Source organism: Pararge aegeria, chromosome 2 (genome assembly GCF_905163445.1).
Source record: "Pararge aegeria chromosome 2, ilParAegt1.1, whole genome shotgun sequence".
NCBI lineage: Eukaryota > Metazoa > Arthropoda > Insecta > Lepidoptera > Nymphalidae > Pararge > Pararge aegeria.
Window position 1 is genome coordinate 18,814,280 of NC_053181.1, and position 60,948 is coordinate 18,875,227.

General features: G+C 36.0%; 4 protein-coding genes across 9 annotated transcripts; 2 read left to right on the forward strand and 2 right to left on the reverse strand.

Moving 5' to 3' along the window:
* Positions 1–20,121: 20,121 nt before the first annotated feature.
* Positions 20,122–54,723, reverse strand: LOC120633065. 2 transcript variants are annotated; one of them, XM_039903161.1, is made up of 3 exons: positions 54,680–54,723; positions 53,236–53,317; positions 20,122–20,527 (listed from the first exon to the last, which is right to left on the reverse strand). In XM_039903161.1, the coding sequence occupies exons 2-3, from the start codon at positions 53,295–53,297 to the stop codon at positions 20,254–20,256; spliced, it is 336 nt and encodes a 111-aa protein (XP_039759095.1). In that variant the 5' UTR covers positions 53,298–53,317; positions 54,680–54,723; the 3' UTR covers positions 20,122–20,253. The 2 variants fall into 2 exon arrangements, with proteins under 2 accessions (XP_039759095.1, XP_039759103.1); XM_039903169.1 differs by lacking the exon at positions 54,680–54,723 and adding an exon at positions 54,091–54,214.
* On the forward strand, positions 42,709–45,621 carry LOC120633044 (low molecular weight phosphotyrosine protein phosphatase-like). 5 transcript variants are annotated; one of them, XM_039903106.1, is made up of 5 exons: positions 42,709–42,947; positions 43,395–43,534; positions 44,256–44,443; positions 44,801–44,962; positions 45,443–45,621. In XM_039903106.1, the coding sequence occupies exons 2-5, from the start codon at positions 43,495–43,497 to the stop codon at positions 45,536–45,538; spliced, it is 486 nt and encodes a 161-aa protein (XP_039759040.1). In that variant the 5' UTR covers positions 42,709–42,947; positions 43,395–43,494; the 3' UTR covers positions 45,539–45,621. The 5 variants fall into 5 exon arrangements, with proteins under 5 accessions (XP_039759040.1, XP_039759031.1, XP_039759062.1 ...); XM_039903097.1 differs by having other exon boundaries at positions 43,406–43,534; XM_039903128.1 differs by having other exon boundaries at positions 42,709–42,890.
* LOC120633060 (low molecular weight phosphotyrosine protein phosphatase-like) lies at positions 50,903–52,852 on the forward strand. The gene is made up of 4 exons (XM_039903148.1): positions 50,903–51,041; positions 51,119–51,306; positions 52,161–52,322; positions 52,663–52,852. The coding sequence occupies exons 1-4, from the start codon at positions 51,005–51,007 to the stop codon at positions 52,756–52,758; spliced, it is 483 nt and encodes a 160-aa protein (XP_039759082.1). The 5' UTR covers positions 50,903–51,004; the 3' UTR covers positions 52,759–52,852.
* A 1,359-nt stretch (positions 54,724–56,082) lies between the features above and the next one.
* LOC120633482 (1,2-dihydroxy-3-keto-5-methylthiopentene dioxygenase) lies at positions 56,083–60,598 on the reverse strand. Its single transcript, XM_039903696.1, has 4 exons — positions 60,353–60,598; positions 59,047–59,213; positions 57,415–57,547; positions 56,083–56,909 (listed from the first exon to the last, which is right to left on the reverse strand). Exons 1-4 carry the CDS (start codon positions 60,473–60,475, stop codon positions 56,781–56,783), a joined length of 552 nt encoding a protein of 183 aa, XP_039759630.1. The 5' UTR covers positions 60,476–60,598; the 3' UTR covers positions 56,083–56,780.
* Between the last annotated feature and the right edge of the window lie 350 nt (positions 60,599–60,948).

Below are 60,948 nucleotides of genomic sequence, written 5' to 3' on the forward strand. Positions count from 1 at the left end.
GGCTTTGGCTCTTAAGAGTATGTCTTTGGTTTAGGTGCCAGCTGATAATTAAATTAATAGGTAGATACTTATATCACCAGTACGGCACTTCCGATGTAATTGATTTTAACAGACTTACAAAAAAGAAGGTGTTCTCAATTCAGTTGTATTTCTTTTTATCGTAGTTTATAAACCAATTTGAAAAAATATTTTTTTGTTTGACGGTAAACTTCCCATGTGGTCCCATTTTCACCAGGTCAGAATCTGTTGAAAGTATTTTGGAGAATATGAGGGAACTCTTCAAATATTATGGGGACAACTATAGTGTTTTTTTTTATATAAAAGACTTTGCTGTCAATTAAAAAGCAAGAAATAAATATTTTCTACAACATTTTTAAGCTGGTGCCAAGTAAAATATAGAAAATGACTGGTATTTTCCTTGCAACTATATAAATAGGAATGTGAAGTATATGATCTATACATAGTAACTTTACACATTTTACGTGACAGATACGATTCTTTTTTGTCAAAAATGTTTTTCATACTTCGGGATTTGATATTAATAATTTTTTCATTATTTGTTGCTTATGCTGATTTATTGAGTTCTCAGTTTCTGGCATTCCCTTCCACTGACCAACGAGCTGTCTGTAAATCTTGATACCGACCATTTAATTGACAGTAATAATGATCTGTTGTCAATTCATTGGTAAGGCGATGGAAAAGTTAATGAAGGTTATTTGTGAATACATAATGTGTGTAGCTTTTAACCTCCTCAAAATTTACGAAGATTTGTTTATTTATTATCTACATATGTAAAAGAGAAAGTATGTGGGTATGTTCCGTATAGGCTCCGAAACCGACGAACCGGAACCGAACAGAATCCGATTTCAATGAAACTTTTAGGGAATCTCCGAATTGACCTGGCGAGTAATCCTGTAAAGTTTGGTGACGATCGGAGCACTCCTATTTTTGAAATGTCAAACTGTCAAATACAGATTTTATTTACTATGATGATATCCTATTGTTGGGTTTACATGGGTGTAGATAATGATCTTCACCCCCTCGAGAAGAGAATAGAAGAGAATGAATACGGAGAGAAATAAATGATTTATATAAGACTTAAATTAAAAATTTAATGAAAAAAAAATTTAATGGCTGGGTACGATAATTATAAATACGATAAATTAAAACAGAAAGTTAATGATCGGACGTTGAAATCAAAGATTGATGTGCGTAAAATGATAAATAACTAGAAGAAGAAGAAGATTGAGTTTAAGTAACGCGAAGACGCAGTTCTTAACAAAATAGATGTAATTTCATTTGACGTCCGCAAAGAGAATATAATGGTGCCAATTTTGTTGTACTCAAATATCTAAACTAAACTAAATCAGTCGCAGTCGCTCAATCGTCAGCAGGTCGAAAAGAAATACAAATACAAACCCTTATAGCCTTTATATAGTCCGTAAAGTCCCTACAAACAGACAGACTTGACGTTTCCAAAGTGCTTATATTAGGTCTACTTAAAATATTTATTTATTATTTAAACTCTTTATTTGTGCACCACTACACAGTTAGGAAAATAAAGGATGAATAGAGAGAAACACAAAAACTGGAGTAGAATACAAAAGGCGGCCTTATCGCTTAAAAGCGATCTCTGCCAGGCAACCTTAGGATTAGGAGACAACAAGAGCGAGAACAAATAGGTGGTGTAAAATTATTATAAACCTACATTCAAATAACTACATACGAATACATAAACATAATATACATAAATAAAAACATAAAATAAAATATTTATATATATATAATATAAATATAAAAATAATAAACTAATATATATTATAAATAAATGAATGATTAAAATAAATGAATTTTGTACTATTTTCATTATGGTAAGAGACGGCATTGTTTTTAAACATGACAGTTTTGTTTACTTTAAAGTGTTTGTCTATCAAATGAAGTCTCGATATTTGAGTTTAAAATTGTAAAGAATTGGCGTTTAATAATATTTTAATTTTAAAAGTTCTTATGAGGTGTGACTTAACTGTATGACTCACGATAGCAATAATTCAGAAACTGATACAGGATATTGATAAAATTGGGAAAATGTCAAATTCTAAGATATCTTTGATAACGATACTGTTATCTCGCACTCACCTGAAACTGTACAGAGTTGTCACCGCATATGCAACGTAAAGAGCCCCTACTACAAAATAGACACGGTAAAATAACTTGGAAAATTTTCTCAGCGATAAAAACATTTTGGAAATTTCTCGAAGCCGTCGGCAACTATAACGTGCCCCAACACCATGCCCGATAAATTGTTATCAATGATAGCTCGATAACACCACTTATTTCGCATTACGATAACTAATCTGATATAAATTATGTCAAAGCTTGCTGCATAGCGATTGGGTTGGTTACAATCTTGTGATTTTAGATAGTAGGACTGCAGGGTTATATTCGCCAGGATTTCAGCACTGTGGATAAGGGAGTTGATAAAAAAATTATAGCACGTCAATTTTTTTATCTTAGGTGAATAGAAGAAAATTATGCAATAGTCATAGAATTAAGAACTTACAGAACCCGCATTCAGCCATTGTTCAGCGACAACGGCATTCTAAAGGTAATTGCTGCCAGATTCGACTGCGCTATACTGTGCCACTGTGGGAAAGTAGCAATCGGGCAAGTGTATTATTGTTTATTTTTTTGTTTTATTTTTATAATATTAACTTAACAATAAAAATAAAAAAACAACAAAATGAATCTAAACGAACCAAATAAACCAACAACTATAAAAATAATATCATAAAAATAACTATATATTTAAATATAAACTTAAAAATACGTACGTATATCGAGAAATTAATTGAGATACACAGTGAAATTGAAAAAGGTAGATACCTACATAATTTAAACGAACTACAACGATATATATTATTAAAATTCAATATAAAGTTTACAGACTATCACTAGAGAAAAAATGTCTATGCGATCTGTTAACCAAAAAAAAAAATGTTTCCCACCATTTTTTGTGATCGTATTGAAAACAAACAATAAACCAACCACCAATTTGCAGCCTCACTCCATGTGAAACATCAGTCACCACTCGTCACGCTTTACACAGATATAATACAGCGTAGTAATTTTAACGTAAAGCAGCGGAAAAATTAGCTCCCAACCAAACCTAACCAAAGAACAAGAAGCAATGACTATGATGCAATGCTTAAACTGCAAATAAAGGATACTAATGTTTCAACGAAACCTAGGCATTGTCTATATCGAATGCTTAATGATTAAGGCGATGTCTATAGAAAAAAAAATTTCACCAACTCTTGGGTAATAACTTTTTTTTTGCACGCGTATTAGGCAGAATGTGTTTGGCTACCATTTAATTTTTATAACCTAATATGAACGTACGACTTTCTTGCAATCAATGAATTTGAATCTGAAAGATTGGTGAACGGTCGATTTATTCTTAGGTATCTCCTTATATTAGGCATTATTAAATACGGGTATTAGAGTTTAATAATTCTTTGGTTAGGACCCGATGAACGGAATCTTATCTTCAACTGACAGAAAATAGTAAAATATGTAGATTTTTCAAGTGGGAAGGAGTTATTTTATAACAATCTGTTATCCGCGTTCTTCGTCTGTGTTTATTACAGTCTTTTCGAAATCCCGTGGGAACTGTTTGCTTTCCTGGGATTAAAATAACCCTTTTCTGCTCTCCGTCCTTTAAACTTACTCTATGCCTATAATTAAGCTGATTGCTTACTTAGCTAGGGTGTGAACGAAAGACACACAAACAAACAAACGCATTTTCGCATTAAAAATATTTTATATTACTTAGTAAGGATTGAGTAAAGTAAAATAGAAGATAGGCCAGAAGATGCTTGAGAAAATTCTACTCTGCAATATCTAACCATATTGCAGAATTGTGTTGAAATCGAATATAAATGCACCATACATTGGTTACGGCTCGACCAATTTTGATGGATTTTTCCTTTGGATCGCCCTAGGCAGGTTCACATTTGTACGCGGTAGCTGCAATCAGATTCCAGGATTTCTTAGGATGACGTGTTTCAGACTCGCTAATAAGCACTTAATAATTTTTATTTTATATGAATTCAAAACGTCTCTGGATTCTAAAAAAATAACCGTAGGTAAATTAAATGAGGGGAAAAAATACGGAATATATAGGCTTTATAAAACTACACCTCAAGAAGAAAAGCAACCAAAGACTTAAAGATAATCTATTACATCCCTACTAATATTATAAATGTGAATGTAAGTTCGTTTGTTACGCTTTCACGCAAAAACTACTAAACCGATCCTCATGAAACTTTGTACACATATTTTTGGTGTGTTAGAAGTAATATAGGATACTTTTTATTCCTACATCAAGCTCGGTTCCTTTGGGAGAGGGGATGAGTGTTTGACGATTTTACACCAAAACTCCGACAAATTATATCCCATTTAAATAATTATTTTTGTAATATAGAGGTTATAATATGTGTTTAATTTTGCCCAAACTGTGGTTGGAGATAGAGGACAGAACTCCTCAGCGGACAGCAGCAAACCACTCATTTAAGGTTTAGCGATACTAAATACATAAATTTTTTTTAGATCTACAACTAAATTTAATGCCACATCAAAAAACAAAATCAAACGCAGACCAAGTCGCGGGCAACAGCTAGTTATTTTATACTGCTTAAGACGTTTGTACCAAAGAGGATACTAATATTACGTGATTGTTGTAACTAATCTCTAGAACCAACTGAAACTGGATCAGAACATAATAAAGGAATGGTTGAGTCCGCCGGTTGCGGGGGAGGGGCATTGCAATTTGCAGCTACATGGATTGAACATCCGGTCGCGCCTGCGACTCATTCAGATCCGCGAACCCAACCTACGGTCTTGTTCACTCCAATTTGCAATGAAGCTGTAATCTGTTCTATGTACCTATGGAAATTTAAAAAGCATAATGTAGTCAAAATTAGATTAATATGTATTGAGGTCGAAATGGATCAAGCAATCAGAATCGTTAAAAGATTGTCCTGCTTACATTGCAAGCATAGACTGTGGTTTCAGATATCGAACGAATATCCGGAAATGTCTATTGTAGGATTCTTCTTAGACCGGTATTATGCGAAAAACTATATAATTAAGCTTTCCATTTTCTCGTAATTTTTCTCCGAGATAAGACGAGAAAAAATGTAAACAGGTCGCGTGGCCTCGTGGTTTCTGTTAATGACTATTGTATCAAAAAACGATTGTGTGAACACTTCATAGATGTTTCCTTTTTAAATGAGGAATATTTTTGATTATTTACATCGAATGGCTCTGGCAAAAACTTTTGAAAATGTATAACGACAGTTCGGTTTATATCCCCCGCTATGGAGAACTCGAATACTATGCCTGAGGTGAATTTTGGGGCATAAAGAATATCTAATAAGGAAATTTGCCATTGGGCGACTTCTGCCAGCAGAACTTCGGCGTAGGAGAAGATTAGGATGGCGCGACAGTAAAGTGTTAAAGTATATCTATTACGCGATTGTAATATTAAAAGTACAAGTATAAAAAGCAAATAACAAGGATCGGGCATCTAGTTGAGTCCGAATCACTACTTATATTATGTCCAAGAACCTGACATGGTCATGTTTTATCATCTATCCAATGTGCAAAGTAATCCACAGCCAAGATTAGACTGATAAGAACTTTGTTCATGCAATCAAATGGGTACTTGTCGTAAGATCGAAGTCCCTGTATCTACATATCTAAGTCTGTATATTCCACGTGCCGTGTAATGAAGGCAGGTCAGATTACAGTTTGCACCACCCCACCTCTTCCCGTTGTTTTTGTACGACGCGACTGAGGGAATATGACGGAGGTCGGGCAGAAGCGTCCTCTTTGCTGCTAGACACGACCATCTACTGCGATCACCAACCCGTGCCCCAGCGAGAAGATTATAGGCAAACCCTCTTGTTTGGAGAGGCCTTTATTCCAAGAGTATTTTTTTTTTTTATTATTGCAAAATTTTTTTTAGTATTTTTTTCTTTTTTTTTTACTTATATCAATTATTTTTTATATATTACTAGCGTACCCAGCCCGCTTCGCCGGGCTAGATTTTGCTTTATTTTAATTAAACAATAAACTTACATCATTAAATTTTTAATTTAAGTCTCATAATATATTAAATCATTTGTTTCTCTCCGTATTCATTCTCATCTATTCTCTTCTCGAGCGGGTGAAGATCATTATCTACACCCATGTACACCCAACAATAGAATATCATCATAGTATTAGAACTTTAGTAGGATAGCGATGAGGCCACGAAAAGATGCAAATAAACATACCATACAAATATCTCTTTATTAATTTACTTTATAAACTATGACAATATGAACTTATCGTTGTACAACCTCGCAATTCAACTCTCCAGAGAACGATCCAACCCGCCAAGAAGAAAACCCAATTTCCCGCCAAAACTCATAGCCGTCCAGGTAAGATCCAAGCAATTTGATTGGTTCCCGCCGTTATTTGTCTACCGGCGATAACCAATCGGAGAATGACAACCGATCGTCTCGTTCAAAAATAAGATTAAATTAAAAAAATAACAAAGAAGTGGAAATTATAATGCTAGTTAAATTTAAATCCTAACAATAGTAAATAAAAGCTGTATTTGACAGTTTGACAGTTCAAAAATAGGAGTGTCAATCCGGAGATTCCCTGAAAGTTTCATTGAAATCGGCCCAGCCGTTTCGGAGCCTATACGGAACATACCCACACACTTTCTCTTTTATATATATATAGATTATATCATGCTATTTCTTTGTTTTTTATTTTTTTTATTATGCATTATTACAAGTGCATCACCTCGTGCATTACTATTCTTTAACTTATTAACACTGTTAACTACTCCTAAGGCATAGTTCAGGAAAGCGTCTCTCATAGTATCTGATTCCATTGAAAGGTGTAACGTATCGTGTGAGATGGATGCAATCCCCGTTGCAATCCACATCTAATCTACGTGAAGCGAACTTTGGACAACTACAAACAATATGTAGAACCGATTCCGGTGAAACTCCATCACAACCAAATACAGGACTGTTCTTTCTAAGTCCAATAGTAGTAGCAAAGAGAACGCTGCTGCCAGTTCTCCGTCTTATTCTCTTAGTCGCCTCGTACAACAACCGCGGGAAGAAGAGGGGTGGGGAGAAATGTAATTTGATCTGCCGTCACTAAAACTCTAGGTACATTTGCATACATTTGTTTCCCCAGCAACAAGTTGACACTGCGTTGGGGAACCCTCGACTAGGTGAACTCCTTGTAACGCGTTTGATGGCGTCTGTCCATCTCAAACCATCCAATCTGGCTGCAAGCGGCACAAGACCGTGCAATTTACTCCCTACGAAGTCCATCCATTTGTAGCCGCCAAGGAAGGATTATGGCGTAGTCTCTGCACTGACATTTACAATCTATAAAGAAACATAAGTCAATGAAATAGGTACAGTTTATTTGGCTTATATAATACAAGAATTGAGAATCCCAATGCGGTTTTCCGTCAAAGTATGTACCAAGATTCTTCCCAAAGGAAAGAAAGGCTCTTCATAGAACTTATGATATTAAGACAATGATGGTAATAAATAAATTAAATAAGGTACCTACTTACCTAAATTACTTATCCCGGGAAAACTAAAACGTGCAAGAAGATTTTAATAAACCTAAAAAAAAACAGTTAAATTGTTTATTTGCCATGTTCTCACTGTCGATTGTTATAAGATATAGTACATATTCTCTAAGTTCCAATCACTTGAATATTATCTTTCGAGTTTCTTGTAATAAAAAGCTTTCAGACTGGATTGAGTTGTGCACCAATAGGAGGCCAGAAACATACTCTAAACTCGCAACTTCACACTTGAATGTCGACCCGTCCGCTTTACTCAATACCATCTAGCTGCTAGATTATAGCAGAACGCGTCTTCTTCGTGGTTTTGTTCATTACGGAAGGTCGTGCCCGGATTAAAAATAAAAATTCAAAATTCAAAATTCTTTCTTAGCATTTTTTATTACAGCCTTCTGACTCCTGATCTATCCTCAGCCTTTTTGATTGCTACTGTAATGGGGAGGCCTGTGAGGGACTTTACCTGGTCAGACCAGCGACGAGGTGATCGGCCGCGTGGTCTTTTACCCTCCACCTTACCTACCAATATTAGCTTATCCAGATTATTGGGCAGGCGTCGTTCAATGTGACTAAAGTAACTAAGGAGATTCTTGTAACACAGTGCGCAGAGTCTGGTGTGTATCCAGGGTCGATAGATTTATTCTCTTAGCGGTACACGGTATACGAGCATCCTTCTCCTACACCACATTTATTCTACGGCAGAACGCGTGTTGCGTCTAAATACTGCAACGTGGTGTCAGGTAATTTAAATAATAAAAAAATAAATATACCACGACAATGCACACATCGCCATCTACCCCCAAAGTAAGCGTAGCTTGCGTATGGGTACTAAGATGACTGATGAATATTTTTATGAATAATATACATAAGTACTTATAAAATACAGATAAACACCCAGACCCTGAAAAATATTCATGCTCATTACACAAACATTTTCCTGTTGCGGGAATCGAACCCACAGCCTATAAGTCAGAAAGCAGGGTCGCTGCCCACTGCGCTAATCGGCCGTCTCATCGATTGATAACGATTGCGAAGGTGATATTAACAATGAGGATTTATGCATGGCTCCTTTGGTCCTAGGTAAATACGCCCAAGCTAACCGTGCAGTAGTCAGGATCGTCTCAGATGATGTAGTACCGCTTGCGTTGCGTGTGGTGAAGGGGCGTTTTTCAAGTATGTCCGGGCCGTAATGTTGTGTCGGGCCACCTCGTGCCCGTGTAGTGAACGTGACATTTGGCGTGCGCGGACTGCCAAGTTGCACGCTGCATCGGTCACCGACCCCGCCGCCCGCTGACTCACACTTCCTATTCGGACGCAGCCAAACATGGCCTGGGTTTGTCTTTCCGTATGGCCAGTTCTAAATACGCACGGTTTAATATGGGTACATTTTGATTGTTAAACTAGCGGACCCTCGCGACTTCGCCCGCGTATGAGTCAATCGAGAAGCTAGAGTAGATCTGATGCTAACATAATAATCATCGTGGCTAGCTATGTACCTACTATTATTTTACGTAGTATACTGAGTAACTAAGTTGTTATTATTTTAGTTGATAGCATTATCACAAACTTTCGCATTTACAATATTAGTGGGATGGTACTCATGCGATCGATCGTTGTCCCATATGCCTTGCGACTTGCTGTTAATTGTGATGAGTTTAAATGTCCTTTATCTCGACAATATTTATCAGATTTTCATTAGAATTAGGCAATACATGTTTGATAGTATACACTTTCAAATAAAACAAGAATAATTTAAATTGTTTTAAATTTAACGGAGCTATGAAGTAAAATTGATAATCGGGATAAAAAGTATCCTATATGTTGACCCGGAATTCCAGCTACCACTATACCAAATTGTAATTAAATCCGTTCCGTAGTTTTCACGTGATTCCCGGACAGACAGACACACAAAAATTTAATAAAAGTCTGTTTTGGACTGAATTTTTTTAAAATATATTAAATGTACCAGTAAATCTTCCAGTTACAGTTTTATTATAAGTATGTAATGGATTGTTAAATGTTTAACAGGTAAGGTAGGGCGGTAAAGTTTTAATTTTTAGGACTGCGAAATGAAAAGGTAGCTGGTAGCCTAGTGGCTAGTAGGTACCTACATCAGCCTTATTTTCCGAGGGGACCGAGTTCCACTTACGGCACGCATCTCTCACGTTTCTTCTTTAACAGTGGCCAGTGTGCGTGGACTATGGCCTAAGAACTTCTCATTCTTCTTTAGCAGCCGAGTGGCGCTGTGGGCTGCTGCCCTTCTTTCTTTTTGAGCCGTGGGTTCGATTCCCACAGCTGGAAAATATTCGTGAGAGGAACATGAATGTTTTTCAGTGTCTCGGTGTTTATCTGTATATTATAAATATTTATGTAATATTATTATTAAAAATATTCATCAGTCATCTTAGTACCCATAATACAATCTACGCTTACTTTGGGGCTAGATGGCGATGCGTGTATTATCGTAGTATATATTTATTATTCTGAGAGGTGACCCGGTAATGGCAACCGTGTATGGCAGAACCCATACCCCTTTAATTTACTGGAATGTGGTACATATTTAGGTCTTACAATAATTATTTGTGACCCCTGAAGGCCTGAACACTCCACTAATTTAATAGTATGCAAAAATTCGAATCGAACTAAATTATTATACAAAACTAGGGCAATCTGCAATGACACTCGCGAATTTTATATTATTTATATCCAATTGATAATAAAAATTACTAATTAGGAAAAGAAAACAATTATCACAATTAATTAATATGTATGTCATTCATATTATAAATTAAGGACAATTCTATTTTAATGTCATATTATTGTCAGCCTTAGTCCAAACTTTCAATGACAGTAAATTAACTTATATTGGTACACTGTAATTAATATTTAATCTCATAAATTCATTTATATTATAAAAACTTTTTTCCATAAGCCATTGCTTTAATTTTACCTTAAAAGTGGAGAGGCATGGCCTGTATTAGTGTTGGTAACCTATAAAATAACATTACAGCCATTAAAAATAATCTTTTAATTCCTATTCTGTGGAACTTATAAAATTATTCGCAACGGCCGCCCTAAAACATTTTTAAACGCAAGACATGATTCTCGGTTTTAGAGTGCTCTTAGAAGCACTTCAAGATGTCAGACGCTGACATGACATGAAGACGAATGCTTCAAGACTGTGGAGCTTTTTTATTTCAGACCATAGCTTTATATTTTTCTTGCAACCACTGGCTTAGATTCCGTTTTTTTTTAATATATTTGAGTTACAGATTTTTTTATATTTTGGTGTCGCGCAGTGCGATTCATTATTATTACCCACCCTATAGAGCACGGGTCTTCTCCCAGACTGAGAAGGGTCAAGGCCGTAGTCCACCACGCTGTATGCCTGCTGTGTGCCTTTGAGAACGGTATCTAAGACGTAAACTTAATTTATAAACAAACAGAATATATAAACTTAAATCCCGTGAATCCCTCCGTGAAAAATTTAAAGAAATAAGTATCCTTACGGTAGCCTCACAATATATTTATAACAATATAGTATTTGTAAGACAACATATTAGTCTTTATAAACAAAAAGTGGATATAAACAGTCGACTTACAAGAAATGGTCATAAATTAGTGACATCTGCAAATCGTCTGCGAAAGGTGCAGAAGTCATTTGTGGGACTGAGTATACGCTTTTATAATATGATTCCTAAGGTAATTTTGGACCTACCAATGCATAAGTTTAAAGAATGTGTTAAAACACATTTATTACAGCGAGGTTATTATACAATTGATGAATTTCTTAATGACAAGGTTGCTTGGAAGGATCCGGCTCCGCTTTCATCTCTCACAAGATAGAAAAATGAATTTTGAAATGTAAAATGTAAATTGTTAATGTTGGAAAAGAGTAACTTCTGGGTTTCTTGCCGGCTTCTTCTCGGTAGAATTTGCCTCCCGAACCGGTGGTAGAGTCACTACACACAGACAGACTTGACGTTTCAAAAGTGCTTATATTAGGCCTACTTGAAATAAATGAATTTTAAATTTTGACGTTTACCAAGATATTTTCCATTACCGTTAAAGCAGTACTCTTATTAAGTATAGTGTTAAACGACTAAGACACCGGGAGGTATGCATCGTTCGAGTCCATGTAGGACTGAGTTGCCTCGACAATGCAGTCGTATTTATATCAAAATACCCACTGACTCAATGTCATGAACCTAAAAATCTGGCAAATATGAATTTATAGTTATCAAGAGTTTAATTATTTACCCACTTTATAAATTTACTGTTACATTAGGTAGGTACCTACATAGTGAAACAGATTTGGTTTCTACCGCGACTCTCTGTTTACTTGAGTTGTTTAGTTGTTCACACAGGGTTTACTTACCAGTGAAAGTCGGGTCGCCTTTCACGAACAAACTTTACGGACTGGTCTATATAATTTTATAAATTAAATTCACCTGTAGTCGCAGAGCTTTTAAAATTAAAAGTTACGCGATTTCAGCAAGCAAGCAATAAAGAAAGTTTATCGTACCACACTATTTATTCGATTACGCCACTGAAGATTATGGTGAAGAATACCTAAGGTGGAATTTTTTTAAGAATTTAATAGCTGTTTGAGTCTTTGCGGGACTCGAGTAGGTAATAGCCTATTAAAGGTAAGCTTCTAAACGAAAACTTACAAAGAAAAGTACCTTTGAAACGATCGTAGCGTAAAAGCTAATTCCGCAGAGTAATTCAAATTACACAACTGCTCTTTTGGGCTTCGCTCGTCTTTGGAAGCCCGTTTGTTAAGGAAAATAAAAGCACTACTAAATTCAATCTACCATTTGAAAACTTTCGATGACATTGGACTTTAATAACTTAGTTTAATACCCTTACTCCAGATTGCCAAATCTCGACAAGTTTTCTGGCATGACTATTTTAATATATCAGTACCAATTCTGTTAATACATATCTTTAAACTAAATTAAATTGACAGATCTAATAGTAGGGCTACAGGGAGCATTGTGATATAGCCTGACTTTAAGACCGAACTATTTAGTTTAGTCTTTAGAGATTTGCTTACAATATAATTGGCTTCATTATCAGCCTTGCATTGTTCCCACCTCGGTCCAAGGTCCAAGGTATTACCTTGGACCGAGGTGGGAACGGGGTGGTCAAGTGCAAAAAGTTTTGTTAAATTATTGTTCCACCTAGCGGTCAACAGCTCTTAGCCTATTCATCTAAATTACAAACTCCTAGTACCTATCAAGATATTTTTAAAGAATAAAGTAATTCATCCGGAAGCAATATGAAAAAGTTCACATTATATTCACATTAGTTATGGGCGACAATCAATTTACACCTTTCGTTTAGAAATTGGATAGGTACCTAGTTATTTAAAAATAGAAATTCGGTTCGATAAAAAAATTGGAGCACGTGCCAATACAGTAACTACTCGTGCACTAGTTTGGAAGAGTTATTTTCTATTCATTTTTAAATAAAAAGTAAGTATCGAAAATTGTATTGTTGCTAGTCTGTGGACGTGGACGTCAGTGGTTTTTTCTGATGTTTTTAGTGACGTGCACAGAGTTTTCGATCAGGCATAAAGCAGAAAGATGGTATAAAATGGAAAATACGACTTATGTAAAAATGTTGGGGTAGGCGTGCACTTCACAACATGCACAAATGGTCGAAGTGACGATAGTTCAGCTCAAGTAACAATTAATTGTTGTCTTAATTGGATGAATAAAATTAAGTATATCTCAGAGTGTTGGTGTAGATATGATAATTTAAAAAAACACACTTTTATTACATACTTGTCTATCAGTCGGTTGAAACCGCTTAATCGAATAGACGAGTATAATTATCCAAATTGTTATTTTTGCTTTGCCCCGTTGAGGACATGCAAAGGTCAGTGACCTGTCTATTCAATTTTATTTAATATCTATGCTATTATTTGAATTAAAAGGCAAAGCAAATTTAGTTTTCCTAAGTTTTCTTATTTTATTTTGATTTTAATTTGATCTTTAGGTCACTTTAGGTCGGTATATATATTTTTTTATACTTGCTGAAAAATAATACAGATAATCTAATTAGGTTCTTTTTCGTACCACATCACAAAACTGGCGACGCTAAGGCTCACTTGAAAAAGGCTTCCGTTTTAAACGGATTTAGCACTTACAATACAATTTATATTCAGCTTACAACTACACCTATTTTGCGGCTTCTGTCTTCATAGGCTTTTATCATAAGTATATCATATAATAAAGTATAAAATCTAAAGAGACTATAGTGATGAGTAGTAAAATTATAAAAGTAGTATTTAGGGGACAAGGTAACAATTCATTATAAGGAAAATAGCAAACTATTAACAAGAAGCATTTTTAATTCGGCGGTGATAGCCCAGTGGGTAGAAGCTCGACTTTCCTTTCGGGAGGCCGAGTTCGAATCCCAGCACGCACTTCCAACTTTTCTAAGTTTAAAGTAATTAAAATATCACTTGTTTCAACGGAGAAGGAAAACATCGTGAGGAAACCTGCATGCCTGCATGAGAGTTCTACATAATGTTTTCAAAGGTGTGTGGAGTCCACCAATCCGCAAAATTTAATACCCATACATGGAGATACTGTTTCACACCAATATCTTAGGACATGTCGATAACAAGACCAAGGTTCCAAGGTACACGAGCTATAAAGGTAACTATAGTGAAGCTCATTTTAGCAGGTTCTCACTATTATTTACCCTTTTAACATATTTGAAATTTTTGCAATTTAAAATACAACAATAGGCACGGGGTCCCGAAACCGAAAATATGGATAGCGGTTTACAAGACAAAAAGTATGCGGACCTCTGGTAAAGGGTCCCCCTAGAAGCGTAAGATATGATGTAGAAGAGAGTAAGAGATGCGTCCACGATAAATACAAACATAGTAAATTACGGAATGTAGTTCCGTCGTAAAATAGTGCAGCAGTTCTACTAACAACTTTGTTATATATCTATTTATTGGTTTTACTGCCTAGTTCTTGGCAACCGATTAAGATCTCCTAAATTTTAAAAATAGGAACGTTTGCTAATCTAATATCGCGTCAGTTTGTATAAAAATATGCCAGTAATAAACTTTAATGCAAAGATAAATGTGCTATGATTTGAAAAATAAGTATTTTGTATCATTATTCAACACATGGTATAACCTATGCTGCTGGACATAGCTTTTATGTTGGAAGTTCTACATCAAACGCTCTTTTACTGCTTGCATCCAGCAGCTCCCTTGGACTCGCTTGATGAAGTCTGTCGATTAAGTCGGAACTCTAATTTTGGAGTTTGCATTGCAAACCCCAGCGTAAATCGGTTTTTCGGAGCCATGTGCCACGCGTATTGCTTCTTCTGCTTGGCAACTCTTTGAATATTTCTGTTATTTTAGTTACTCTACAGATCTTATTTCATTTGATCACTCTGAGCCAAGCTCTCAATCGTCAGCTAAGTTACCCTAGGTCATTTGTTTTCAGAGCCTATTTTAACCCGATGCTCAATATTAATCCGATTACACTTCTGCTTCACTTTCGGGTTTGAACCCTGGCTCGAACCTCTAGCATTTCGTGTTGATGTAGGTACGTTTAAATATATGAAATATACCTAGCTTTCTTTAAGGAAACATCGTAAGGAAACACGCATTCCTGAGAGTCCTCTAAAATGGTCTCGAAGGTGTGCGATGTTTGATAATCAATCCGCATTTGCCAGCGTGGTGGACCACGGCCTCCACCCTTCTCATTCTGAGATGAGGACTTGTGCTCTGTGATGCGATGATAGTGATGAAGCAATTTTATGTACATATATTAGTATTTATTTACGTACCTAATACCTCTATACGTTAACAATAATCTAAATCTTTGGTACATTTGGAACATTCCCAAAGTGAGCGCATTATTCTGTTACGCAAAACAAGGCACGATACAAGCTGTTATACAATGCGTGATATTTCGGGAGAAAATCAAAGTAAATCATAGACTGCGAGCTTGTTACAAGTAGGTAGATGTTTATTTCTGCCGCGCCTCTGCCGGCCGGTCATCAATGATGGGCAGATGTTTACTGGATTCACAAGCATTATAAACATTGTTATGTAAGCCACCAGTGGAAGAATGTCAGGCAATCGACCTTCTTATTATAACATTGACACTATTAAAGCTCCGAGCTATAGCACTGGATTAATATGGACCATTGCGTTACCTAATAATAATTGCTCTAAAACTTGGTAGTTCACTATACTGACGGCCGATTAGCGCAGTGGACAGCGACCCTGCTTTCTGAGTCCAAGTCTAGTGAGCTCAGGGTAGCTCTCTGCTTTCTGAGTCCAAAGCTGTAGGTTTGATTCCCACAACTGGAAAATGTTTGTGTGATGAACATGAATGTTTTCAGTGTCTGAGTGTTTATCTATTATATATAATAAGTATTTATGTATATTATTCATAAAAATATTCATCAGTCATCTTAGCAACCATAACACAAGCTACGCTTACCTTGGGACTAGATGGCGATGTGTGTATTAAGAAAAAAAAATACTTAGACTTGATAAGACAACTCTAAATCCATTATGTGCTAGAATGGCGATGCAGGTAATCATAGCGTTGGTAGACCAAAACTAGGAGGACAGACTTTCAACGAATCATTGGGAGCCGTTGTACCTTCTTCTCTTATTTTATCTTCAAAATACTGTATTTTTGATATGATACCTAAATAATTAGCAGCCACAAAAAAGCTTGTCTGTAGACTCTACTCAGTACTCTGTATTCTCTGTAGTCAGTAACTATTTGGTAAAATTAAAGACAGAAAATAAAAATCAAGATTATATGTAAAGTAAGAAAATCTACATCAATGACATCTTATTCCTATTGATGTTTTTACGTTTCTATTTATTCTTCCAGACGATATAGGTATGATTCAAGAATAAGTCACCTGTGTGTGATAATCTTTGCTGATTGCATCGACGTCATTATTTCCATAATTATCATTAAATGAATAATGTAATCTTAATTCCTTTTAAGACTTTTGGTTTTTCTCTTTTCAAATTAAATATGGCATGTTTCTAACCATTCAATTACGTCATCAAAATCATCAGTTATATTTTATCAATCCCTAAGGACAATAAATATAAATCCATCTGGTACAAAATTCATATTATGATATTTGTAGGACGACGATTCTCTTTTTAAAAGAAGAAGTGTGGTAACCATAGAGTCCGTTGTTTTTTTTTCAACTTCATATAGGCTTTGACGGCGGCGTCGGGGAGACTGGAGCTATGTTAGGTGGCTCTGTGAAAATAAAGTAGCTACTGTTATGGGGAACCCAAACTTTAAATATTTTGAGATATTAAGGATATCTATTGAATCATACGATATTCGAATAAAATTAATGGCACTGATACACACTTGACTTCGTCGCGTGCGTTTAGGGTCGACCCCATATCTATCGATGCGACGCGACGTGCAAAACCTCGGTTCGCTCAAAAGTAAGTCGCGTAGTCAATACCTAATCAATCTAATCTATAATGTTCAGATCAAACGATGAAGTTAGTACAGCTTTTCTTATCGACAGGGAAGACTAGGAAAAGGAAAGAACTACTAAATTCAATCTGCGACCAATCTGCGATTTTTTTTCATTTTTCATTAATTTTTGGCGAAAGCCGATCAAGACGCTGTGCAGAATTTGCGATTGTTTACTTTCTCTTCCCTATTCCAATAACTAGAGCTGAATACTAGTCTAGTTACCTGGCTCCGTGCGCGCAGATTCGGACGGGGTGACAGGCATGTAGCCCCTGGTGAAAAAAAAAACTTTTTATTGATGTAAACCCAAATAGAGCTGTGCTGCCTAAGATTAAGATGTTCTTTTCTACGTTCATTTACGGCGATTTGTATAGAATATAAAGAGCGCCATCTAGTGACAATACTGGTAACCAGTATTGCAGAAGATGACAGTGCTCGTTCTTTCACCCGATCGAATGAGTGAACGTAGGTAGATATTTTGGTAATAGCATTCTGGCTTCATGTGAATTAGTTGCAGCCAGAATACTTCCCCACATAAACATTAATTTTAAACTTAAATATTAATAATTGGTCCCTCATTGGTCTATTCCGATCACACTAAGAAAGTACAAGTGTAGAACATCTTCACGCGGTATCATATGTCACAAGTCTTTATCGGTAGGTAGAAACTATTTACGGCCGAAGCCTTCCAATAGACAATTTCTAGATTAATGTCTATTTCGATTAATACCTACAACATTTCAGTCTAAATACCAGACGGCAGACGTTATTGAATAAAGGAATATCCAAATTTCCATAACATTGAACTTGACCGTTCAAAATTAGCGAAGCATTAGAACTGATGACGGCTAACGAATCACACAATACCTGTAACCGAGTTATCACTAACAGACCTTGACGCTGCCTGAGTACAAGCAGACAAACATGTGCTAATTGCTAGCAAAGTAAACCTACCTACATATTATGCATATTGGATCAATCGGAAAAAATTACCATTCAAATTTAACTCTAATAACGTTTTATTTAGATTCAAAATCTATTACTATAGATCTCCTGCATTCTATACTTTTATTGGTATTTAGAAAGATGTATGACGAACTGGAAACACACAAATATGAATCTTAAATACAACAACTTGCGGTTTAATTTTAATTTCATTGACTATGATAAAACATTATCGGCAATAAATATCTTCAGGCTGAAGACTACAGTTGATTACTTTGACTCTAATGCAGAAGATTAAATAATTGTGCAACAGAAACTAATGTTTGAGCGTATGGACTTGAATCGAATAAACAAATAATGCACCATAATTCCAAAATAAAATTTTATTCTATTATTATATAAGTACAAAAAGTAGAAAGGTAAAGAGAGACTCAAAATGATTTAAGTATATACATTGTACAAAATAGATTATTGAGAAAATATTTTTGAAGCATCTCCTAAAATAATTTTTGAGCATAAACCAAAATAGCGGGCTTTCACTACAGTAGATACGTCATACTGCAGGTGAGGTTAGATCCAAGTGACTCCTAGAAGTTATTAAATGAGGGACTGTACCCTTAATACCACGTTTCTTTGTCATCTTTGAATCGGACTCTGACGGCTTTCTATAGCAGCTTTGATTTAGTTTCGGATTAATTAATCCATTCCAGATAACAAATATAGCGAGAAATTAACAGGTCATCATAATCTATAAATCATCATCCACTTGACGAAACTTTTTGTTATTATTATTTAATTATTATTATCTATTCTTTGATTTTTCCTTTTACGTGTTTGCCTGGAAGAAATTGTTATGTAGCGATAAGGGCACCAAATTGTACTAACTTGCTCTATGTGTATATCTCTGTAACTCCTTTTTTCTTTGGTGTACAATAAAGGTGAATTCATTCATTCATTGATTCATTCACTCACTCTGATTTAAACTATACATTTTTGCCAGGGTGGACAGTATTATTTTCCAACTACGCGGGAGATATTACCTACTTAAAATGCACAAGTGTGTGCAGTATAACATGGTGCAACAGCACAACGGTGCACACTCTATTCTCTCACTCTCGTAGTCCGATGAGAGGGCATCGAACACAGAGAAGCGAAAGGAAAGAGATCAGGCGAAGCTTAACGAGGCTTGATCTCCGAGGCCGGGAAACACCGTAAATTTTCGAACTCGGGCCGGTACTAAAAATTTCTTGACATAAAAGGCCATTACTTTTCTGTGGGTTATCCCGGGTATTGAACCTGGTCTGGTCTAATATTTAAAATAATCTTCGACACAGAATCCTCATTCAGCCATTATTGTATGCAGTGCATTGTGTCCATAAGGGTCCGTTCACACAGACCGGCTCGGAGAGGAGAGCAGATTTTTATCACGTTGGAAACAGTGTTTTGAGTGATTGTAGTAAAGTTTATTTTTGCATTTGCACCTTTTTTGTCATTAAAAATGCCTGAACGCGCTTCGTGTGAAGTAATAAAAGGAGCCGACCGGCTCCGCTTGCGTGCTCTTTCTCGCTCGCGCAGCCGCACCCGCTTTCAGATCTCTTCCAGCCGGTCGATGTGAAATAGTTGGCGGCTCCGCTCCGGCCAATTCCAAGCGTATACGACCCGGTCTGTGTGAAAAGAAAAAAGCAGGCCGATGCTCTCCGAGCCGGTCTGTGTGAACGGACCCTAAACAGTGAAAACGCCCCACGTACGTCTCACGTCTCATTCCACAACCGCGGGATGTTGCTAGCTCACGAACTTGCCATGTTCCCACTTTATGGTAAACGTATAGAACATTAAAGGTAAAATAAGTGTCAAATGGTAAATGGTATGAAGTGATTATTTCATTCGACTGGAATTTTTGGATACTATTAAATTAATTGACTGATTTGGAGTCACAAATAATTGTAAGACCAAAATTTAATTCATTCCACACATCGAGATAGTCTATTCTCTTCAGCGTTGAGGTTTAAATCTATGCGATGATAATGACAAAGGAATCTCATCTCGTCTAGAGATTACGCTAAGACAACGCGGTATGTTTTTAAGTTTATGTGTCATTAGTAAGTCTCAGTTTTGTCAGGGCTTTCTAATTTATTCTTCATCGATTTCCTCATGCATAAACTCCCCGACAGAATCATCTTCTTCCCTCATAGTTGTGGGTTCTACAATGGTTTCAACAATCGGCTCAGCTTCTTCCGGTTCATCTATTAACTTCTTTACAGTAGCTTCAATAAGTTCAACAGCATTATCAAAGAAACATTTTTCGATGACTTCGTCATCATCTGCAGGAGCATTAAGTGTTTGAATGCGTGAAAATGAGGCGTTCTTCTCTTCCGTGTTTAATGTATTGTCTTCAGCAGAATCCCTGTAAAGAAATCGGTTTTTAATTAAAAGTGTTTTAGTCCAAATTGATACCACAACATTTGTCGATTAACTATTAAAAAAATATGAGACTAATTAGGAAAAATTAACAATAAGCATTTAAAAATAAAAAAAATAAAACATACCCATTGTTTTGGACAATCGTCAGATATCTTCATGCCTTAAAACAATACTTTAAACCGATGGATGGATTACGCAGGTAGATTATCGGTTGCCGATTAAAAAATTGACAGATAATCTACCTGAGGAATTTGTTATTCTGATGGAGTTCCTAGGCCTCTATCTCGGTAAGTACCAAAATGTCAAATTTATTCCTTAGAGACTATATTATTTTGGCGATTCAAAAATCAGCCCATCGACAAAACATATCTTAATATATATAAATCTCCTGTCACGATGTTTGTCCGCGATGGACTCCTAAACTACTTAACCGATTTTAAATTAAATTGACACACCGTGAGCAGTCTGGTCCAACTTAAGAGATAGGATAGCTTAGATCTTTAATTAATTATAGTCGCAATTTTATTTTATTAAAAATTATTTGTCTATAATTAATTGACAGTCACATGTTATCTACATACTACTATACTCATTTGAGGCTTAGCGATACTGAATACTTTAAAAACAATATCAAACGCAGACGAAGTCGCGGGCAACAGCTAGTTTTTAATAAAACATACAGTATAGCTTGTGGCAAGTAAAAAGCGCGAAGGGATATTAAAAAACTGTGTGGTGAGTGCGAGTTGGAACACGAGTATAAAACGCTACCTATTACATTATTAAGATCACCTAATACCACACGACAAAACCTTTCTAGCGCAAATGAGCGAATATAATACTCATTCTGTAATCTGTAAAAAAAACTACTTTTCACCTATTGTCGTTCATGAAAGACTAACAGTGCTAGCAGATAGACCTACAGAAGTACGGCCAGACGGACAAAATGACAGCAGAAGGTTAATAAAAGGGTCCCGTATAACCAATCGTTTACGGTACCCAAAAAATTATTGCCGCTGTCTGTCGGTCTGACTGCGATTTTACGTGTTGGTTGAGTTAAGATTCAGACTAAGCTGATTTAAGTGTACATTGTGGCTTTGTCCAGGCCACCTGATGGTAAGTGTAAAGCTATCGGCTACAAACAGAGCAACACCTCGCAGGGCCTTGCATCCATCTACCTTTAGCATCAGTGGTAAGCCTCACGTGCCTGTAAAGACACCGGCAACCATGAATATAGCAATTCAAACCTGAATATAGCAATGCTTGGCGGAAAAAATAAGCGAGGCGGTAGTACTTCCCCGGATGAGACATGAGCACGGCGGTAGTACTGCTCCGGACGAGCTCTGTTCCGAAAAGCTCTACTACATCGCTCTTTTTACGTGGCGCGACTTAGATATCTGGGTTAATATTGAGCGTAAACTACGGATGGCGCGTTTAATGTTATGCCAAGTGTTATCGTCATTGGTATTTGAGAATGTATCTAATCACATTTAAAAACAAGCGGTTTCCCGTGAAATTTTCCTCGGCGCAGATATTTTTCTAATAATTTTTTTATAATCCATAACTCGCGGTGCGACTTTAAAGTAGAACAAGAAGAAGAAGAAGAATCACTTTTTTGCACGTATAACATACAGGAAAAGAAACAGTAAGGAGTATACAGTACAAAATGTAGACATGCAAAGGCGGCCTTATTGCTGCAAGCAATCTCTTACAGGCAACCTTTGTAGATAGGTCTTACAGCAAGAGAACGGGATAGTGCTAAGAGTGTTGATAGATATACATAAATACTAAAATGTAAAGATACAAATACATATATAATTGAAATAAATATACGTAATATATAAATATAAAATAAATATAATATATAAATACAACAAACAACTAAACAAAATACAACGAACAAGTCTAGTCATATAAATGGAGATAAGAGTGGTCTTCATGTAAAACATGAAACATCTTAAACTGATAATGTCTGCTGCGGTAACAAGGATTGCTGATTGTAGTGCCTTAAACCAATGGGCAAACCCACGACCAGACAAGATTAGAAAAAAAAACAATAAATCAAAATGTGTTTTTCTCTAAATTCAATAACAGTTACCTGGCAAAGCTGCAAAGACAGCTAAGTTCAGAAACTGATTATTGAGCCGTTTTCCTCATTCGAAACTATTTAGGGAGGAGAAGGATGGAATGTAGGGGTGTACCAAAGATTCTTAAAGTTGTTTTAAAGGTATTTATACAAACGAAAATCATTAAAATTAAAATTACACCAGGTATTATATCTATACTTATCCGAAATGTATGCGAAAGTTTGGATGGATATTTGTTACTAAATCACGCCAGACCGCTAAACGTGCCTAAAAGAAAATTAGCACCGCGAAAGATTATATACTGGAATAGCACATAAGCTGCTTTTAATCCCGATTAATGAACGTTTCCCGTGGAATAGATTCATTTTAATTTACTCGGGGCAAGAGATCGACACGTTTTCCTGCGGAGTCAGAGGAAACGCACATAAAATTCAGCTAACGCAGTCGCTGGCAACAATTAATAATTTAGGTTTAAGTGGTAGTTCTTTCGAAAACACAGAGGACACTACAATTTTATTTATTAGTATAGATCTAGATTCCGAGCCCAGAAAACAGAAGCTAGGCAGCCGGACAGCTGATTTTAATGGCTGAAAAATTGGAATGGACCCAAAATCGCTGTTTCTAATAACAATTGTTGGTAGAAAACTAGGGAAGGCGATGTTTGGCAGCTTAGATTAATAATCAAAGATATAATTATAGAACTTCGTACACAGCTGCCCTCCCCCTGGTTACGCCCATGGACTTGTACAGATAGTCTCATACTCAGGCCTAGCTGTTACCCGCGTTCTTCGCTCGTTTATATTACGGTTTTGACAAATCCCCTGGGAGCCGTTTCTATGGGGTCATCCGTTCTTAAAACTAACTCAGTGGCACAAATCAACTTGAATGTCAATGGACAAATAAACACAACGAACACAAACAAACAAACACAATTTCATATGTATGACATTGGTTAGGACGTAAGGATAGAATAGGCGAATAGTGATTTAGTCTAAGATGGTGCTAACATGTATATATATTTATTATTAATATATTTATTTATATATAAATTATGTATGTATTTAGGGCGTAAATTATAGTGTTTGTAATTTTTCAAAACATACATTGTTTCTTCGGTTCATCAAATCGGTTTTCTTTTCTTTTGTCTGTGCACTTTTTATTCTCCTTACAAATGATAAGGCCGCCCTTACGCCTATAAGTTCTTGTATTGTGTTTTATTACTAGCACATTAGTGGCACTTATAGTAAAACGCTTCACTATGTTTCTCCAACTCCTCCGATTCTCTGCGGCATGATAAGCACTGTACACGTTATAGTCGATCGCTTCCCTCACCTGGTCCGTCCAACGTCTCAGACGTACGTATGCCTCTTTCCTTCGATCTTCCCTTTTTTTTTGCTTACAGGAGGAGAAATTCTCATGAACACCCAGCGGTGCTAGGTGCTAGATTTTACCGGCTAAAACCCCCCTTGCCACCTCGTTTACCTTGTACCCGCCTTTCGGCCTAAAACACGACCACGATTTCAAAAATTTCTATGGTCTTTCTACTCTTTTCTTCTTTATCCTTTTCCTGTATAATAGTCTCTAAATACTTAAGAGTCCATATCTAAGCTCCATAAAGAAAGATGGAAAAGTTGAGTATGCGTACTAAGTGTACTTTAGTAAACTAAATACATGTTTCGATCTTTCCATAATTTGGAGAGCTAAAAATGTGTACATAGCACTCTTTCCCATACTTATGAGACTATGAAATTCTGCGTCACAACTACGTTTGTTAATGATGTTGGAGCCCAGATAAATGAAATCGTTTACTATTTCTAAGCCAGTAGTTCCATTGGGTTCCAGTTTACCGGGTGGATCCACAGCCATACGTTTAGTTTTGGAGCGCCCCTAAACCCTATCGACAAGGTGGCACTAATCGTCTCCAGCCTCAGCAGAAGTGTCAAGATTTCAGCTTCCCTAGATGCTATATGCGTAATGTCAGCATGACGTAGGTTATTCAGTTTCTGGCCTCCAATGCTGACTCTACCATTCAAATCGAAGAGCACTTGTCTAATACTGAAATAAGTAAAGTAAGTGTATAAGCTTAAAGAATTATTACTTATCTATGTAATTGAGTAGTATGTAAGTTTATAATAGCATAAATATATATCACATATATCTATCATAGTATATATAAATTTATGTTGGTATTTGTGTAGTTAATATGTAAATGTAGTATGTATGTTCATGTAAGTTTATATTACATTTCTTTTTTTTGTTTTTTTTTTTTGTAACTTACTTTATGCACCATCCATTTTCCACTCTTTTATCGGCTTCGTACGCTCAGGTTGCCTTTAAAAGATCACTTTTAGTGATAAGGCCGCCTTTGCACCCTAGCACTAAGTACTATTACTGTTTTCCTTGTATTTTCCTTTTTTTGTTGTGTTGCAATAAAGTTTTTTCTATTCTATTCTATTCTAAGTCTGTACATAACTATTATACGATAACTGTCTGAGGTGCCTAGGCGTCGCAAATCCGGATTAGGGTTGGCGCACCCATACAAACGATATAACTTATTATTAGCTTTCATTCATCAATGTCACGCGTTTTCCTACCATACAAAAATGTTTGTTGGCATCTGCTTTTCGTAAATGTGAGATTTCAAGATGGACATTTTGGCACAAAATCATTTAACTAAATTCTATAAATATCTGATTATATAATATATCCTACAGATTAAAAGGAAAAAGAATAACTAGTTATCTCGTTGTTTAACTGTGATCCTAATTTTTTTTAGCTTTTTACGACAATGCTCACGTCGCCATCTAGCCCCAATGTAACCGTAGCTAGTGTTATGGGTACTAAGATTGCTGATGTATATTTTTATAAATATAATACACATAAATACTTATCTTTATATATAAGTTATCTTGTGTGCGTGTGTATGTCACTGAACTCCTCCTATACGGCTGGACCGATTTGAATGAATTTTTCGGTATGCGTTTGGGTGGCACCCTGGATGGTTTAGATTCACAAATCAGCCCGACAGATGGCGCTGGGGTCAGCTAGTAATAGTATAAAGGTACTGAAAAACATTCATGTTCATCACAAAAACATTTTACAGTTGTGGGAATCGAACTAACGGCCTTGGATTTGGAAAGCAGGCCACTGTGCCAATCGGCTGTCGAAATTCGGCGTGGTGACGGCAGTACAGTTACAGCAATACAGTTCTTTCCACTCTTCCTCTTCATGCGAGGCGACTACGGGAATATACCAGAGAACGGGCAGCGGCGTCGCTTCTGCTGCTACTACCATTTACTGAGATCACCAGGCTATCTGCCCAGCGTGGTGGGCTAATCCTTACATTTGGAAAGCCCGAAAATTAAAGAAGAAAGAAAATTATATCCCCCGATCATATCCCCTGACAGGGGATATTATTAACGTGTCCACATGCTAAAGCACGGGAAAATGGAATAGGAGAAGTTTACCCCCGGATGATTAATTCATGATTCGGATTGCCAAGCGATTGATTAATTCCACTGTTCAATATTTGTTTCTAAGTATCACGACACGGCAGCCCTATTCAGGATTCCAATTTCCACTTCCTGTTATCTTCATCGCGGGGCGAGCTCGTCGGACTGGTAATCCTGAGCACTAATGACGCGACGGTTTCAGTCTAACATCTATCTCATCTTCAAATCATGGACCGAAAGCTAAGTACAAAAATACATATAATATAAAATAAAAAAAAATATAGCGCTTACTTCTAGAAACATGCGATATTAATTACAGATTAAAATTATTCATTACTCTTATGTGTAATAAATAGTACTGTTTGTTTCCCTTGTAAAGCTAATAAATAAAAAAAATAAGAAACATAATATAACCATTTACAATTCATTAAACATTTACAAGCATATAATTAATTATTTTTTAAATTAGTAGAATAATAAAGAAAAAAAAATTAAGTAACTATAAAATATAAAATTAGATTAGAATATGTTGCGCGTTTCAGATTGCCCATTTCGTCTTCCCATTTTGTATACGGTCCTCCTTTGTTTTTGTTTTTGTCGCGCAAATTACAATATGTGACTATTTTGCTCCACTTTTCAAGACGATTTGCTCCATTTTTGAGTCTGCCCTGTTTAAAATACGTCAACACTTTCTGTTATAACAGTATCACATACATATAATCGCAATCTTAATTCGGTAACGGTTTTTCCCAAATTAAAATTTGCAGCAATACTCGACAAATGCTTAAATAAGACTTCAGAATTATCAGATATTGTTGAAATATTTTTCTGGTTTTATAGTTCGATTATCGTGTCGTTCCACAGGACGGAGGTTATACCCTGGGGGGATATACCCGAATCCAACCCAAACCAATATTCTGATTTGCCAACTAGCAGAAATATTGACACAGCGTCATCTATTTATTGCTTGTGAGACATTCAATTAATTTACTGGAAAAATTCCCAAAAAAGTTATGATAATCATCATCATATCAACCCATTACCGGCCCACTACAGCACACGGGTCTCCTCCCACAATTAGAAGGGTTTAGGTCGTAGTCAAACACGCTGGCCTAGCGTGGATTGGCGAACTTCACACGCAGAGAACATTATGGAGAACTCCCAGACATGTAGGTTTCCTCACGATGTTTACCTCCACCGTTGAAGCAAGTGATATTTTAATTACTTAAAACGCACATAACTTAGTAAAAGTTAAGGTGCGGGCTGGTATTTGAATCCGAACTTTTTGAAGCAACGTTTCAAGCAAGTTTTTGTAAAGTTTCCATAGCAGCTAACAAGTTAGACAGACAGACGGCAAAAACACCGGAAATGGAGGAGTGACTAATAACAAAAAGTACGGAGGTCCGCCGAGACTCAACGAGCCGCGACACGTAATCGTAATGACTGCAGCCTTGAACGTGGCACATTCATCGCATAGTTATTTCTGTTTAACTTAATCGGATCGAGAACCGCTAGGGACACGGTGATTGACTCGACGGTTTTTATTTACATAAAAAAAGAACGTGTGTGTACTTATGTACACGCGTTAGAACATAAAAATTGGCGTTACAAGATAAAAATCTTTTGTCAAAAATTCATACAAAAACAAAAGTTTTATCTTTCGTCTTATTCCACGTTTGTAGATAAAACAACACTAACAATAGAAAAAAGGTATTTAATACATTGAAAGTTTTTTAAAAACGCATTATCTAGTTATTCGTTCTTAGTCAACATTAAAATTTTTGTGTCACCAAAATGAGCCCCGCAGACTTTGACAATTGAAAGAGTACACTGTAAAACCTTTTTTTGAAAAACTATAATGTTGAGTATAGATAACTTAAGGGTGATTAGTGACGGTGTGCGCGCGCATCGTTAATAATGTCTCATCATTTTTCTCTAACGCGCCAAAAGAAGTATAACTTTAAAAATTATTAGTAATAGTAAAGGGACTTGAATGTAAAATACCATTGCCTAATAAACGGAACAACACTTCGCAGGGCATGCAAGGAACACGCCCTGCAGGGGAATTATCGCCGTGCCTTTCCAGCGATTAAATTTTCTAGCACCGGTAGTAATATAGTGAGATTAACATAAGCTGGTTTTACAATAGAAACCTTGAAAGCTCAAAGAAATAGATATCAAAACAACTTATTTTTTTGTCCACTCAAGTCAGTTTTCTTTTCAACGCTGGGCTATTTCGAGGCGAGTTAGAGTTGATTGGATTATTTAAACGTTAAACGACATCAAATATACTTTATGCTTTACAAATTAAAATGAAGGTATCTGAGTATTTGATTTAAATGATAAAAACTAACTTAGAGACGTTTTATACTGCATGCGAGAATAGTAAGCGCTCTTGAGAGCGGCCGCCGGTTCATGCCGAGAGGCTACTTCAAAGATTCAGTACTGTACACCCGCAGTGTACGCGCATTAGTGCGACACGATTCGGATAGTTAAAATTACTAATATTCAGTATCTTTTGTTTTTGTAATTATAATTGTAAAAATTGGAATAAATGATTCACTAAACGATCAAAATATAATCTCCAAAGTAGCGTGTGGTAGAACTTACTGAAAATTATTTGAGCGGCAAGTTGTACTCATTTCAGCGATTTCTAGGTAGAACTGCTCGATATAAATTCAAGGGGAAATAATATCAAAGCTTACCTTAGCTTTATGTTTGTATTATCAATTTCAAAATCAGCGTCTATATTCCATTTCCGTTTTGATACTAGACTGAATATGAAAGATGACTATAAATAACGTTAATTTAAAAAGGAATGCTTACCTCATTCAAATTGAATTGGAATTGTTTCTTACAAAGGAAAGATGGGTTTGAGTTATCGTTGACTAACTCATATTACTCAAACTCGGTTTTGTTTTCGTTTTTTGATATGAAAAATAAATATATAAGCGGTGTTAGCCTAGTGGCTTCGGGTTTCCTTTCGTGGAGACAGAGTTCGAGCCCCGGCACGCACCACTGACTTTTCAGCATTTAGTGGGTTTTAGTGCGGAATTTAAGCAATTTAAATATCACTTGCTTGACGATTAAGAAGTGCTTTTAGAGTAAGCCTATTGAAAGTAATGAATTTAGAATTGAATTAATTACATCGTTTTCGAAATAGGCCGAGTTTCTTTTGTAAGCATCCTTTATTCAATAACGCTATTATCTAGCTATCTCCCTATATTCAACGTAGTATCAGAAACTTTCATGTTATATTTAATAATTTAAAATAAATAATCACAGTTGAAGCGGTGATAGCCCAGCGGGGACCAGAGTTCGAATCCCAACGCACCTCTAACTTATCTAAATTATGTGCGTTTTAAGTAATCAAAATATCACTTGCTTCAACGGTGAAGAAAAACATCGTGAGGAAACCTGCATGCCTGAGAGTTGTACATAATAAATAAATAATAAATAAATATACTACGACAATACACACATCGCCATCTAGCCCCAAAGTAAGCGTAGCTTGTGTTATGGGTACTGAGATAGCTGATGAATATTATTTTATGAATATAATACACATAAATACTTATAATATACAGAGAAACACCCAGACAATGAAAAACATTCATGTTCATCACACAAATACTTTCCAGTTGTGGGAATCGAACCCACGACCTTGGACTCAGAAAGCAGGGTCGCTGCCCACTGCGCCACTCGGCCGTCAAAATGGTGGTGGAGTAATGTTCTCAATGGTGTGTGGAGTCCACCAATCCGCACTAGGCCAGCGTGGTGGACTACAGCCTTAACCCCATCTGATTGTAGGAGGTGACCCGTGCCCTGTAGTGGGCCGGTAATGGGTTTATATGATACATAAGAGTTTTAAATTTGTTACAAAATAAGTGTAGTTAATTTGTTTCCAGCTTTAAAATTCAATTACTCTGCAGTCAGGTTTTAGAGTCCAACTTAACTTATTAAAAATTTATTTCTTCGTTATAACCGCCGTTGTAAGGACGAAGAGTGGAATCGATTCCACGCCCGTCCGTGGGAACCAGCACCCATGGTCGGAGGTTAGAAGCAATTATTTTACAATCGACATTTCATATTCAACTAATTGATACAATCATTTGCAATTCAGCACATGACGTCATTGGAAACCTTGTAGGCCCTTATTTTTAGCTCGAGTAGGTGGTAACAATTATAATACCTACCTTTATTTTATCAGAAAAAAGTAAACATTTCATTAATGTGAAGCCCTGTCTGCTGCGGTGAGTGAGTAAGAAGATCGAGAGATTTACTGGAGATTTTATTCATTTTATATCATCTGCATACCCTGTGCATACCCTCTGTGCACGCCACTGTTGATAGCCTGCCCCCTGTAACAAAGTTTAAACCACCGCAGTAGACAGGGCTTCACAATAATACTTTTGAATTTTTGAAGTTGTACTTCTTTTGGCGCGTTAGGGTACAATTATGAGAATAAGTTTTTACGATGCGCGTGCACACCGTCACGAAAAACCGACACCCTGAAATTAGCTATCTACTTAATTAGTCAACAATTTTGTTTTTCAATAAAAGGTTTGAGACCTCATTTCGATGATTTAATTGATTCAATTGTACAAACAAAAATCTCAAATATTAATGATGAAACTTGGTTTTCCGATAATGAGATAACTAGATAATGCGCAATAATAAATCTTTCAATGTATTAAATACCTTTTTTTATTGTTAGTGTACTTTTTCTACAAACGCAGAATAAGGCGAAGGATAAAATTTTTGAAAAAATTTTTATCCTGTTACGCCAAAGAAGTAGGTATAACGTCTGTCACGTGTACACACACGTTTTTTTTTTAACTTAACTGAGTTCCAGTCTAACAGTACGTGGTACCAGTTTGTCTCTAGCTTTTACATCATTATTACATTGTATACTGCGTCAGATCTTTACCGTCTAAATTCGTCCGTAGAGTTATGTAAGATCGAGCCGTTAAACTCTTCACTCTCGGCTCGCCTCGTCTTATGCGATATCGTCTATCGACCTTAAGGAGCTGGCGCGCAGCCAACCTCAACCGACAATCCCTTGAGGACACGTCCGAAACTATTGAGTACTTCGTATTCGTTCTGAGGATTAAACCTCATACGTGAGTACCTACTAATACCTACTAATAAAAACAGGTATCTCATAAACATCATCAAGATATGATACCCTAACCAGGCTATCATAGCATATCAGTATGTAAGGCTTAGACTTCGTTTTCAAAGTCAAAGTCAAATATTTCTTAATTCAAATAGGCACATAGATGGCACTTTTGATACCATTTTGGTAAATAGAAGTGAGGTGATGGCGTTACATTAAAGGGTTCCAAACGCGCCGGTCTAAGAAGCTCCCATCAAACTTAGCCAGTTTTTTTTTTGTTATCATCGTCTGACATTGTCATTTAAAACTATTTAAGACGCAACCCGGTTAGACCAATTATTCACACGCGAGCTTTTTATCGTTAATTTCGTTTCTAGGGTATTTTCTACATGATGTTATCAAGAGCGAGTGCTTGGTGGCAGTAATTTTTTCTAAGAAACCCTCTCTCAGAAGCGGGATTATAATTGAGTTGTGTGCTTCAAGCAAACTAGTCATTCTTTTGAAGGATGTTTGTATGACAGTCTGTCATAAAGGTTTTCCGTGTCATTCTGTTTTCAGTTGTCAAAATAAACGAGAAAGATACGTTTTCTACGTAACGTTTTTGTCATATGACAATTTTGTGGTGTAGGTATTGGTACATACCTACACTATAACTTATATATATCCTATCGTTCTAATAGACTGCAAAAGCCGATTAGCGTCGAGTTATTTTATTTGCATTGGACACGAGTAGAGTTGCCAAGTGAGTTGTAAACAATCTGGGAAGCGAAGAATATCTTTTGTCCTTGGTGCCCCAAATAACCGCTGGTTTGATATTAACTTTGATCATTTGTAAGACCATTGTCATAGATTCGCAATTTGCAATGCTGCTGTGACAGAGGCAACTTTAAGGTATTTTGTAGCAATAGAAACTTGTCCATGCCCCTAGGATTTTTCTATCTAAAATTGTAGGTAACACATGCTTCTAATCAATAGGTTTTTAAAAGCGGGCACATTCCTGAGATTCCCGCAGAGCTGGCACTCCTAGTGGATAGTTGCGCGTGCGCCGCTATTTTGATGCATCGGCCGACAACCCCGGCTAGGCTGACAGTGCTCCAGACGACCAATAGAAGTTTACGTGGGTTGTATTCCTTTTATTTTATACTAGTCCTACCCACATGCAAACTATGCCTACTTCTCTAATACTTTACTAATATTATAAATGCAAGAGTGTTTATGTTTGTTTTTATCTATATTTGGCCTAATCATATCTTCCCAATCTTGATGAAATTTGCTAAAAATATAGCTTGCATTCTCGAAATAACGTGTTCCCGGAACTTTAAAAAACTTCAACTTCACAGCTATACCGATTTTGGTGACGCCAATCGATTGGCACAGTGGGAAGTGACCCTGCTTTCTGAGTCAAAGGCCGTGGGTTCGATTCCCACAACTGGAAAATATTCATCAGTCATCTTAGCACCCATAACCCAAGCTACGCTTACTTTGGGGCTAGAAGGCGAAGTATATTTATTTATTTATTTCGAATAGAGACTGTATCAAATGACGGTTATATTGACTTTTTATCCCACGGGAATTATAAAACACAGAGAAAAACGCAGCCGCAATAGAAATAAATGAAAATGTGCATGTTAGTTTATGATGGTGACATCATCATCATATCAACCCATTACCGGGTCTCCTTCTACAGTAAGAAGAGGTTAAGGCCGTAGTCCAACACGCTGGCCCAGGGCAGATTGGTGGACTACACACACCTTTGAGAAATTTATGGAGAACTCTCAGGTATGCAGGTTTCCTCACGATGTTTTCCTTAAACGTTGAAGCAAGTGATTTTTTTATTGCTTTAGTTACGAATTTATAATATAAGTTAATAAATACGTGAGAAAAGTATTTTCGACACAAAAAGTATGACTTTGATCAATAAGTCGAAACTCTCAAACGGTCATCTTAACCAAGACCAAGAGGAAGGTGTCGTATAACCCGAATACTATACCGTTTGATGGCATTGCCTGTGACTTGAGTCCAAAGACTTCAAGTCACTCATTGGTCTCCACATGACTTAAACAAACCTACACATAGATTCAGTTCTAGAGATTCACGAGGAGATCCGTAAAAGAACTAGAGCTACCAACATAGCCCAGCGAAGAGTCGCGAAGCTGAAGTAGACAAGTAGACGTTGGGGTCTTAAGGTGCTGGAAAGGCGACCCCGCACCGGGCAACGCTGCGTAGGTCGGCCCCCAACGAGGTGGACGGATGACATAAGGCGAGTCGGTGGGAGCCGCTGGAGGCAAGCGGCACAGGACCGTGTATTGTGGAACTCCCTACAAAAGACCTATTTCCAGTAGTGTACGTCGATTGGGTGAAATGATGATCTTCAGATTTAGAGGGCCGGATACGTCTGCGCGCGCAAGGAATGACGACTTTAATCGGAACTCAGGAAATGGCGAATTGTCATCGATTGTCGTACCACAAACTAAGGAGATAGGCGGGGGGCTCGTTAGGCTAAAGCTTAGATGAGATGAAGAGACAGACGGTAGTTTAATGAGTAAACTGAGTAACTTTTATTTTCAACAGTGAAAATGGGCCTAAGGTGGTTTCCTAACATTTAATCCGCGTCAGATACTTCAAAATTCAAAATTCAAAATTCAAAATTCATTTATTTCAAGTAGGCCTAATACAAGCACTTTTGAAACGTCAAGTCTGTCCGTGTGTAGTGACTCTACCACCGGTTCGGAAGGCAGATTCTACCGAGAAGAAGCCGGCAAGAAACTCAGCAGTTGCTCTTTTCCAACATCAAAAATTTACATTTTATATTTTAACATTCATTTTTCTATCTTGTGAGAGATGAAAGCGGAGCCGGATGCTTCCAAGCAACCTTGTCATTAAGAAACTCATCAATTGTATAATAACCTCGCTGTAATAAATGTGTTTTAACACATTCTTTAAACTTATGGATTGGTAGGTCCAAAATTACCTTAGGAATCATATTATAAAAGCGTATACTCAGTCCCACAAATGACTTCTGCACCTTTCGCAGACGATATGCAGATGTCACTAATTTATGACCATTTCTTGTAAGTCGACTGTTTATATCCACTTTTTGTTTATAAAGACTAATATGTTGTCTTACAAATACTATATTGTTATAAATGTATTGTGAGGCTACCGTAAGTATACCAATTTCTTTAAATTTTTCACGGAGGGATTCACGTGATTTAAGTTTATATATTGACCGTACAGCTCTTTTCTGCAATATGAATATAGTTTCAATATCAGCAGCTTTGCCCCATAATAAGATCCCGTAAGACATCACACTATGAAAGTACGCGAAGTAAACAAGTCTTGCTGTTTCTACGTCAGTAATCTGTCTAATTTTCCTGACGGCGTAGGCAGCCGAGCTTAGTTTACCTGCTAGTGTATCTATATGGGTACCCCACTGAAGCTTACAATCCAAGGTCATGCCCAGAAAAACTGTGGAATCTTCCATTTTTAGTGATTCTCCATTTATTATTATATTTTTATTAACTTTCTTTACATTTGGTAAAATAAATTCCACACACTTAGTTTTTTTTGCATTTAAAAGTAAATTATTGACAGTAAACCAGTGCGACACATGCGACATAGCACGGCTTACATCGTCAGAGTTGTCTCTACCTCTATCAGTTTTAAAAATTAGAGATGTATCATCAGCAAACAGTACAATGTCACAGGTTTCACTGACATGGTGTGGTAGATCATTTATATACACCAAAAATAGAAAGGGACCCAAGATTGAACCCTGTGGGACACCCATTGACGTAGCCGACCCCTGCGACTTAATGTCTTTTATGCAAACCCTTTGGGTTCTGTCACTGAGATAAGAGGCAACCAAATTTAGTGCAACGTTTTTGATACCATAATGGGCTAGTTTAAGAAGCAAGGTTTTATGATCGACACAATCGAATGCTTTGGATAGATCACAAAAAACACCAATGGCATTCTGCGAACGTTCCCAGGCATCGTACACATGTTTTAAAAGTTTAGCGCCTGCATCCGTGGTGCTACGACCTTTAGTAAAACCGTACTGCTCCGGATGTAGTAAGTTATTTACATTGAAGTGATTCAAAAGTTGATTTAATATAATTTTTTCAAAGACCTTACTAAGAGCTGGTAAGATTGAAATGGGTCTGTAATTGTTAATGTCGTTTTTATTGCCAGATTTAAATAGAGGTATAAGTTTACTATGTTTCATTAAATTTGGAAAAGTACCTCTATCAACACATTCATTAAAAAGTATGGCTAAGTAAGGGGCAATAACGTCTATAATGTTAGATATTACCATTACAGACATACCCCATAAATCACCGGTTTTTTTCTGTTTCAACAACTTAAAATTCTTTATTATATCATATGCAGATATATGTTTAAAATTAAATAAAACGTTGCACTCATTAACGTTGTTCCTCAATAAACTCTGAGCTGCAGTAGGTGAAGAATTAAGTGAATCAGTCAACAAAATAGGAACACTCTGAAAAAAGTTTTCAAAGGTACTTGCAACCTCACTGTCAGCGGTAACTTTATTATCATTAATAATTAATTCAAAGTTTACGTTGCGAGATTTAGCTTTCCCAGTTTCATTATTAACAATTTTCCAGGTTGTTTGTACTTTGTTATCCGATTTTATGATTTGATCCTTAAAGTATAGCGACTTAGCATGAAAGCAAACGTTCTTAAACGTTTTAGAGTACATTTTTACGTGTTGTAGGAAAGCTGGAGTATGGTTATATTGTTTTTCACCATAGAGCTCATACAAATTATCTCTACTTTTGTATATGCCAATAGTTGCCCAATCGCTAAACTTTATTTTTTTATTGAAATCTATATGTTTGAAATTGAATATTTTGTTAAATTCATTTTCTATAATATTAAAGAGCGTACCATAAATGCTGTCAGGATGACCGTTCTTAAAGACAAGGGCAGGAATTTTGGATGATATTTCACCTTTGAATCGCGTCAATTTGCTCTTAGTTATCGGCCTACACTTGACGATATGTTTATCTTTGTTTATATTATTCAAAACAGTAATTTGTTGGCCACAATGATCTGATCTTAAGTTGGTTATTATCGATTTACCTAAGATATCACAGTTGAGAAAAATATTATCTAAACACGATGCTGAGGTTGCTGTGATTCTAGTAGGTTCACTAAAAGCATAATTTAAATTAAAACATTTAAATAAGTTTAGCAACCTAGTCGTAGTTGCATTACTAAGTAAAATATCAACATTAAAATCCCCGCATACTATTGCTTTTTTTGTGGATACAGACAATCGCTTAAGCACATCTTCCATTACATCCTCAAAAAGGCTAAAATCACCTGAGGGGGGACGATATACACACACTATTATAAATCGCTCCAGCTCCACACAAGATAGTTCTACAGTGCGTTCAACAGAAAGACTAACTATGTCTTTTCGCTCCTTACAAGTTATATTATTGTGTACAAAAATTAAGGACCCACCATGAATTGCAGTCCTTCTGAAGAACACACTTGACATTTTGAAATTCCTTAAGATAACTGCTGGATGTGCACCAGTGAGCCAATGCTCAGTAATACACAGAATGTGTATATTGAGTTTTTCCACAAACAGTTCTATTTCAATTTCTTTGCCGGTTAAGCTCTGTATATTTTGATGTACAATGTTCATATCGGAGAGCATATTTCATGCACTGCAGTGTCAAAGCTTCCTCAACACAGCCCTCAACTCATTGTTATATAGAATACGTTAAATCTCTATATCTATATATATAAAAGAGAAAGTGTGTGGGTATGTTCCGTATAGGCTCCGAAACGGCTGGACTGATTTCAATGAAACTTACAGGGAATCTCCGGATTGACCCGGCGAGTAATCCTGTAAAGTTTGGTGACGATCGGAGCACTCCTATTTTTGAACTGCAACACAGCTGAACTGAACTTAAACATAGCTTTTATTTACTATGATGATATTCCATTATTGGGTGTACATGGGTGTAGATAATGATCTTCACCCGCTCGAGAAGAGAATAGAAGAGAATGAATACGGAGAGAAATAAATGATTTAATATATTATGAGACTTAAATTAAAAATTTAGTGATGTAAGTTCATTGTTTAAATAAAATAAAGCAAAATCTAGCCCGGCTGGGTACGCTAGTAATTAATAAAAATATTTCTTAAGACCAAACATCACAAAAAGCGTTTCTTTTGTTCGGGCCACGTCTATCATTTTCCTTTAGTTTATGGCCAGTGCAGTGGCCCCACACCGCCTTCGATTTCTAGACCAGGAAATAGGGTGCCTGTCCGCAAATGACTATTAAACTAACATGTAGATTTATTGCTGGAATGTGAACGTGGGATAGCGGCTTAAAAGACGACTGTATAAAGGAAAGACACGGGATGTCATGCATATTTAAACGTTTGCTGGCAAACGATTACAATATCGATTTGCATGTTGTGTAATGAAAGGTTTTCTACTAATGAATTTTCTTTGAATACGACTAGAAATAGATTTGACGTATATAGTTCTATATACCTATAATAATGGCTATGTTATAGACCCATCACCGGCCATCCACCACGCTGGCCCAATGCTGATTTGTGGACTCCACACGCCTTTGAGAACATTATGGAGGACTCTCAGGCATTTAAGTTGTCTCACAATGTTTTCGTTCACCGTTGAAGCAATTGATATTTTATTTGCTTAAACGCACATAATTAAGCAAAGTTAGATGGCGGACTGGGATTCGAACTCGGCCCCCCGAGAGTGAAGCCGAAGCTCTCACCACTAGGCTATACCCCAGTGGCGTGCATAGAGGGTATGCACAGGGTATGCAGATGATATAAAATGAAGAAAATCTCCAGTATGAGTTATAAAAACTTAAGGGTAGGCTTTTTATAACTCTAACAATGCCTATTTTAGGACTTATACCTACATGAAAAAAAAAAAAAAATTATCACTTTGTTTTTGAAATGTGCTCGGACAATTAGACAGGCGAAATTTTAATTTATAAAATCAAATATTCGGAGCTCTGACACAAGCAGTGTGGATAAGAAATAATTAATCGATTTTATATAACATTAAATATCTACACTTGGAAAGTTACATTATCTAATTGTTTACAATGCCAGCATTATGTATTTTTGTATCTAACCTTGCCATTGATTTCGATTTGCAAGGTTGGGTATCCGCCCAAAATATCTTGATCTACGTCAAGATATATTCTTTTTATCTTACACGAATGCTTACAAAAGCGCCCTTCAATATCTATTTAGTTTCATATTAAAATTATTTCGATTGTAGGAATATAGCACATTTTTTTTTTGCATAAAAAGGCACAGATATAAAGTTTTTAAGCCAAGCGTACTTATCTTTAATATCGAAGTTCTTGGCGTTAGTAAATAAATAATTTCAGAACTGACAGACAACAGGAAATAATCGCTGCAAGCTAGCAAGCCTAGTCGTCGCAATAACCTTCAGAATCACCCACCCAACGAAGCAATCAATCAACATGTTTTTTGGCAGAGTTAGTTGAAAGGATGGAAAGTAACATAGGTAAAAACCATAATAAACGCAGACAAATAACACGGGCAAGAGCTAGTTTTATATTATATATATTAGTATAAATTGCAATATACGAAAATAAAGTAGCGTTACTATGTTGAACTACCATCAACACGTACGAAGCGTTTTGCTTCTTCCTTTCTGATCCGGACCGCAAAGGCCTGGAATGCCCTCCCATCTTCCATCTTCCCGGATACCTATAATCTGGGTACCTTCAAATCATGAATGAATAGGCATCTTCCAGGCAATCGCGCCCCATCTTAGGCTGCATCATCACTAACCATCAGGTGTGATTGCAGTCAAGCCCTTGTCTGACTCGAAAAAAAAGTAGTAAAACATTAATGGCGAAGACAATAGAAACAAATGTATATTTAACATAAAGGTCCCACACAGAGTTGCAGCCGGAGTGCAAACTTAACTGAGCGCATAACTAAGAAGACATAAATACTTTTAACATTTACGGTCTTAAACTACGCATTCACTGGTACAAAATCTTTTTTGAAGTTATACTTCTTCAGTCACTTTTAGTGGTTAGGCCGCCTTTGCACCCTAGCACTAAGTACTATTACTGTTTTCTTTGTATTTTTCCTATTGTGTTGTGTTGCAATAAAGTTTTACACAATTTTTACAGGATGACGGTAGTTGCGAAGCCGAGTTAGAGGTCAGCCAGCCGCCAGCTCACTTTTTACGATAATTTCGCGCACCGTCACAGAAAACCAACAACCTTAAGTTGTCTATAGTCAACATTTTGGTTTTTCAAAAAAAAAAAAATGTTTAACTTTCCATTGTCAAAGTCTGATGATTTAATTGTACAAAAATCTCAAAATTGTAGGGTTCAGTGAAACTTGGTGGTATAATGATAAAACTTAATAATCCTTTATAATAAAACTTTCAATCTATTAAATACCTTTTTCTATTGTTAGTGACATTTTCTCTACAATAAGGCGTTAGATAAAATTTTCGAAAAGATTTTTATATTTTTAAGCCAAAGAAGTACAATTTCTAACGCGTGTACATACACACACTTTTTTTTGTGCGGCATCCGTGGTGTATATAGCATAAATCATGATGATGAACGACCTATATAAGTTATATATAAAAATTGGGTAGGCAGTGCTTCTGTGCATGCATGAAATGCACGCCACTGCAAAGCATACACAATTCGCGGCTTAACGGTAACAATTGTGAGACAAAGAGATCTATGTCTAAATGCGTTGCTGCCATTTAGGGACGCATCGACACATCGGTACCGCATGCGGGTTACTAAAATAGTTAAATGCATTTCAAGAGGGTTAGTGGTAGGGTGACCACACGTACATTAACCCTGGATATCATATTTAAAATTTAAAATTCATTTATTTCAAGCAGGCCTAGTGCATCTTGACAACGTCAAGTCAGGCTGTTTGTGGTGACTGCGACGGTTCGGAATTCAGATTCTACCGAGAAGAGCCGGCAAGAAAATCAGTCAAGACAGGGGCTCCTTCAGGGGAAGATTTAGTCGCCATGAGACGAAGACGACCTTTATTCATTTTATAGACCACAAGAACCGCCAGATACCAGAGGTTAAGGGGCTTAATGCTGGCTGACCAAATGTTGATAACCATGTTACCAAACAATCCAATAGACTGTAGTATAAACTAGAAAGCGACTTAATGTCGACTTCAGATAGTCATGAGAAGTAAGGGAAAGCTACAATAACAATTTAAATGGCACAAGTAGACAAGTAGATACCTTAAATTGACCTTAAAGCCATACTTATGCTATGCTGGATAGACGTTCAGTCAGCAGTCGTAGAGGTTACGGAATTACTGACGTGCCGTCCGATGAGATTACAAAATGATTTTCAAACCGCTCACCTCTACCGATGGCGGACGGAGTTGTAATTATTAAGTTTTTGAAGTAAAACTTCTTTCTTCTCCTTCTTCTTAACTTTTTCTGACGGAAGTAACGCAAAAAATCTCTAAATATACTTAATTTATTACTTTTGTAATAAATAAATTACTAATAAATTTTCTGACTATTCCGACATTCTATAATATTCAATGACAAGGTAATATTGACATGGGCTGATCTAACCTTCAATTTTCTACTCTCAATTATTCTATTTAACGAATGAAAATATTTCTAAAATGCGAAAGTGGTATTATTGAATAATAAATGGAATATAAAATGAAACTCAAAAATGTTACATTTTGGAGGTCGGTTCACCTCTTGTCTATGGTTTAAGTTCTCCATACACGGGATAATCAATCACTAAACATGCAATTTTATCAATTTAGCTTGTGTACGTCAACCTTCAAAAGCGTAGTAGCCCTAGCTGCACATAAACTGCATCGCTGATGCCCTCTGGGAGTGCATCCTCCGCAAATAAAGCAGTTCGCTCTGTGGGCGCTACAGATGCATACCTACTTTAAGACAGATCTATTATAATCGCCTACGTGCTTTAAAATAGCCTATTTCCCCTCCATACTAGCTAAGACATGAGTTTGAAATCCAGTCCCCCGAATATATCCCCTAAAATGGGAATGATTTAGAATGTCCCCATGCCAAAGCACGGCAACAGGGAATAGGAAAAGTTTACCCCCGTTTACTACACGTATTCTATTATGGTATTATTTCTAGGTGTGCGCCTATGCTCGGAGTGAAGATAAAGTTTTATCTGTCCTCTGGGCTCAGTAGTAAGTAATGTAGTTACATACTACTATCCACTGCGATCCGTCTGCCCAGCGCTTCGTGGAGATTATGGGCAAAACCTCACGTTGGGAGAGCCCTTCAGCAGCATACGAAAAGTTTTAACAGCCCTTAACTGTTAAGGGCTGTTAAAACTTTTCGTATTAGGTAGTAATTCAGTTTACTTAGTTTGAATCAATTGTAGACCAGTAAATTATGCAAACATCGACAAATCGATTAGTATTACAATAAAACCGAGGGAAAATTGTTCTAGAAGTTTCAAAAGGCAAAGTGTCCCTAATCGTAAATCGATAACTATTCTAGAAATAGTTTACACATGGTGTAATTCTCATCGCGTTTTACTTTGCCTACTAATTTATAATTTTTCTAGAAGTTATTATGTTAGTATATACTAGCACTCACTCACTTATTTAAAGAAAAGAAAAAAAGCTGTATTTTAAAGTTGTATTGTAATTGTATTCTTTTTGTTATTTGTTGTTATATTGGACTTTGGTGTTAGGTTTTTCAGGTGAATCACAGGAGGTTTTTTTTTTGTCCTATTTAGGTACTATTGTGTGTTAAGTGAAATTATAATTAAGATTTGTGAACTAGCTTAGGGCAGCCCCGCTGATGCTTAGTAGCTATCATCATCATCGTCATCATTACTTTAACTGATTGAAGGCAACTGCTGCACTAGATGATTGATGTTGATGATGCATAGATGATTTGAAGGGCGTTCCAAAATACATAATTCTCGGCAGGGTTTGGAACTGGTTTTAATTTACTGGAAAATTTTGGTTAATAACCGGTTAATGGTACATTTTACCGGTTAAATGATTGATCGGACCGAAATGCTTATAGGTTACCGTTAAAATTCAGCAATTGATTTCATATTGTGTTATAAACCTAAATTAGCCGGTTTATGCAAGACGCGCTAGTCCTTTTGTCAAATCTCTAGTCTAGTTCACGACGCATTGTATAAATTAAACATCTTTTACAAAGATTTGTGTCGATTCATAGAAATCCAGATGTTTAAATAGAAAAGTTTAGATTTATAAATAAAAATTACTAGGCAGTATTCGCTTTAATAGACTGGAAACTGGTTCACGGTCCATAGACAATAATTAAATTATGAGACTGTGCAGATTATTTTGCAACTGACAGTGAGGCCTTAAAAGACTTGAATCCATGGCCGTAAAATAAATTAAAAAAAAAAAACAGACAGTGACTGACAGTGACTTTGACAGAACACTGTTATGATTTTTGTGCACAGTTTGCAGAGTGTTTGTACACAAATCAGCAAAAACCTGTTTTAACAGGAAAATTCATGCTTCAGAATTCAGACATAAAACGAACCATGGTATTCCCCAATATCCATAGCCTACATTCGCTTATATTACGTGCCCATGTGAGACAGACCTCAGTTAGTAAAGTAACAAGTTACAAAGTAAGTTTATACCTAGTGAAATTTGTGTTGTGTGCGTAAAGAAAACTTTAAAAATTGGTAAATATGCGTGTTTATTTTGTTTTAGAACTTAATTAACTGTTTTCAGTGTCTTATAATCGATGTTGATGGCTTAAACAATCAGAACGTGTATTACGCAATGTTTTGGAAGCAGCATCGTCAAACTAGCTGAATCCGCAACGATGCCTCAATGTGAGCCCAAGTGTACCCAACCCAGAATCCGGGTAGTGCTTATTATCAGGAGTTAGTGCTAATGGCCGGCCCGACGTGTAAAGAACTCTAAAGCATGACGGAATAGGTTAATGCCAAATTCGTAACTTAAACCTATGTAAGGCATACATCCAGTTACCAACATGGCTCAAAGTAAACATGGCTTAAAGCTTATCTAGCACAATTGAGCGATTTGTGATTTTCTGACAGTGGTAACATAACATTCTTGATGCATTTTACAAATACTAAGCTCAGTAAATAAAAAAATAATGATAGTTTTGTTTCAGAAACTAGAACAATCACGAAATTCCCACAAACAACACTATTTCAGTTAAACTATTGCAAGAAAAACAAAAGCCAAATCAATTAAATAAATATGGCAGATACTACAAGAAAAGCTCTATTTGTTTGTCTTGGTAAGTTTAATATTAAGCAGTTATTCCAGAATTAAATGAACTAGAAATTAAGTGAAGCCTATTTTAGAATTCAACATCACTTCACTTTGTGCTATTGACTTTAATACTAGAAAGTAATTGAATCTATATTTTTGTCCTTCAAATCAGATTAAAAATAATACATGAGTGATTGTTATTCTAAGATAGCTCTGAATATTGTTGATTCATATGTGTATGAAACATTTAATTATGTTTTGTGGATGATTTGATAATAACTTCCAAATATGATTGATTCTAAAGCTACTGTATAATTATGTTGCTAGGTAAAGTGAGTCAACTTTGTACTATATTACTTATTAAATAAATAAATAAACTACGACAATACACACATTGCCATCTAGCCCCAAAGTAAGCGTAGTTATGGGTACTAAAATGACTGACGAATATTTTTATAAATAAATACTTAGAATATACATATACATATAAACACCCAGACACTGAAAAACATTCATGCTCATCACACAAACATTTATCATTTGTGGGAATCGAACCCACAGCCTTGGGCTCAGAAAGCAGGGTGGCTGCAAACTGCGCCAATCGGCCGTCAAATGAGAGCAACAGAGCACAGTCAAAGACAAGACTCTTCGCAATGCACTAATTTGTTACCCTGCCAATTGGCCAAGTTGACTCAGTATGCAAAATATGGTACCCACTTAAATTTATTTTACTAATATTAATTTAGGAAACAGCTGTCGATCACCTATAGCAGAGGGTGTATTCCAGAAGACAGTGAACAAAATGGCCCAAGGGCATCTGTGGGAGATTGACAGTGCGGGTATAGCAGACTGGAATGTTGGCTATCCACCCACCAACAGAGCCAAAAACACCATGAAGCGACATGATGTGCCATACAATAATGTTGGCAGACATGTAAGTATGCAATAAGTTTTACTTCTACAAATATTTTGTAGTTAGGTATGTATAAATATTATTTCATTATCATCAGTACCAATCGTTTTTGTTAAAGTAAGTTATATAAATATAACTAGAACGTATAATATAAATAAATCAAATATAGGGCACTGAATTGAAAATATTTTTTTAGAATTTTTTGTATTTTTTTACTAATATAATAAATTGGTTACTAAAATACTAAATATTAGTTATTTTGAAATTCTTGATTTGTTTTTCTTAAGTGTTTATCAGTCCCTACCGCAAAATTCGCTAAAGGGGTGTTACTCACATCATATTCAAGTTAGTGACTTAAAAATATTTTCCTTTGTCTAGATAACACAGGAAGATTTCAACAATTTTGATTTCATATTTGGCATGGATGAGAGCAATATGAAAGATCTACGGGAAATGGCACCCGACGGATGTAAAGCAAAAATATTTTTACTGGGAGAGTTTGATCCAGAGGGAGAAATAATCATAAGAGACCCATACTTTGTGAGTATAAAGAATACGGAAATATATGCAAAAGCATTAAAAACTGTTGGTTATGGAATCCTATACTTTTCTAAGGTCAAAATAATATACCCTCTAAAACCGCACAGTTTAAATCCTTTTTGGATTAAAAAAATTGTGGCTTTAGGAGACTACATTATTGATACTAACTGTACGTAGACAAAGCCGCTGACTACGCTAGTTGCTACTAATATTATAAATGCGAAAATGTTTTTGATTATTTGTTAGTTATAATGCACCTCGCTGATATATGATTGAGATAATATTAGTTGATTAGCCAACACTTTTTAACAATGATTCGTTTAATTAATATTTCAATTACATTAACAATTATTTTAAGGGCTCATAATGATATTTTTTTTTCATACCGTACCTAAGCGTCAGTGTGACGTAATCTATAAATGTGATAGCAATAACCATACAGTATTCTGTATTCTTATGCAATAATATTCCAATTTTCAGGACAACCATGACAGGGGTTTTGAAAAGTGCTACCAGCAAGTGGTGAGGTGTTCCAAAGGATTTTTAGAATGGTTGGAGCAAAGAAGCGATATGTAACACGTGTGATAACAAAATTAGAAGAAGCAAAGAATATGGATGTGACAAGGAATTATAATGGAACTAGCCTTTAATAAGTTTAAAATAAGTCGTTTATATTTTTATATCTTTGAATGTTATTTCTATATTAATTTGATTTGATGTTTAATAAAAAATGTACTTAATTATTGGCAATATGATTTATTTGTAAATAGTTATTTAATACTTTATACATGCTATATTTATGCAAGAATAGATATCCATTTATTTTATTATATATTGTGTTATGGGCTAAGTCCATTTTGTTAAATAAATAATATTATAAAGGTAAATCGTTTGCTTTATATTTGGAACTACCAGTACTAATGACAAATTCAGCGTTCGGCAGCTGATTTATTGAGGAAGATTGTCGACTATCTAGCAGAATAATCCCGTAGTTTACGCTTAAAAAGAAATTAGATACTTAGAACTCGCTAGTTTGAAATAAATGTTATTTTTCTGCTGGGTTAAATCGCATCGTTTACGCAAGGTCTTAATTTCTAAATATTTAGAAAAAATGCGATTTAATTCCGTGAAATTAATTTAATATCTACTCTACTGTTTTGGAAAAACTGAATATTGTGCGGGCTGCGAAAATTTTTGATAGATATACCTAGTCCAAAGGTTAAGTTAAAGGAGCTGTCGAGCTGTTAAGGCAATTTGTTCTCTATACCTCTTAGTCATAAATCACCTTGGAATATTGTTCTCTTGGATACTAACTTAGGTAAATACGGCTCAGAAACATGGTCGCTTACTATCGCCCTAATAAGAAGACTTATGTCCGTTTTCTCTAATGACGTACATAGTAATACCTACATAAGTATCACCTAGTCTAAGGAGATTCCTAATCATTCATGAACCGATCACCAATAGTTATCACCTAAGAGTTGGTGAAATGTTTCTATAGTCGTCGCCTAAATCATCGAGCATTCGATTTAGGCGATGCCTAGGTTTAGTGAAACGTCAGAGTCACTAAGCGGGTGATGGAGAGAGAGGGAGCTATGCAGTACGACTACGAGACATGTTTTCTCTCCAGGGAGAGGACAACAAATTATCTTCTCCAACAGCTTTATCAACTCTGAGCATTGGCGCACAAGTGGTAATATCCAAATAATAAACATAGATAAATTTTACCTATTCCGTTCCCGTGCTTTGGCATGTGTACTAAGTTAAACACGGCTTGCGTGCTGCAGGGCTAGCACGGGCAGGAGACAAAAATTATATTCCCCGATCACATCTCCTAACAACTTAACAAGGTATATAATTAATGTGTCAACCTGCTAAAGAACGGGAACAAGGAATATGAGATTATTTTCAGTTGTGCGCCAGTGCTCTGAGAGTTGATAAAGCTGTAAGAGAAGCGACTTTTATCCGTTTCCCGGGGATATAATTGTCTCCTGCCCATGCTAGCCGTGCAGGGAGTATGTTTTCGTGACTTAATCAGAAAAAAGATCGTAGTTTTAATGTGTTGTCAAAGTTATTTTACACTTCAACAACACGCTAAAACAACAAGGTACAATACTATTACAAGGTATGAACAACTTTTGCGAACTCAGCAAATTAAATTGACGCTGTACCTACCTAACTAAAGTAGGAACTCAGAAAAAACAGTGCAATCTGACGCCGCGCCGGAAGTGATGCTGCTAGTCTATACCATGATTATGAGTCACGTTTCCGCCGGATGCGCATCAAGAAGTCTACCCACGGGTACTAATGGATCACGTGTTGTTATACAACGGGTATCGTTGCATTATACAGATAAGTACTAGGGCGACAGACGCTGTGAGAGTTATTAGCTTTTCAATTCGCTGCTTTTTGTCCGAGGGGCGGCTAATAAACTGCTGCACATGTTAAAAAAGGAGAGGCAAAAGAGACGAAATACCGCCCGGGGCCGATTAACTAAAGAGGCGAGATCGCTCACCCATTTAGTGGAGTGCATGGGATATTTATTCTGCTGATACTGTTGTGATAAAACTCACAATTCAAATAAAGAAGAGGTAAAAATAATGTTTTAAGCGACTTCTCCGTTCTCAAATACTTTCTTCTTCTTTCCCCATTAATAAAGAACAAGCCTTGACTGCTATCCCACCTTTGAGTAAGTGATGCTGTCTAAGATGATAACAGCCTGCTAGTTAGGCCGGAGCGTCCTACCGGACCAGATACCAGATAAGAGAAACAAGAGAACTTAAAAATTCCCAAATTATCCGTGCCCGGGATCGAACCAGAGACCTCCAAATTCTAACAAAACAGCGTTCACAACTATTGCGCGAGAGAGGAGTCATCAGTTTACAATGTCTTAAATTGTTGGGGAGCGAGGCAAGGTCAGGGATTAAATTAATTTGAGAGTCTTCGTCTTGGCATGACGTGAATACCGTCCGATGAAATAACCATTGCGTCACAACAATTCTACGATAGAACTAACATATTTTATCAAATTATCCAAATACAACATAGAAACGAGCATTTTAAAGAAAAAACAACATAAATGCATATCATCATCCTTATTAATATCCTATAAAAGTTCACTGCTAGTCTAGTGGCCGTTTTCACTAACGACGGACAAAGCAATGCCTTAGTAAGTAACGCCTAATCAAAGAAGATTCCTAGTAGTAATATACCAATCGATTTTCACAAGGCAACTCATATAACCTAGGTAACTTGTCTATCGTTCTTGCCACAAGATGTGGTATTTTGTCTTAACTTCTACTTATTCTGTGTTTGTAATATCAATGTTCGGATGGATTTAAGATTATTCAAGTGTCAGTTTACAAGTCCCATAAACTTTACGATCTGCCGAATCAGTGTCTTAACTTGAGACGGCGCCTAACGTCTAAGACATCACATAGGAGTTCGTGAAGCGTTTTTTTTCTCTAGAAATCACTTAATAACTAAACATACGATTAAGGCTAGATTTAGTGAATACAAGCATAAAGTCTTTCGCAACGGAAGGATTTTACCATAATCACCCAAATACCTCAAACATAACGAAGGTACGAAAATATAAAAAAAATATATTGACGAAATAGATAACAATTGACGGAACAATCAGATGGCCCATCAGATGATCAGTCAGCCTATAAATAGAGTAGCACTTCGCAGTGTATGCAGCAAGTCCTATAGGTAAATTGCCGCTCTGGGTCCATCAAACAAGCCACTGTGCAAAACTGTGCCAAATGTCTACAAAAGAGATTAAATTGAATGAATAGTTACAAAAATAGATGGGTACCTATCATACAGGTACGGTACCTTCGATGGAGTACTCCACATACTCCATCGAAGCTTTACCTACAATATATAGATAATAAAATCATTGCGAAACACCGATTACGTAAAACAACCATTATTGACAGTAAACGAAACCTCATTATAAAGATAGCTATGCAAAACATGAACTGAACCAATTTTGCATTTGAATACGTAACGACCTCTACATAATTGTAAGTCGACAGATTACTGCACAATGAGTTAAACTGGTAAAATAGATTTAACTGACATACATTTCAGAGTAGGTAATTTTGGCAGAAAGATAAAGTGGGACAGGAAAGTCAGTCAGTCAGACAACAATCAAATTTAATTATGAACTTAAGTCGTATCGAATCGAGCAACATTCCTTGATAATACTACAATACTACTTCCAGCGATGGTAGTAAGCCTCGTAAACTAGGTAGTAACTCCTAAAATAACAGTTAGAATTAAGAATACCCAAGAATATCTACAAATTGTTGTTACTTTTGAGTTTTAATTTAAATTTTTACACGATAACATTACACAGGGATCGTTGAAAGCTCGTAAATGTATCTTCTTGCACATTTAATTTAAACGATATTTACATTTAGTTTTTTGTGAGATCTTAATTAACGTTTCCGAACGGATATTTATGTAAAACTTGCGATAGTGAGATAGGCGATAGCGATGTGAAAAGGCGCCAAGTCACATGATGTTTGAAAAGAAGTGGGCGGCAGCAAAGGCATCTCTTGGAAGACCCTACTAGTCTCCACCCTTAATTTATTTGTTATCTAGGTATTAGATATATTACCTACTATGAAAAAAGTAAATTATTAAAATATTAGCTGCGCCCCGCCGTGTTACGTGCGGTTAGTTCGTTTAGTTGCTTTGTTCGTTAAGGAAGGACGATATTTGATTTGGACGTAAAGGAAGGACGATATTTGATTCAAAAATACTAGCGTTCCAGTAAACTACCTTCTGGAATTTGATGTTTGTACAGGATCAAAAGTTAGCCTATGTTACTCTCCTTCCTTTCAACTAATTCCATGCCAAAAATTAAGTAGATCGATGCTTGGATAGGGCTCTTAAGAAAGGACAAACAATCAATCACCGATTACCGGCCGATTATGAAACCGATTAGGGATCAATATAACTCCCTACTCCTTTACAGCGGCCCGCTACCGTCTTAGGCTGCATCATCGCTTACTACAAGGTGAGATTGCAGTCAAGGGCTAACTTGTAGTAAACACACTTTCGCATTTTGTAATATTACAATAGATTAAAGTTGAAATCGCTAAAGTTTGTTACAATGAACAGCTAAAACGCAATATTTTCATTTATCTAGGTACTCTCCGCAGAAAACGGCGCAGAAATTCGCATTGGTTTGAAATCGAAATCTACGCTGGACACGAGCCAAGCCAATCCTTTGCGTTATATTCACAGTTCTACTCAATAATTTACTAGGTATTTAGAATATATTTAATTACTATTTAATGTTTGAATATTCTATTTTCTCCAATATTTTACAACAATAAAGCTGTTAGAACGCGCTAAATAATGGATACAGGATAAATAACGTCACCCGTTAAAGTATGAATCCAGTTATAGCTAATACGTTATACAATTTCACCCGAAAAGGGATGAAAGTTTTTATGAAAATCAGTAATTTTTCAAGTGGGTATGCTAGGTGGTAAAAAGAGATAGAATCTTGTTGATATCAGTCCGATTTCACTTTTTTTTTCTTGCATTTGATAGCCCAATTCTTCTGGAAATTCCCGAAACAACGAAAACAAGTCACCAGAAATCACACTACGACGCGACCCATAAGACCTAAACACACAAAGTAACAGGGCAGGCGGGTGACACGACGCGGTTGATCGGGATAAATTGTGGAAAGAAGTGCAAGTGCAATGCTTCTTCCCACAATGTACGTGGACGAACTCGCGTGGAACCGCTAGTAAATTAAAAAAATATTACAAATTATAAATTTTCAAAATGCCTATTTAAAATTAAGCGCCTAAAATAGTATTTCTTTAATTAAAAAGCTTTGAATGCAAAGCAAATCCACGTAACCTTGGTCAATGACAAAACTATAGACTACTGACACTTTTGACCAAATTCATTGTTAAACGTGACATTGACAGAACAACAAAAATAATCAACATTCAATTTTTCTAATTCAAGTGTAAAACACTATATTTTATTTAAATATTATTAAAAATAATGGCCGACAAAAAGAAAGCCTTATTTATATGTCTCGGTGGGTAGTAATTCCACTTATGAAATTTATAACCTATAGGAAAAAAAACAAACGGTGCATTTTGGATGTTGTTGCAGGCAATATTTGCCGTTCGCCGATAGCAGAGGGTGTTTTCCAGAAGACTGTAAACGATTTAGGCTTGGGAGAGCAATGGGAGATAGACAGTGCGGCTATAGGCGGTTGGCACGTCGGCAATCCGCCAGACTGGAGGGCATTGGATACTATGAAGAATCATGGAGTACCTTATAACAACTGCGCGAGACAGGTATAGTTAGGCAAACTCTCTGGTGGCTATTTAGCTTGTATTATTGATGGTGCTAATCAGCGGCGGATGTGGCTTAGCCGCCGTAGGCCGCAAACCATGTAGTACGAGCCGTCCCTTTATTAGCACCCATCAAACAAGAATAAACGAAAGAGGGTCCCATCATCCCTTTAATCGCGTTCCTACTAAACTCACTGTTAGTCCCTTTGGCCCTTTTATCTATGCTTGTTTGGCTGGGACAGTGGGATTCCAATCAATTTTTTTTAAGTCCCAACATGCTCCTTATCTAAACTCAATAATGGTGATTTAAAGAAAAATTATTTAAAAAAAAATCCTGTCATCTTTGTTATCTATCACTTACAACTAAGGGTAGCTTTCAGAACATTAAGGATGTCAGGGTAAAGAAAAACAAGGTGCGTTGTTTGATGTTTTGAAGCTGTATTGCATCGATATCAATGCTGTGTTGTAAAATTATTAGCAATACTAAAATCTTGGTTATGTGGCCAAAGGAATACAATCAGAGGTTCAATGTGCAGTCTTCTCGCTGTTGTTTACTAATTCGCTTCTAAAAGTTGACTCCACCAACAGTTGTAGAAGGTTACCTTAGGCCACCATAGCTTATTTTAAGCAGACTGGTGGATCTACGCTCTATACCCTTCTATATATTAGGAGAAGAGATTTGAATTATTAAGCTAATAATATCATAGCATTTTATATTTTCTTTCACAATCTAGAGCAAATAATATAGTAGTAAATGAATGCTGTGCCATCCAAAGCTCTAATGTTTTTTTTTTTAATTTATTTTACGGCCATGAAGTCCTTTAAGGCTTTTCAAAAGCTCTAATGCTCTATCACAGATAATATCAGAAGATTTTCAGCAATATGACTTTATATTTGGAATGGATGAGGCCAATATGAGGGACCTCAAGAAGAAGGCACCCAAAGAGAGTAAAGCCAAGCTGCTACTGTTTGGAGATTTTGATCCCCAAGGGGATAGGATTATCCGAGATCCATATTATGTGTGTAAAACTTTGAATTATTTATTACAATTTTTAAGTAGAATCTTACTAAGAATAGTAATATTAAAGTTAAAAAAAAAACTTGTAACACTTGCTTCATTGGTAAAGTTATACAAAATGATAAACTTTCTCATAGGGTTAAGGTGTGCTTATAAATAACTGTTGACTATCCGCACCTGTTTGTGTTTGTAATTTTAAGCTTATGATGTAAGATTTATTTAAAAAATCCTTTTGTTTGTTGATAATGTCTAATTCACAGGCTAGCGCCAGTCCAGATTTCACATATTATGTGTTTATTAGCGAATTGTAGATTTACTTTTGTACTTTTTACTTATTACAGGACAGTGATGCAAAAGGCTTTGAGAAGTGCTATCAACAATCTGTTAGGTGTTCTAAAGGATTCCTTGAACAGTTGGAGAAAGGACAAGTCAAATAGTCCCATATGCATTAACATCACATGCATTCCAAATTGAGCTTCAGCTGTTATTAGCTCAAATGTTGTGAAATACATATTAATTTATTAAAGACAACACGTTTTTGTTAGAAATAATTTTTGGTTTTCTTAAAAAATGTCTATAAACGCTTTTTTTAAACAAATAACTTTGACCTTAACAACAAAAACTGCCCCATTGGTCCAGTGGTTAGTATGAGCGGTTAAGGGTTCGATTCCTGAGTCAGGTCAAAAATTGGTGGCGTTTACTGAGCACACTGTTGGACCCGGTTATTTTAACAAAAATGTGAAAATTAAAGATTTTAGCCAGCCAACCCCCCTTGGAACAGCGTGGCTTATGTTTTTCAACCCTTATTCCTAGGAAGCCTTTGCCCAGCAGTGGAACTGACGTAGGCTGATGGTGATAATAATATTATGTAGTTTTCGTTTTTTTTTTTTATAAAAAAACATTTTTGTACTTACATATAATAGTTGTATGCTAACACAATGTACCAGAGACCAAAAATGATGATTCCTTCTGCCATGGTGGAGATTGTTGAGAATGCTGCAAATAAGTCAACATTTCATAATCAACTATTGTCTTTGGAAACTGCAAATTTCTCAAATCCCTAATGTTTCTGAGTTCCTAGTATCGATTCTTCAAAGGTATATATAGTCTAAAGGTCAGAAATATTCACAGAAAACTTTAGTACCTATTCTGTATATTATAAATGCGAAAGTGTTTGTCTGTTTGTCCTGCCCGCCCTAACTTAGCAACCAATCAACTTCATTTTTAGCACAGAGTTCGTTGAAAGGACGAAATATACGCGGCCTACAGGTCACCTGCGAACTGTATACCAGACGTACAAAGACTTGCATAGAAGATTCCTGCGACCGGTATACGAGGCGTACTTAACTTGCATAAAATACACCTGCGACCTGTATACGAGGTGTAGTAAATTTGCATAAACGACACTTGCTTCCTGAATACGTAATATGAGACGTATCTGCTAAACTAGCATATAAGACATCTGAGACCTGTATATGAGGCGTACTAAACTTGCATAAAATACACTTGCGACGTGTGTACGAGGCGTACTAAACTTGAATAAAAGACACTTGCGACATGTTTACGAGGTGTACTAAACTTGTGTAAAAGACACCTGCGACCTGTATACAAGGCGTACTAAACTTGCATAAAAGACACCTGCGAACTGTATACAACGTTACTAAACTTGTATAAAAGACACCTGCAACCTGTATACAAGGTTACTAAACTTGTATAAAAGACACCTGCGCCCCGTGTACTAAACTTGTATAACAAAATTATAAACCTACCTTGTTATATTATATCATGTTCATCAGTGAGGAACCTGGTAGGTAATTGAAATAATGGATCCATCTTTTTCTATTATAAATGTTTAAATATATTGTTAACTATAAAATGTTAACACAATTTTCTGGCATTATCTGTCAAAGTATACGATTGGTATCAAAGAGAAGTTATATCATTTTGATTGACCAGTAAAAAGAATGAATGTGTTTAAATTGGCTTGACTCAATAGATATCGTTGAAATCAGCAGAATCTGGGCTTTTTAACGACTACCGAAAAGCAGAGAAATTGTTGAGGCAGAAGTAAATGTATAACCCTCTTAGAAACAAATACAACTTAATATTGAGAAATTATTTTAAAAGTAAGTATTAGTATACACAATGACCATAACAACTAATGGACTCCCACAGCTGGACATAGGTCTTATGTAGGGATTACCAAAATCCACGGTCTTGTGCCACATACGTCCAGCGGCTGCCTACGACTCGTTTCATGTAGTCTGTTTACCGACGCTGCGTGTAAGTCTGTGAGGTCGCCATCTCAGCACTTTGGGACCCCGACGCCTATGAACTTAATAATTTGCACTATCTTACCTTATTTTGGTTATTGTTGATGGTAATAATTGACTTCACAGGCGATTATCACGGAGGCTATGTCGACTTGTCAAATTATAGTTCAAACTCGTGTATGTTGGCTTGGAATCTCTTTGATGACGAATTAGTGCTTGAACCCTTTTTTTTTATTCCTTGACTGCAATCTCACCTGCTGATAAGTGACAGCGCAGTCTAAGATCGTTACGCCCTAAACTTTCAGGGGGTATGGCAGTTATATTAAATCCATATCCCTAATTGGTATCCACGCGACATCGTACCTGTACGCTGGTAAGGAGCCATGGCCAAAGGACTAGAGGAAATTCAGAAATTATAAATTTCCAGATTGCCCTTGCAGAGTCGAACCTTAAGACATAGCACACAGCACAAGGAAGTCGTCAAAGATAAAATAGTAAAGTCCCTACTTATAAGAATTCTAATAAAAAATAATGCACAAAGTTTTTTATTAATTAAAAAGTATTTAGAAATACAAAGTTACTAACTATTTAAATTAAACAAAAAGTAACAGCGGCTAGCACTTGGAAATGTGGAATATAGTGTACAAAATACAAATAATATGGCGTGTTTTAGTAAAACGTTTTAATAAACTTTAAACATTAATATATTTTACAAAATATTCAGGACATACAATATTTTCTTACATATAAATTGTATCACTGTATAAAATATTATAGTACTACCAGTTCCACAAGTAGTTAATGGTAGACATCATTATTTGGATTGGCGCCAAAATATTTTAACCAATCACAAAGCACCACAATAAATAACTAAATTGCGTATTGCGTACGCCTCAGCGTAACGTCCGCTGCAATGAGCGAGATAGCATGATTCTTTTTTTTATTAAATTTTCTAGTATATTATAGAAGTAATAGTTTTATACACGTTAGATTTGTCGCGGTCTCTATGTTATCAAACTAGATGGCGCCACGACAGTGGCGTGCACAGGGTTATTGAACAGAGTATGCATAAAGCACGAAGATGCCACAAAAGGAAAAATTCCTTCGCATTTATGGGTTATACAAAATTTTTAGGGTAGGCAGTGCTTTTGTGCATGTATGAAGTGCACGCCACTGCGCCACGAGCATCAACATCGCACTATTGAAGATTTTACAAATTTAGGCTATATATCAATCCTTTACTGCCGTACTACCCGACAACTAAAATTTATTCCAAACAAAGCTTTATATAAACATACATACTTTATATATACAACTTGTAAATGAAAACCAAAATATTACTTCACAGGCCTCAGAGGCTTATTATGTAAAAACTATTACCGTTTCAGAGACTTATCTTTGAAACCGAAACGGTAATAGTTTTTGAGTAAACCACTGTCATAGCTTCCACTGAAATTAATCAGATACAGCCCTAACATTACATGCAAAATTAAAATCAAGTTAGGTACTATGCACGTGTTGGTATTTCATCTTAAATAGGGTTGTCATGAGTAAGTAGTAAACCGTCAAAATAAAATAGACCTTATGACAAAGGACTGCCACTGATTTGATTTTTATTTTACTAAAATTATGCCAAAAGCCAAAGCTGTGGAATTGTGAGCAAATTTGAGCTTTACATCTATAAAAATAAGATTTATTTTACCCTGACGTTCCACAGTTTCGATTCTCGTTATTACTCCTAGATTGCGAGCATGCAAATCATACTAATGCCCGTTTTTAATTAACCTAGGAAACGCTTAAATCGGATGAAAAATTATTTAGGTGCAGCGTAGACAAAAAAAAAACCTTTCACCTACTCTTAAGCGCCATCTAAAGTTACAACAACGATTCGGCAGTGAGTAATGTTTAGGAACTCTTAAACTGGTACTTAGCAGATGGAAAAAAAAATGATTTTGTTTAATAACCTTAAACCCTTAAGAAATAATAAAAATATGATAATACAAACACAAAATACCAAACCTTGTGGCGAGAACCATAGATAAATTAGGTTATATGAGTTGCCTAGTGAAAATCGATTGGTGAAAGGTAAATGTGTGCCTATGAATCTTTGATCAGGCGTTACTAATTTACGCATTGCCTTATTAGTCGTTAGTGGAAACGTTGAGTGAAAACGGGCGTACGGTACTTCAGGCGGCGATGAATCCTTGATTTAGCTTGTGCAGATAGTCTTGGCGAGCGGGCATGTTGTCTGCCGGCCGGTTGTATGGCAACCACACCGGCTCGCCGATGAAGAAACGCTTAGCGTGGATGAAGTTCTGCAGCAATACCAACATTATCATCAATCAAAAGCTTTTAGGCCAGGGGTTACCAACCTTATTGAGCCAGCGGAGCACTTTAAGAAATTTGTGACTGTGCCGGCCTCTAACCTACCTATACAGCTAGCATGTGCAAAATTTGTATTCTTTCCCAGGGAAATAGTTGTCTCTCACCCATGCTAGTCGTTTTATCTTCTCCCACAGCTTTATCAGAGCACTGTAGGAATAATAACCAAATAATATAATAACCAAATAATATATTTGTTATTATAAAGGGGGGAAAACATGTCCTATTCCGTAACGTGTATAAGCAACGTTAATTATATCCCCTGACAGGGGATATGAATAAAGTGTTTTATAGGCATATACGATATCTGGATAGGAAAAACACGAAGTTTCCCAAACGCTGCCCATTCCAGTAAGTTTCGGGGTTCACCTCCCGGGAATATGTTGCAAATTTTTATTATAAAATGCCTGTCTGACTGTTGTTACAATGCTGACTTACATTAGTATCCAATGTGAACCGGTGGTAGATCCCACTGGGTATGACGATCATGTCTCCAGCAGTGACTGCAATGCGAATCCACTGGTCCTCACCATCGCGCACGTCGAAGTAGCCAGACCCCTCCAGCACAAATCTGCAAAATCATTATAAATTCCTCAATTTGTACAAATAATAAAATTGGAGTGTAATATTGACATAATCGTTTTTTACCACATGTATATGTATATGAATATATGTATACGGTACATACACCAAAATTACATTTTTTTTAAATTTTTGTCTGTCTGTCTGTTTGTTGCGGCTAATCTCTAAAATGGCTGGACCGATTTTTACGGGACTTTTATTGGCAGGTAGCTGATGTAATAAGAAGTAACTTAGTAAGAAGTAAGTTAACATTTTGAAAAGCGCGCAGCTCACGTGCAAGACACTACTGTACCGTCATTTCTCTCACAAGGCTTAACCAGGCTTACTTAGGGCGTTAATGTAAAACAAACATACAAACTTTCGCATTTATAGTATTCAATTCTTTTTTAAGTCTTTAGTCAAATTTACACTTTAAGTCATCATAAAACGGCCATCCATTTTATGAAGACTTAAGGTATAAATTTGAATATGTAGGCAGTGGACATTTATTCATCCATATGAAATAATGTCCACTATCTACTGGATGTCCATACTGGAAGTTGGTCAGGGAGTTGCAAAGTTCACAGTTCTGTGCCACCTGCGTTCAGCAGCTTTCTCTGACTTTTTTGATGTCATTTGTCAAACTAGTTAATGATTTACCAAAGCTACTTTGGGACCCCAATGCGATCAGTTCTTAATGATATATGCTAAAAAAAAACCATTTTAGGTTCGCAACTTCTATGAGACTATGGTTGACCGACAGATCTACTTAAATCTCATTTGATCATCTAGAAATGCATCACTCTCTCCCAGCCTCCTTATAAGGCCCAAAGTAAACAAAGTTTGGAGTCACAATTCATTACTGGCAACACACTATTTAAAGACATTGTAACCATGATTAAGGTAGGTCCAAAAACACCTTGGGAATTATATTACAATAGCATATACTCAATCCCACAAATTACTTCTGCACCTGTCCATTTTGAGTAACATTGTGGTTTATATCCACTTTTTGTTTATAAAGTATAATGTAAAATATATTGTGAGGCAACCATAAGTATACCAATATTTTTTTTAATTTTACAGAGGGATTAACATAGTTTAAGTTTATATATTGACCAATGAAATTAATAAAATGGATTTTGTTTAAACAATCTTTGGCCACTAACGTTACTGTAGTACTTGCACTCTTTCACATGGGTAACTCAGCTGTATATTAAAAGTTGTGCAAATATGAATTTTGCCCAATTAAGGAAAAAAAACTGATCAAAGTCATGCTTTTTGAGTGTTTAAGGTGAATGCTCTCAAGCTGTCCTATACAAACTTCAGGATTATCATGAAATATTTAAGTTAATATTTATAAGCAATCACATAAAAACTTTTAGTATTTATAAGGTGGCATTTTCATTATTTTAGCTCATGCGAGAAAGTTTCAGCCTAAAAATGTTTTGCTACAAATATAACTTGGAAACTACTTTGGCTTAGCCCATATCAAACAAGTAAAAGTACCTTATTTCTTCATCTGTGTGAAGATGTTCCTCATAAAACGATTTTATCTTCTCTTCATAGTTTGGGAGGCACTCCTTCGAGCAGGTGATTTCATCTTCGTAAGTGTAACCTCTGTCTTTTTTAATTTTATCTAGCACACCATCTGTTGTGTAGGTTTCTACATTTATCTGGAATACATAAATTTTAGCTTAACAATTATTTATTGTAAAGACAACATCTGAGGATGCTCTGGTTTCGGAGCAAAACGTGCATAGAGGGTACATTGCCGAAGATCAGTTTGGTGTGGCGTATAAGGATTGAAGAAATTATAAATTACACCATACAGATTCTCCTGCTTTTCGCTGAGTATAGCAAATTAAGCTTTATTTTCATAATATACATTGTAGCTGTTTAAAAATATATATCTTTCAAATGTAATGTATCTATTAGTGTATGTATTGTTAGAAAATATCAAACAAACTGCTATCTACTGGTTATGCTTACAGTAACAGCTGTCAGCAGTTTCCAGTGTTAAATGATATTGATGGGTTCAATCCTCCTGCCTCAGAGAGCATGTTAAACTTTATAATTAGTAGCTTTGATAATAGTTGTTAAAGCTAACCATCCCCCATTGGAGCAGCTTGGTGTATCTATGCTTTAAAACCCTCAACTTATAATAGAGGAGGCCTAAACCCAGCAGTAGGATGTTAATAGGCTGAGGGTGTATGTGTGTGTGCATTTGTATGTGTGTGTGTATGTGTGAAAATGTGTGCATGTGTGCATTGGCACAAATACTTGGGTTGCCTGACTTGGAAATATTATTCAATTGTGATTCAACTTAAAAAAAAAAACTTAAGACATCTTATATAATATGAACAGCAAAAGATATCTAACCAAACTCCATCAACAAAGACAAAGTAGTAGAACTGTATTGGGTTTGTTAAATTTCATGCATACACAAGTCTATCAAGTACTGGCAAACTGTCTAGTGTACAAAGTATCTCACACAAACAAAGACAAATATATAAAAGTTTCTATGAAATAAAAGCCTCATTGTGGTGGCTTTAATTTTTTTAGGTATATCACTGTTTCCCGAGGTTTCATTCCCAATTATAGACAGACTTGAAGATTCAAAGGCATATTTATTGTAGGCCTATTTGAAATATGTGAATTCTGAATTTATATTATAAAAGCAATAACTTTATTTAACTTTAGTTTAAAACTTATTGAGATTTGGACTTCACTACAGTCATCAGCGGCAATTAATATAAGATAAGAAACCAGTTAATGTAAATAAAGTTGATAAAAGATCACACACAGAACTTACATTAAAATATTCGACCCCAGTTTTTGTATATAAATCTTCAAGTGTAACAAACTCGGGAGGGTTCCGGTGGTGCTCCAGACGCTGATCATTGGTTTCGTTATCCATGTACCAAGCTTTAACCATGGTTAAAGTTTAAATTTTATTTTATTTCAAAACAAAAGTTTCATCGGTGTTTCTTTTTGCGATAAACTTCTCACAGTTCGCAGTTCGCAGACATTCGACATACTTGTGTATAGACTATAGTGATGTGCTTAGTCGATTGTTTCACTTATCACCTAGATAAGTTGATTTCTAGAAGATTGTTTCACCTAGATAAGTGAAACAATCGACTACCTACCTATCATATTAAAAAAAAAAATAGAACTAAACAAAATAGCAAAATAAATAAAATGTATATGGCCCTCATCATCTACATACATATACATGATATAGATACAGTTAATTTGGTCTTTTCTCGAATGAGAAAGATTTAGGTCACAGTCCATCAGATTGGCCAAGTGCATATTAGAAGTTATATTTAATTACTTTATATTATGTACTCAAGCATTAATTATACGATTGAACAGGCTGTATAGTCAATGATTTTGGCCTGTCCT

Excerpts from the sequence above, each read along its gene's own strand:
- LOC120633044 (XM_039903106.1), top strand. The coding sequence starts at position 43,495 with ATGGCAGATACTACAAGAAAAGCTCTATTTGTTTGTCTTG. Across the intron at positions 44,444-44,800 it reads ACAATAATGTTGGCAGACAT|ATAACACAGGAAGATTTCAA; the intron begins GTAAGTATGCAA and ends TCCTTTGTCTAG. Across the intron at positions 44,963-45,442 it reads TCATAAGAGACCCATACTTT|GACAACCATGACAGGGGTTT; the intron begins GTGAGTATAAAG and ends TCCAATTTTCAG.
- LOC120633060 (XM_039903148.1), top strand. The coding sequence starts at position 51,005 with ATGGCCGACAAAAAGAAAGCCTTATTTATATGTCTCG. Across the intron at positions 51,307-52,160 it reads ATAACAACTGCGCGAGACAG|ATAATATCAGAAGATTTTCA; the intron begins GTATAGTTAGGC and ends GCTCTATCACAG. Across the intron at positions 52,323-52,662 it reads TTATCCGAGATCCATATTAT|GACAGTGATGCAAAAGGCTT; the intron begins GTGTGTAAAACT and ends TACTTATTACAG.
- LOC120633065 (XM_039903161.1), bottom strand. The coding sequence starts at position 53,297 with ATGGCAGAAGGAATCATCATTTTTGGTCTCTGGTACATTGTGTTAGCA. Across the intron at positions 20,528-53,235 it reads TTAGCATACAACTATTATAT|GGATTCTGCTGAAGACAATA; the intron begins GTAAGTACAAAA and ends ATTTCTTTACAG.
- LOC120633482 (XM_039903696.1), bottom strand. The coding sequence starts at position 60,475 with ATGGTTAAAGCTTGGTACATGGATAACGAAACCAATGATCAGCGTCTG. Across the intron at positions 57,548-59,046 it reads CACACAGATGAAGAAATAAG|ATTTGTGCTGGAGGGGTCTG; the intron begins GTACTTTTACTT and ends ATGATTTTGCAG. Across the intron at positions 56,910-57,414 it reads GGTTCACATTGGATACTAAT|AACTTCATCCACGCTAAGCG; the intron begins GTAAGTCAGCAT and ends GTATTGCTGCAG.